General features: G+C 43.3%; 1 protein-coding gene across 2 annotated transcripts; it reads left to right on the top strand.

Annotated features, from left to right (window-relative positions):
* Nucleotides 1-21,841: 21,841 nt before the first annotated feature.
* INHBA (inhibin subunit beta A) lies at nt 21,842-41,725 on the top strand. Of its 2 annotated transcripts, none has more exons than XM_047695645.1 (3): nt 21,842-22,042; nt 30,419-30,969; nt 40,696-41,725. In XM_047695645.1, exons 2-3 carry the CDS (start codon nt 30,582-30,584, stop codon nt 41,580-41,582), a joined length of 1,275 nt encoding a protein of 424 aa, XP_047551601.1. In that variant the 5' UTR covers nt 21,842-22,042; nt 30,419-30,581; the 3' UTR covers nt 41,583-41,725. The 2 variants fall into 2 exon arrangements, with proteins under 2 accessions (XP_047551601.1, XP_047551602.1); XM_047695646.1 differs by lacking the exon at nt 21,842-22,042 and adding an exon at nt 27,765-27,849.
* The last annotated feature ends 30,364 nt before the right edge of the window (nt 41,726-72,089 follow it).

Genomic DNA, 72,089 nt, shown 5'->3' on the forward strand with positions numbered 1-72,089 from the left:
CCAGGGGTCAAGTGATTCTGCAGCTCTGGCCTTTGCCACAAAGGGGCTGCCATGATCCAAGCACAGCAGCTTCACCAAACACAGAGGACGTTTCAATTTGGCTTTCCATCTGACGTCGGGGTAAGGGTTACTTTGCAGGCAGCGAATGGGAATAACTTCCAGCTTCCTGTGATAATGATGATCTATCAATATGAATTAGCTTCTTAGGTAGTATGCAAGCTGCTTAAAGGGAAGAGAGGATTCTCCCCAAAAAAGTCTTCTTGGCAGAGGTCGCAGACCTGGCATTACGAAGAGTGTGTTATGGCTTTATGGCTTATTTATAACAGGTTTTATTTAAGGCACAGTTACAAGATTCTGAAACTTTACGATTTAAACAACCCCCCTTACCTGCCCCCTCCCACACCAGATGCAGCCTTCGAGCACTCATAAAGTCAGTCCTGTCTCCTTTGGATACCTTAGTGCTGGGATTCCGAAGTCACACACTTGTTTTAACTCCTTTACGCTCAGGATGCAGATGCCGGTGGGGTTCAGGATGCAGATGCCAGTGGCAAAGGGTGGAGAAGCTATGCAAAATGGAATTTTTTAAAAAAGCACTTTATCTTCTTCCTCATAACATGACAGTACAAGATAAAGGATTTATAATTTAGGGCCCCGAGGGTGTGCAAACATCAATAATGAAAATCAAACAACTTTAAGCTTGTGGGGTTAAATATAGAATATATATTTACGGCTTGGTTGTAATTGTTGGGCATGTCTAGTCTTGCCATATATTGTTGACAGATCAGGCGGCAGCTGTCCCATTGTTTATTCTTTTTCTCAGCTTTCTGACATTGGTTTGATTTATGGTTGCAGACGATAAATTACAAGGTTGAATCTAGTTTCTAGACCTCTTGCTGAAGATTTCCTATTACCTGGTTAGGCAAGCTAAATATTGCATTTAAAATAACAGCAAGATCTTACTAAAAGAAAATCATTCAAGCGAAAGTGAATGCCAATGCTCTTAAAGTGAACCAGCCACACCCCATGGGGCGACGTGGTGGAGTGGAAAACACGCAGCGGTCTCGTCAGCACGTCTGGCTTCTATCATTTAAGCAAGGCACATCTTTCCCTGGGAGTCTGCAAGTTACTCCTTCTCCAGTCCAACCAACCAGCCTCAAGATTCTGTGCCTCTAGGGATGATTTTTGTAGCCCTTAGGAGACGTTCTGCTGTAAGTGTAAGAAACAGAAGACTCCGCTAAAAATGGCTTAATACATAAAGGCGTGTTTGATCTTACCTAACAGGAAGTCTGGGCACAGGGTAATTCCAGGGACGTTCACTTGTTATCTCAGTGATATCGGCTGGCCTGCACAAATCTTGTCTTCGGGGTTGCGAGATGACTATGGCCAGTGTCATGTCCTCACATGGTGATATTCACGGAGAGGAACAATGGTAGTTTGTCTGGGTCAGTCATCAACCACTGTCTGAAGGTGGACAGTCTCAGTGGGCCCAAGGACTGAAGGAGGGTGTGAACAAGTCTACGTTCAGTGAGGGGAAGGTGATGGCCAGTGGGGGTTTGGTAGGCGATGTGCGGTGTAAACATTCACATGAGACTCACTGATAGGTTTCAGAACGGTCCGAAGGCACAGGACGTACCCCAAATGACAAATACTTTCTATCCAAGTGACACAATTCCATTGGGTGGAGACTGTCCTCGTTATTTCGCACTTTGAAAATTTCGCACTTTGAAGATTCGCCCTTTGGAATATATTCCCAGGTGGCCCAAAGCACTTGGGAGCACATGTTAAATCCCACAAGCACCATCTCCTAAATCTACTGAATGTATTTGAATCCTGATCCCCGTAACTAATAACAAATAAAAAGCATGACAGTCCACGATACAGGTTATGGGGGGAATCTGCTCTGTCATTACTGTCTCAGCCTTGCTAAGTGGTGATGGTGGCGGAGGGAAGAAGATGGCCGTGTTGCTTCTAGAACTCATCATGGTCAAATTGGAAACTTCATCCTTACTGCCCTTGTGGCTGCATGATTCCTTAGTAAAAAGATCCACGAGTCTACCCATACCAGCTATCCCCCGCCTCTTTTCATTTTCAGGGGGCCTCTTCAATTCAAGATGTTTTTTTGCCTTTGATCAACATGATGCTGTCTTCCCTTCCCTTGTGGGAATGGGGACACAGAGAAAATAATTCATGACTGGGAGACATGTCACGTGGTTCCCACTCTGTCCTTTAATCTCAGGCTTCCTTATATTGTCTGTGATCTTGTTACTGGCCAGGGAGAGAAAAATGGGGCTTTTCTGTTGGCATGGGGCTGGAGTCCTTCCCATCTCCATCAATGATCTGGGGCTGCAATGTAGAGTTTGGGGCGATAGTCATTCTAGAAGAAGAGCTTAATTCATAAATTATAAGACAGCTGAGGTTCCAAATGCCAGAGGGTGAATCAGGATGTTCTCAGCAGGCAGGCGAGCAGGACAAAGGTAGATATCAACTGGGAAATGGATCCAAAAATTGAGAGTCAGGGCAGTGTGAGCAAGAGAAAGCACAGAAGATCAAGAGAAAAAGAGAGAGAGAGAAAGAGAGAGAGAGACCGAGCAATTGACGTATATGCTGATCAGTAAGGCTGGCTCAACCAGGAGCAGTTTCCAATCATTTACATCACCCATTTACTACAACTTTGCAACTGTTAGTGATGAAAATACGAATGCATTTCTAATTTGGGGGGTGGCAGGATTTCAGGTCACTTCCAGATCCAAAGTTCTTTGGAGCATCTGTCAGCTCCCTTTTCCTGATATTTTAACCTCCACTTGCTCCAGATTCTTTCTAGATCTGGTGAGAACTGTTCACATGCAGTCAAGTAAACTTTTGTCTTTAAGAAAAACGTGCTGATGTGGCGTTGGTCGTGTCTGCCTTCCTGTTATTTCTACAGATTTAGATGGGCTTTTTTACAGGACATCACAAAGAAGGAGGCTTGAGTGACGACACTTATAGGTTTGAGTTCAAATGAGAATTTAGTCCACGATTCACATCATACAGAACAATGAAACTGTATTATCTTTTATGTGCTTGGACTGAAAAGAATCAGAACATTTTCAGTGGCTGTGTATAATATACAACCTCTAATTATTATATTACATTTGAATTACATCACAGTTTATAAATATATAGTTATTATATATATATGTGCATATATATATATATGAATTTAGAGAAGGTTTGTGGCTTCAGCTAATAGAAACCTTGACTAATAGGGTCTTAACCAAACAGAAGCTTGTATTTTTCAGTTAATACCTCTGGAGAAAGCCCAAGAACTGCCTTTTCATCTTTCTGCATTGCCATTCTCAGCACGATGGCTTCGTGCCTCCATGTCCATAGATGGCTGCTCTGGCCCTAACCATCACATCTGCGTTCAATGCCAGAAGTAAAAGAAATCACTGGAACCACTTATCCCTTTATCGGGAAAGGATAGGCTTTATTGGCCAGAACTGAGTCACATGGACATTTAACACAAAGAAAGCTGGAAAAGCATGTATTCAATTCTCATAGCCTTAATCCAGGAGGTGGCCCAGGGCAAATGGAATTAGGGATGGACTTGGAGTCAAGCGGCCAAGCTCGACTGCCACACCCTGCTACAGTTAAGGTCCCACACAGGGAGGACACTAAAATCTAAAGGCAAGTTCTTATTTAAACAAAACTTTGTGCAACATACTACAACAGCCCAGAAAAATTAGACAAGCCTGAAGGTTCACAGACTGAATCGAACGTCCTGAGAGCTGGCAAGTATGAATGACAAAAGCAATTTTCTAAATCTAATTTATTTGCGGGGCGCCTGGGTGGCTCAGTCAGTTAAATGTCTGCTTTCAGCTCAGGTCATGATCTCACAGTCCTGGGATTGAGTCCCGCATCAGGCTCCTTGCTCAGCGGGGAGACTGCTTCTCCCTCTGCCTGCTGCTCCCCCTGCTTGTGCTCTCTCGCTGGTAAATAAAATCTTTCAAAAAATAAATCTAATTTATTTACTTCTTTGCCTTCCTATTTTTCTTTAGCTGTGCCAACATTTTCACAAAAGAATTTCAAAAATCTTTTAAAGGTATGTAAATCATTACAATGTAACACAAGTTAAAATTGGATCAAAGGGACAAAGTCTGATTAGCTGAACCTTTCATGGTGATCATTTCACAATGAACATAAATCAAATCATCATGCTGTATGCCTTAAACATATACAGTGATTTTTTGGTGGGGGGGTCAATTATTTCTCAACAAAACTGGGAATAATTTTTTTTAAAAGGAATAAATATGAGAGCAAATTAGAAGCAGGAATTTGACGAAAAATGCATTCCTCATTGAGATAAACAGATAGTATGGGTGGGCCTAAAATTTGCCTTTATTCTATCTTTTATCTTTTGCCTTATGTTCCCCCTAAAAGAGACCCTACTAGGTCTCCTTCAGTTGTAGTGGGAATGAGCTCTCCCGGGTCCTGGAGCAAAATCAGTGGGAAAATCGGGCGTCCATCCATGGGTGACCTCCTCTATCCCGAGTTACTGCAGCCATTTCTTGGGACTGAGGTCTTCTGTCTTTTCAGTGCTTCTCCTGTTCAGGGACATTTGATTGTTATTATTCAGTTAACAAACCCTTTTGATTGTTTTCTTTCTTAGGTTAAAGGAGAAAAGAGGGAGACTTAGTAACTGGGGATTTTCAAGGTGTCAGGGCCTGGCTCTGTGTCTCCCTGTGGCTCCTTCAATCTTCCTGCTGGCTTGGAGGGAGTCGTATAGTAGGCGGGGAGGCTGAGTTTCAACCCAGTTGAGTTTTGTGCCTATGGTTGGGCCCAGTCATTGGCAGAGCTGGGTTTCGAGCTTGGATCTGACTCTGAAGCCCAGGCCCATCCATGATGCCCCTTTAAAGGAACTGCATTAATTGATAAGCCTGAGATCCCCTGTCGGAACTGGACCTCGGAAGTCCAGCCCTTCTCCACTGTTCTCTCGGTCCCTCAGCCAACTTCTCTGAAGGCTGCTCTAGGAAGGTTCCTGTGCTTGGAATTAGGAGGCTTGCTCACTGCCTTCTGCTCTTTGACTCAAGAGCTGTGTGACCTCAGGTAATTCACTGAAGGCTCCCGAAGCTGAGTTTACACATTCATGGACAGAGGGCAAAGACAGTGCCCCCATCACTTGGAGGCGGGGATGGCAGGAGGGGAGGGAATTGGTGCAAAGCTCAAGTGAGATCCTCTGTGATGCACACCTGAGAAGAAGCATAAGCTTCAATCACATTCCATGAGTTGTCTTATTTATTTACTACTGGGATCTCAAGATGTGGTTCCAGAGAAAAAACAACATCACTATTCATTCCCTGGTTTGCTCACTTACGAGACTCCAGGAACCCTCCATGGCCCCTTTCTGGCCCCAACCATGGGAGAGTTAGCGTGTCCCAACACCAACATCAGCGATGCTGCCCTATTGAGAGGCCACTTGGACAATTCCTGAAGCCCAAAGGAGTGAATCTCTCTTAGCCTCTATTACCTTCCACTAGAGTAGTTCCTCTGGAAAGAGAGGGCTTTTGGGGTTGTGTCAAAGGGAAATAGTTTTGGACGCAGGTGTCTCATACCACTGACCCTACACGCAGCTGCTAGAGCAAGAATCAATGCTGGAGAAGTAAGCACAGGACTTTCTGTAGATCCTAACTGATCGGCATTTTTGTGCCTCCTTAGCACACAACTTAACTGGGTATCACACTCACTCACACACAAGGACATGCACACCTGCACTCCTTTAGGCAGGTTCATGTGTACAAACACATGCCTTTGCACCAGGAACCTCCAAAGAACATTCTTGGGGAAGAAGGTTGACTTTGGAAAGCCAGAAAGTCAGCTAAACATCTTTCAGACCCTGCAAGCCACCATGCAACCACAGACTTGGGCAGTGTCTGGATCCAGCCCTCTGGATCCGTGGTCCTCTGACTCAGCATTGTTTCAACAACTTAGAGGGAAAAAAATAAGTGGAAAAGATTATTTTCTTGTAAAGAATGGATGCAAAGCAAAATCAGCTTCTACCTAGACTCCAGGAACATGTTTTTGGATCTAGTGACCTGGATACAAGACATCTGAAGCGGGGTCCTCCAGGCATGACTTCCCAACTGGGGGCACAGTTCAGGGAGTGCACATGGACAGGACAAGCACCAGGCTGGCGCTTGAAAAGAAAATGGAAATATTTAAAGGAGGCAGTAGGAACATTTTTTTTTTTGACTGTGCAGCCCATCAAGCAATGGAATAAATTACTTGGGGAAACATTTGGGGATCCCTAAATAGAAACATTGAGGAGAGAAGTGAGATGGAACACACATTCCCATTGTCATTATTAAGCGGTGTTTATTGAGTGTGGACAGGGTACAAGGTAGCTTTCCAGATGCAGAGGCACCCTCAGTTCCTGTGGAAAAGTATGGGGAAGGGATGTGTGTTGGCAGCTCCCGGCCATGGCAGAACCCATGACTCATGAAGACCCTACTGGCTGGTCAAATCCGTGGCTCCATGGCAAGTTTACAAACTCTTGAGATGCCTCCTCTCAGAAGACTGTAAGCACAGAAACATTAATTATTGTGATGGTTAATGGTAGTTCTAATAATTAATGCAGTTAGGGTTCTAAGTGTTATTTTACTTATGGTGTTTTAAAACATCTCAAATCAGACAAATCATCTCTCTTGGGTGTTTGATAAGTTATGACTAGCAACTAATAGGCTGGAAAGGTATGTATGAGACAGAGAGCTAGGTAAAGGCCAGAGAAGCCTTTGTTCTTGTTCAGAATCTTATTGTATATCAGAATAATCTTATTATAATACTGAAGGGGGAAAATTGGTTGGTCAAAATGCATGATCAAAGCCTTACATAAAGCTCTGTCTTTCCCTAGAATCACTTTGCTGATGGAAAATGGGAACACAGTTTGAACTGATTTGTTGTTTCACAGAGAAACCATACTCTTGATTTTCCTTTTGGTTACATTTAATACTGACGACCAAACCAAGAATCTGGGAGATAATTTCATTAACTATCATTCCACTTGGGCCTGATTGGACAAACTATGCATTGACCCATGAGATAAAGCAGCACTTTCATCAGACAGAAGAAAGGATAGTACATTATCCTCCCCAAATTGTGACTTGTGACTAGTCAGCTGAACATCCCCTTTCACTGCATCAGTGGGCCTTTCCAGTGGGGTGAATGTATGACCCTTTTCCCACCTTTCCTTTCTTTTTCTGTCCATTTGACATTCTTGCATCAATTATGGGACTGCCACTTCCAGAAAATGAGAGGACAGATACTGACACTGGAATCATCATCCCGTTGGTAAAGCCCTGGAAATATCATCTTCTTGGTAAAGCCCTATTGCAGAGGTAGAAATGGAAGTACTTCTATAAAAGTGCCTTGAGAATTGTAGGTTTTTATATACAGCATTGGTGAAGAGTATCATAGAATCAGCCATCTTCAGAAGAGTGCTTGTCAGATTCTAGGAGTTACTAATGACCTTCCTTCAGAGTATTTAACCACATCACAGAAGTCAGAAAACAGATCCAAAGAATTCACATACCCTATTAATTGCAAATATCAAATAGGAATAGCTCTCATTCCAACTGAAGATGTCGGGATACCTGGGCAGCTCAGTCAGTTGAGTGTCTACCTTCGACTCAGGTCATGACCTCGGGGTCCTGGGATCTAGTCTGGCATCAGGCTCCTCACTCAGCAAGGAACCCTGCTTCTCCCTCTGCCTGCCATTCCCCCTGCTTGCGCTCACTCTCTCTCACTTTTTCTCTGACAAATAAATAAAATCTTAAAAAAAAATCCAACTGAAAATTAAAAGAAAAAAAAAAAAGACCAACCTAAAAACTAAGTTGAAAACAGAAAGTACCCATAATATTTGACATTCAGCAGAGAAGTATTTTTCCTACAATGATTTCTACTATGATTATTTAAAAATTTGGTATCTTAAAGTTATCTAAGAAAAAGTGACCTAAAAAGATGTAATAAAGGTCAATAGAATAATTTAGAAAGAAATAAAGAATGAAGAAATAGCTAAGTGAGATGAAAAAGGATTGTAAAGATACTTTATCTGCCAGAGTAGAGTTAAAATCTTTACCAGAGTCTATGAAGAACAAATTTCACACCGAATGAAATCAACATTGGTGACAGTGACACTCTTCAGTGACTCTTCCAGAAAGAAGAAACATACCAAGAGATGATCATGGAGAGAAAAGATACAGCACTCCTAAAATGCAAAGGCAAGCTAGGAATGATAGATGTTCCTGGAGAGGAAATCAGACTCATTATAAGAAAACATTCTTGAACTGGAAAAAACATTACAATGTGTAGATTGAGAACAGTTAAACTGGTTTCAGGGAATGCTAATAAAAAAGAAGCACCTGTGATTCTATCATGTGTTTGAATTATGAAGATTAAAAAGAAAAAACAGAGCTTATAAGCATCCATGAAGAGAATAAAAAAAAGAATAGCAACAAGCTAACTTTGAAGGCAACAAAAAAGTTGTGCTGACTTCAGACTTTTCCAGAAGCAAACACATGAAGGTCACAGAAAGAGATCAATAGAGTGTTAAGGTTAAGAAATTGCTTCCTGAGAATTGGATTCGATCAGGTTTTTATTCATATGTGACAACCCAGAAAGGCATTGTGTGATATGTGTAAGTTAATAAAATGTGTTATCACACACATTTTTGAAGAATGGTTTGTAGACAGGCTATGGGACAGTTATGAGTTACAGTATGATTACAAATGAAGGCTGGTGATGGGTACTTATATAAAGTATTGTTTCCAAGGTGATTGAAATACACTTATAAGGTAAAGACTAGAATTCCCAAAAAGCCCTGGGAAACAGTCAATGAAATTCACAGTCTCTCTATTTAGAGAAAGTACAATTTAGCTAGATTAAGTGTTATGTCTCAGAATCTCAGTAATACAATGGAATCAAGATTCACATGCTCTGTTCTTGATGTAAAGGACACTAGTTATCAGATTAATATTACCTCTTTCTATTTTGAATTAATTTTAGGAAGTTTCTATAATAAAAATGAAAGAAAAAGAAAGTCGGCTTGAAGTGTTGATCATGTTTAAATTCTTTTTCTCTTCCCCAGGATTAGGTTAGTGCCTACATTTCATTAGAATTTTCTCTATTTTCCACTCATAATCTTGTCAACTACAACAAAAAGGTCTGACTTTTAAGGTCCTGTGTATATTCCAGGCACTGTTCTAGGCACTAGGGTGTAAGATGCAGAGAACTAAACCAAACAAGATCATGTGCTTATGTCTCCTACCATCAAGAGTTAGGCTTTGCGGACAGATCAACCTACCTAGAATAAAGCAAAGGGTGCTTGTCTTAGTCTTGGTAATTAGCACACTTCATCTTCACTACAAGGGGACAATCTAGGATCACCAGGCATGAGGAAAACCGAAGTTATAAAGGATGAACAGAGGAATTGCTGGTGGAGAAAGCAAATTAAAGGCACAGAACAGAAAGTGTCTTTCCTAAGGCCACTTTTCAAAAGTGCCCTTAGAACTATTTTAGAAGAAATTAACCCAAAGATATAAAAGAAACAATACAAAAGTCTTTACAAATGAAAAATATAAGTTAAAACAGAAATAAAGGAAAGGCTGGAAGGTAAAGTTGAAGACGTTTCTCAAAACACAGAGCAGAGATATGAAAAAAAAAATGAAAGAAAAAGAGAAAGAAGGAAACAATGAGAGCGTTAATCCCAAAGTGCCAATATCTGATTAATTTTCAGTCAGGGGCTGTGGTGACATGGTTGGCTTCTGTTGTGGTGCCGGTGGTTGTTATTGTTTATGTATTAGTACAAATAATAGCTAACATTTATTGAAGGTTTTTATTGTACTGGAATCTGGGTTAAGGTCCTAACCTGCCATGTCTTGCTTTATTATCCTACCAGTTTTTTTTTTTTTGATGGAAAAATGGGGCTAGATCAGAGGAATCTTTAGAAGGTAAATGATTATGATATGGTTACTGAGTGTATTTAGTTGTCGGGAAGAGAAAATAGTCAAGGGGTTAACTCTTGGGTGGTTGGATGACAACTGAGATCAGACATGCAAAAGTAGGGGCAAATTTGTGGGGGAAGAAGATACAGTCAGTTTTAACATGTTGAGTTGAAGGTACCTAAGGATATCAGAAGGGATAGGATCAATAGATAGTTGAATTAATGAGCCTGAAGCTCAAAGAAAAGTCCCGGCCAGAGAGAGACTTAGGAATCACCCACCTATCAGCTGAAATCAGAGCAGATCCCATCACTCAGAGAAAGTTGAAGTGTAGACAGAGAAGAGATGATGGCCAAGACCAAGGCAGCCTGAGAGAGAGACTAGGAAGGAGGCTAGTGAGTGGAGATCATGGGACCAGAGTGTCAAATGGCCACGGGACAAGAGAGGCCTGGGGAAGAAGTGGTCAGGGATGGGCACCAGTGCACTTGAATTTTCTATGTAAAGGATGACTATTTTTCAAAAACGATTTTAATGTCATTCTGGGAACAAGCCAGATAACCGCTGAAGAATGAATGAGAAACAAATTTATCAAGTTCTTTGCCTGTTTCACATGTGAATTGAATGAATACAGCCTCTATCAGTAGATATCATAGGATTAAAAGATAACGTCTGCAGAATATTTAGCAAGGTGCCTGCCATATATACAGGCTCAACAAATGCTGGAGGTGTACACATACACACATGTATCATTTTCTTAAACCAGTGCATTGTAGTGACTAGGTGTATACATTTTGGGTCTGGATAGACTTGAATTTATTTAGTTTCCTTACTGTGCACTTGCATGATGTTGGACTGGTCATTTTGTTTCTGTGTCTTTTCTTTCATCTAAAAAATGGAGGGTGGAATACTATCTGCCTTCTAAAATGATTTCTAGGTATAATCCATTATATAGAAGAGGACATGGCCCAGGGCAGAGAAGGATTGGGGGATGGAGATGGGCACCCACTATGAGGAGAAGTGGAGATATGCTGAAGGGTGGACAGTGTCCCGAGACAGTGGCAAGGTCTCAGTCCTTGCGGGATCTTGTGCCCAACACAGTTGTATCCCAGCTCAGCCAGTTGGGGACCTAGAAATAGAGGGATTTTCCTTCAGTGAAGACCCAGGAAACTTCGGAATGAGGAGAAGGCAAAAAATCATAAGGGAGATTGGATTTGCCGTTGATTTGTGTTGATTTGAGAACTAAAGAAATGGAATGTGTCTTGCCCATGAGTTTGTGTACTGAAAAATTGTACCTGCAGCATATTCATGCTCCCTCCAAGACATAAATGTAACTTGTTTTTTATTTTCCTGAGATTTTCCCCTTTATTTTTATTTCTTGCCTTGTTGGGCTGACCAGAACTTGCAAAACAATGAAGAAGCTACAACTCAAGAATGAGGAACAATTTAGGGGTGCCTGGGTGGCTCGGTCGGTTAAGCATCAGACTCTTGATTTTGGCTCCAGGTCATGATCTTGGGATTGTGAGATCAAGCCCCACATTGGACTCCGTGCTCTTTGCAGAGTCTGCTTGAGATTCGTTCTCCCTCTCCATCTACCTCTCCCTCCTCAGTCTGTCTCTCGAAAAAAAAAAAAAAAAAAAGAGGAACAATTTAGCCATGAACTACCTAGACCAAGACATCTGAAGGGGACCTAAACAAGATAGATGGTGATCCCTTTATGCATTCTCACGCATTAGATTGGGAAACTATCTAATGTTGACCTCTCTCACCCTTCACTATTCCTGCTATCTCAGAATTTAGGGGCAGGGGACAAGTGGTAGACACTAAATAGAGGGAGGTTCATTCACTGGCACAGGGAAAATCGAAGGAAGGCTCAGGCTAGCAATTCAATGCAATTATACAAAAACAAAGTAAGTTACCTAACCCGACCACCAATGAATGTACATTGATTCATTCCCACTCTTTGTTCAATGCTTCTGGAAATTTTTGCCTTGTATAATATCCTCATGAACACAAGTATGGCAAAAAACAGTTGAATGCTACTATGCTACCAGGAACTCGTAAAATAAAATATTTTTCAGCTTTAGTTCTTGTCAAGTAGGAACATTTAAGGTCAATTAATGTTTGTCAGCCTTTCTCCCCATCCCAAATGAAAGCCTTCAGAGAACTGTCCTTCCCAGTGATCCCATCCAAAGGATTCTGGGCTCCCACCTTCCTCCTGGCACTGCACCCACCCACTCTGCTCCACTGTGAGTAAGTTACCAATCACTTGGTTTGCACCCAAAAGCTTGCTCCATCCTCTAGTCACTGACTTTGAGTTCTCGTGGACATTCTCCTCCCAATCAAGCATACCTACGTTCCTGTGGCTCCCACATCCTTCAAAGCCTGGGGGTGGGAGGGAGCCACTCAGGATTCTTACAACCACCCACTGCTGCTCTAAGTAAGAAGGCAATTGAGTTTAGAGGTAGCGTGAGTGCATGGATTTAGTGAGATTAAAACCCTCATTCCTTCAGAGCACATCCTTGGACAGGTCATCCAAGCCTCAGTGGCTTCATTTGTAAATGGTGATACTACCAAGGCCTACGTGAGCAGGCTGCTCAAAGGGTAGAAGGAGACCCCACATATGTCAAGCATATTGATCCATGCCCAGCAAAGGTGAGTGCTTGACAAATAACTAACATCGCCATACCTTTATCATACATTTATCATACTCGTATAAAATCAGCTTTGAGGTGCTGGGGATCTGGTTGCCCATGTTCTGTGCCTGACCTCACCTCAGCTTTTTTATTCATTCTACACTCTCTCAACAGACCTTTGAATTCCCTAACGCCAAGGACTTTCACACTTGCTCCGCATAAGAAATCCATCCCTGTGGCCACACCTTGCACTTTTTCACTGTTTACAACTGTTTGTTTGCCTTTTGAAATCTTAAACTTCAATAGCCCACTCTCTGAGAAACAGTTCCTGTCAGCTCTCTCCATCTGGCTCCAAACGTACCATTTCACAGCATCCATGCCTCTGATTCCTGGAAGGCTCTATTTTCCACAAACTACCAGTTGCTTTCTGGCTTCACTGCTTTCTTCACCAAATTCAGTTCCCCGAGTCCACCTACCATTTCTTTATTGACATTTCCTTGTGGCCCCGCACTTTGCTGTCCTTTTGTGGCTTCTGCCCCACCGGAACCTGAGTCTAGCTCCCTCCCCACGCCCTGTCCAATGTGGTGGCCGGCTAGTCATGGGCTGCGGTCACTCTATTGTGCAGCACCAATTACAGAACATTTTTCTCATCACAGAAAGTTCTACTGGACAGCAGTGCCTTATCTAAACAATGACCTTTTCCTCTTCTCCACCTTGTGGTTCACAACACTCTTGGGTTAAACAGAACAACTCTCAGGTTGGTACCCCTTGAAACTTCAGGGTGTTCAACCTCAGTGGTCCTCAAGGATGCCCGAGGCTCTTCCGCATTAGCTCTGCCTCCTACCTCCTTCTGCCCCACTACAAAATTTCAACTGGTTACTCAAACCTTCCAACACCCTCCTTCACCATTCCCAGCAGATGAACTGACCCTCCTTTTCACTTTAAAAATTAGTTATAATTCATGAGAATTCTCTTAATTCCCTTCTCTGTCAGGTATAACCCCATCTGTCTATGCCCACACTTTATTTCTTCTGCCTACTTACAGATGATCCTTCCACCTGTGCTTAGGATCCCCTCATCAGCCCACAAATATGTATTGAGCATATTTGTCAGGCACAGTTTTAGGTGCTGAGATTTAGCTGTTAACAGAACAGTGTCTCTAGCCTCATTCTTATGTTGTCAGATAGACAACAAAGAAGTATCTCGAATGGTCATAAGTATGATGGAAGGAAAAAAAAAACAGTCTGGGTATTAGGGAGTGTCAGGGTGGAGTCAGTTGCTAGTTTACATTGAGCTGTTAAGAAAGGCCTTATTGAACAGGGACAGCTGACCGGAAAGTCAGGAAGTGAGCTAAGGGGTCGTCTGGTGGAGAAAATGAGGAAATTCCTGGCGGCAGGAGGGGTAAGAGCAAAGGCTCTGGGGCAGGTATGGGCTCCGCGTATTGGAGGGATAACAAAGGTGCCACATGGGTGGACTGTAAGGCCAGGATAACAGAGATAAGATGTGGTTAGGGGCATAGCCAGATCATGTTGCTCCTTTCTGGTATAGTAAGATTTCTGAGTGGGTCAAGAAGCCATGGGACGGCATGAATAGGGGAGGGACCTCATCTGACTTATGTTTTTTAAAGGGTCATTTTGAGTGTTGAGTTCTGATCATCCTTTAGAGGCAAGGAGGGAACTAGAGGTGTTTTCTAGGAGGTTATTGTAATGATTCAGGTGCAGTGACAAATTTTGGACAGCTGGGATGGTGAGTTCACCAAAGTGGTGGTGATGGGGTGGTGACAAGTGACCTGCAAATGGGCTTATTTTTTTTAAAGATTGATTTTATTTATTTTAGAGAGAGAGTGTGTGAGCAGGGTAGAGAGGGGCAGAGGGAGAGAGAAACATGAGCAGACTCCATACTGAGCGCAGAGCTTGACGTGGGACTCAACCTCACAACCCTGAGATCAGACCTGAGCCGAAACCAAGAGTTGGACTCTCCCCTGACGAGGTCCCCCAGGTGCCCCACAAGTGGGCCTATTTTTAAATCAGTCAAAAGAGGATCACAGACTATACCTGGGCTGTTACAGAAGAAGGGACCAGCAAGGGGCCAGCAGCCAGCCACAAGAGGGCTGTAGCCCACCCCACAACGGCCACAAGTAGAAGGACTCAAAGATGGTCTGAGAGCTCCCTCCAGGGAATGAGTCAGCCGTGAGCACATGCCAGGCCCACAGGGCATGTGGCCGGTTTTGTTCTCCCTCACTATGTTTTGTCAGTGGTGACAGGCTCAGCTCTGGAGATGAGGGGTGGAGGGTTGGTTAGAGGCTTAGAGGCAAGAGAAAAGAAGGAGGAATAAGAGCAGTGAAAGTCGGAGGTGACCAAGAGTCAGATACTTGCAGCAGCACAACAGAAATATGGCATAGAGCGCAGCATCTTTCTAACACCCTTAATTCCAAAGCTAGGTAACAGAAAACCTAAAGGGAATTCCTCTGAGAGAAAGGGACCTGTTCCCAAGTTAGCAGCCTGACAGTGGCCACAGCAGCACGTTGAAAGTTCCTGCTCACGGTTTCAGCTCTTCTCCCCAGAGACCACCAGCACACACCCCTCCAGCTAGAGGTCTGAGACTAAGATGTTAATGGTGTTCAGAAAAGTAGAAAGGAGGATAAAGGAGACTGCACCTATTGTTTTGAACGGAACCACAAAAGAACCCAAAGAGCCAAAGCAGTCTTGAGAAAGAAGAAGGAAGCTGGAGACATCACACTTCCCGGTGATCACACCATCTTACAAATTGCAAATCTGTAGTAATCAGAACAGTACAGTATAGGCAGGAAAACAGACACACTGACCGGTGGAAAGGAATGGAGAGCTCAGGAGTAAACCCATGCATATATGGTCAATTACTTTGTGACAAAGCCCCCAAGAGTAGACAATGAGGAAAAGGACAGTCTTTTTGATAAATGATGTTGGGGAAAACTGAACAGTTGCATGCAAGAGAACAAAACTGGGCACCTGTCTTACCCCATAGGCAAAAGTCAACTCAAAATGAAGCAAAGACTTGAACGGAAGACTTGAAATCATAAAACTCCTAAAAGAAAACAACATGGTAAGCTCCTTGACATCACTCTTGGTGATGATTTTTTGGATCTGACACCAAAAGCAAAGGCAAAAAAAAGCAAAAATAAATGAATGGGGTCACATCAAATTAAAAAGCTTCTGTACAGCAAATTAAACAATCAACTAAATGAAAAGGCAACCTACTGAATAGGACAAAATAATCTATCTGATAAGGGATTAATAAGCAAAATATGTAAAGAAGCCACATAACTCAGTAATGACAAAGACCAATCTGATTAAAAAGTGGGCAGAAGGGGTGCCCAGGTGGCTCAGTGGTTTAAAGCCTCTGCCTTCGGCTCAGGTCATGATCTCAGGGTCCTGGGATCGAGGCCCACATCGGGCTCTCTGCTCGGCAGGGAGCCTGCTTCCTCCTCTCTCTCTGCCTGCCTCTCTGTCTACCTGTGATCTCTGTCTGTCAAATAAATAAATAAAATCTTTTTTAAAAAAGTGGGCAGAAGATCTGAATAGACATTTTTCCAAAGACATCCAGATGGCCAACAGGTACATGAAAAGGTGCTCAATATCACTAATTATTAGGGAAGAGCAAATGAAAACCACAATGACATCACTTCACAGCTGTTAGAATGGCTATTACCAAAAGGACAAAAGATAATGAGTATTGGCAAGGATGTGGAGAAAAGGGAACCCTTCACTGTTGGGAATGTAAGTTGGTACAGCCACTGTGGAAAATAGTATGGAAGTTCTCAAAAAATTTAAAGTAGTACTACCATATGATCCAGCAATCCCACTTCTGGGTATAAAGCCAAAGGAAACAAAAAACACTACCTCAAAGAGATATCGCACCCCCCCCACATTCATTGCATCATTATTCACAATAGCCTCGACATAGAAACAACCTAAGTGTTCATTGACTGATAAATGGGCAAAGAAAATGTAGTATATGGGTGAAATGGAATATTATTCAGCCATGAAAAAGAAGGAAATTCTGCCATTTGCAAACATCATGGATGAATCTTGAGGGCATCAGGCAAAGCGAAGTAAATCAGATGGAGAAAGACAAATACTGTATGATCTCGCTTGGATGTGGAATCTAAACAATATGAACTCACAGACACAGAAAGTACAGCCTGGCAGTTGTCAGAGGTGGAGGGTGGGGAGTGGGTGAGATGGGTGAAAATAGTTAAAAGGTACAAACTCCCGGTTACAAGATAAATACGTTTTGGGGGGTAGTGGACAGCATAAAAATAAAAATAAAACAAAGTTAAAAGAACAACATTAAAATTGGAAAGAGAGGTGAATGGAATGGAGTAGAAAGTTCAGCAGCAGATAGATCAGTGGAATGAAGCATACTGTATAATTGTACACATTCAACAGGTGACAAAAATGTCATTCCATACAAGGAAATCAATAAATGATTCTGATTAAAGCTTTTATTTTTGAAGTTATTTTTGAAATTCAACTTGAACTTCGTATTTTTGAACTTACGGGTCTTCCCTGCTCTGTATGCCAAAACACAGCCCAGATATTTTGGATTAAAGAATAAAATGTCAAAAAACATTTAAAGAAACATGTAGATGAATATCTATTTAATTCCCCGATGGAGAGGAAGCTTCAGCATAAAGTAAAAAAAAAAAAAAAATCTTATATTAGTCTACAAAAAACGCTAACCCTGACCCAGGCGCCCCCAAAGTCTCTTTTTATAAGAAACATTGTGAACAAAATTAAAGGGCAAAGAGCAAACTGGGAGAAATTAAAATTATATGTAGCTGACAATGAGTCAGGGCCCTTAATATAAAAGTTCTCATCAATAATAAAATTATTTTTAAATATATACATATATAATATAAATTTATACGTAATGAAATTTTATTTAAAATATAAAATTATATGAGTCGAGTTCTTATAAATAAAAGATATAAATGATGGGCAAAAACATGAACAGCTACTCAGAAGAAAGTTGTTCAGATGGACAATGATATGTTTTATCCCAACTAATAATTAAAAATCGAAGTTCCCACAAACCATATATTATATTTGGCCTGGGGGAAAGACTGTAATAACATCCAAGCCAGGATACAGGAGAAGAACCATGCCCTATGCTACTGGTTGTAATGGAAATATGTAAAACCCTTTAGGAAGGCAATTTGGTAATATATAGGAAGGTCTTAAAGATTTTATTTATTTATTTGACAGACAGAGATCACAAGTAGGCAGGGAGGCAGGCAGAGAGAGAGGGGGAAGCATGCTCCCTGCCGAGCAGAGAGCCCGATGCGGGGCTCCATCCCAGGACCCTGGGATCATGACCTGAGCCGAAGGCAGAAGCTCAACCCACTGAGCCACCCAGGCGCCCCTAGGAAGGTCTTAAACATGCCTGTGCTCTTAGATCCCATGATTCAACCTGTAGGAATTTATCTTTAAAAAATAATCAGAGATGCATTTGAGAGTAAAAACCCATCTGCAGTACTATAATTTGTAAAATTTTGGAAACAAATTCAATGTACAATAATAGTAAACAGATTTAAAAATAAAGGCACATCTATATGATAGATTACTCTTCCGTCATTAGTAGTTTCAGGGACTTTGGCCATCGAAAATCGTCACCCTATAATGAGAAATGAAAATTATTATACAAAATTATGTTAACGGTATGACTGCAATTTTGTTTTACATAGACGTGGAAAGCATGGCGTATATATAGGGTATATGTGTATGTATGGTAAGTACATGGTACATATATGTATATACATGTAAATGATCTTTATCAAATTTTTAATTATTTCTGGGGGAGATGGTTAAGTGAGGTTTATACTTTTGTCGTCATCTATATTGTCTACATTTTCTACAAGAGTGCGTATTACTTTAAAAATCAAGATAGATGCCATTTAAAAAGCAGTAATTTTGTATTGGGAGTGGCCAGATCCCAGAGAAGGCTTCCTCAACGCAGCCCTCTTAGGCTTTCGTTCTGTAAGATGCGCCAGAAGAGGGCGCCGCAGCCTCTCCCCACAGGCAGGAGAGCTCGGTTACCTATCAGGGATCAGGGATGCTCCCTCCCCAAGTCCGTAGGATCCGAACTTGAAAAGTCTCACTTTCCTGGTGGTCACATTCCTTTTCCGGGTCTCCCAGAAATTTGTACAGAAGAAGGATATGTAGTTTTGAATGCCCGATAAGCGTTCCCTCTGGTCACACTCTTGACAAACACCCAGGGTAGGTGGCTTCTGTCCCGTCACCCCTCTGACCCCGGCTGCTAGATCCCACGGGTGCCTCTCGTCAGAAGAGGCTGAGGCAAAGCAGGACCCTATTTAATGGCTTTGCCTTACTGGCCACGCACGGGTTTATGGAAGTGGGCCCATTCGCACCTACAACCTAACAGGCTGCCCCAGCCCCCAGCTGTCCCCAACCCTTCCTTGCTCCTTAAAAAGTGCATGCTATTCTCCTCGGTATCGATAGGGGGCAGCAGATATCCTGGCATCCTCGGCTCTCCAAAGGAAGTTTCCAATTTGGAGATCCTCAAGTTGCTCTCCATTGTTTGACCATTTTACTTTACCACGGGACGTGGCCTGGCAGTTCCTTCCTGCACTAGCTGACCATTTTGGGAGCCTAAAACCTTTCACCTAGTAAGAGTCCTTGTAACTCAATACCGAGCAAAGGTGAATCTGAGTATTAAAGTGTCCTGGATAATAATTATTGCAGTTGGCCTCCACCGAGTCAGTTTCATCACTCTCTAAGCATGACAAAGCCCCAGACTTCTCTTTTGGCCTTCGTTCGTTCTGCCTCTCCCACACGCCTAAGTAAGCTTTATTTTGACTCCTTAAAATGCCCTTAGGATGGGGCTGCGAGGAAAGGAAGAGGGAAGACGTTTATAAAATTGCATCTGCAAGACCCCGAGTTGAAGAGAAGGAGGTATAGCTCCGCCCACAGTAAAAACGTGTTTTCTCTGATGCGTCCGCATAATGGAGATGCTTTTCTTTCAACAATGATAATTTCTGGAAAGGATGCTAATAAGGGATTTACATCTCCTATATTGATCTCTACTTTCCATGTTTCATACAGAGAATGTGTGTTAGAGAGAGAGGGCGGGGGCCACTGACCAGCCTGACAACTTTGTTCAAAATGTCTTACAAAAGCGACAGGAGCTTGATGCTGAGCTCCTGAGCAGCCCAGAACAGAAGTCTTATTTTGGTTTTAGTCACTTTGGTTTTGTCCACTTGGTGAGTTGTCAAAGGTGGGGACACTGGAGAAGGGAAAGGTAGACGGACCAGTGACATTCCAGTCAGCCACAGAGCCACAGTATGCAGGCGGGTCCCCCCAGGACCAGTCTGCCCTGATTGCTTTTTTTTTTTTTTTTTTTTTTTTTTAATCAGAAAGAGAGAGAGAGTGAGTATGCATAAGCAGGGGGAGTGGCAGAGGGAGAGGAAGAAGCAGGCTCCCCACTGAGCAGGGAACCTGACAGGGCCTGGATCCCAGGACCCTGAGATCATGACCTGAGCCAAGGGCAGAGGCTTAACCGACTCAGCCAGCCAGGTGCTCCCCTGATTGCTTATCGTAGCTCGTCTGCTCCCCTCCCTGTGCTCCACAGAGAGACAATGACAGTTCAGTTCAGTTTGCTGAACTTTTGAGAAAAAGGAGAAGTAATACCTAGTAGGTAGCGGGCACGCCCTCTGTGCTTTGTGGGGCTTAGCTCATGAGCCCTCCCTGTAATCCTCTGAAAGGGGGTGCCATTATTACCAGCATTCACTGGTCAGGTAACGAGCAACAAATGGGTCATTTGCCTAGCACCCCCAGCTTGAAAGTGGTGGAAGCCGGATTTGAATCCAGGCAGCCTTGCTGCAGGACCAACTCTCTTAACCATGACTTTTTGGCCCATCTTCACATGGAGTTTTTCCTATTTCAGATCCCCGGAGGTGCAGAGACTGTGCCCTTGGTGATCAGGAGGCCGTGGGTAGCCACATCCATCCCGATCATTTGGGTCCTCTTCCCGATGGGCTGTCCTGTCCAGTCAGATGCCACCGGGCCAGTGTGAACCGAGGTCCACTTGGGATGCTATGTATGGTTCCAGAGACCGCTTCCCTCTTAAGCCAAGGAAGAAGCTGTCTCTAGAGAGGACCTTCCTCCTTGGAACAAGGACCCTTGGGGGAGATCTGGCCTTTCCGTGCTTCCATCTGAAAGCTAAGCTCTTCTATGGGAGTCTGGATTGAAGGTTAGGGATGATGGCTCAGAGGGGGAAAGTGTGAAATGGTAATCGCTTTCATATGACACTTGAGAAATGTTATAATAAAGCTGAGTAAATGGGAGCATGAGTTAGCCCAGTCTTTTGCCTAATGATGTCACCCACTTTCTGCTTCCTCCAGCCTATGATTAATAAAAGGGGGATTATTACAGTAACTCATTCCTAGTGGGCAGCAGTGACGTCAGCAACAGCTGAGCAAACCGACTACATTTAGTCGTGCGTGTGTATGTGGGCATTTTTTTTTTCCCCTGTGACTAACATGAAGCTAAGAGCATCTAATAAAACAAAAGCTCCTTGCAATTTGGGAACTTACTGGGTGAACTCTTTTCTACAGGGAGCACCATTTTAATTTTTCTCATGTCATAGTTCAATAATCATATTGGAGTTGGCCAAATGACACGATGGGCTTTCTGCCCCTGTTCACTAATCAATCCCAAATTGATCCCGGCTCTTTGGGAGAAGCTGTTTTCCTTCTAATACAATGGCTCTCCCTTCCTTCATCAGTCTCTCTCACCCTTGAAAAGGAACTCAGTGAAGATCAAGAAAAGGGACGGTGGGCATCGGTCGTTTTTCTGAAAGTTGAAGATGAGTTGTAGAATCTGGAGGTTCTAAACTCTCAGAACATTGTACCTACAGTTTGCTTTTCCAAGCTGATAAAGGCTTACAGAGGTCCTGCTTGCTAGTTCACCTTTGCAAACTTGACCTTCCTAAAATGAGAGCGAGGCACCTGGAAATATTTACTAACCGAGCTGAACCAGAGCCAGAGCGTGCTGTCAGTGTGCACAAAAGTACACAGTGACCGGAATAGTGGCGCTCCCGTCGTGCGGGTCCGGACGTGCCACGGAGCTGCTCCCACAGAGGCGTAGAACCTTTGGACTCTTTCAATCAGCACACGAGGGATGCAGCAATTCCCTGATTTAAAAAAAAAAAAAAAACCTGTCCCCGGCCTTTTCTGCGTCTTCCTCTCTGAAGCTACAATTTGGGAACAGGTCGTGGGGTATCTTTGCGGATAGATGAAGCTGGATTAGAATCAATATCTCTGCCCTTATGGGTCCAGTGGACTTTCTAGGCTAAACGTCTATGTCCTCAAGACGGCACCATGGACATCGCTCCCTGAGGGGACAGAAATGATGACAACAGTCCATCGGATGGGTTCTTGTGAGTATTTTCCTATTCTTCTGGGGCAACAGGAAGGTCCAACGCTGTAGCAGAGGTTTCCTGTTTGGCTTAGAACTGAGTTACGTGAAACAATTTGGAAATATATATTGGCTGGCAAGGACTTTGCGTGCACATTTACTCAGTTCTTATTCATGAGAGTGGTTTTTTTTTTTTTCCCTCACTATATGTTTTTTGGTAGAAGTTATACCTGATCATGTCTCTCTATATATTGAGTTTTTCCTAAGTAGTAAATGGTTACTTCTTGGGAAGAAATCCAGGCATTTCTCAATCATTTGGAAGTAGATTGGGGCCTCAGGTTCCAAAATAACCATCTACCTGAGGAGACTGTGATTCACATGTTGGAGTTGATGAAATGGCCACAGGGTGTCTAAGATATTCCGCTCAAGGGTGTCTCTTCATCTTAAAACAATCTCTGACTGACCCCTTCCCTTCTGGATGAGCCCAGTCGCTCCGGGATTAAGTCATGAGCCAGGCAAGCTGGCCTCATCACGTGGAGAACAGCGTTTCACTTCTAAGTGAGTGGGATCTGGGCAAATTCCCTCTTGTGGGTCTCAGCAACACCAGTGGGTGATGACCACGATGATTTTCCAAGACTTTGGGACCTTGCACACAGTCCCGGTCCCCCACCCCCACCCCCAGGCCTTAAGGAAAGCCCCACCTGTCGGGGCACAGCCTTCCTTAAATAGTCCATACCATTTACTCTTAAAAGGGAAGTTTGGAGAATATAATCTTGCTTGGAACAGGCGTTAGGATTTAGGAAAGCATTCTGTTTTATCTCTTTGGATATTGACTGTGTGTCATTCCCCTAAGGTATTAAACAAATAAAACCAAGCTCCATCATATTTGCTTGGGAGAAATGCGCGGTAATCTCACTTTTGTGAATTTTGCTTCAGGGAATTCTCCATTGTGTGGATTTCTCTGACACCGAATTGCTAAAATGAACAACTCATTCTTCCCTCACTTACCCTTCTCCAGGAGTCTCTTGCCTCCTAACAACTTGGGTGTGGGCCAGCTCATGTCGTCTCATTGCTGGTCACCAAGGTTCTGCTTTTGGTTGGAACACAAAGCCAGCACGAAATGTCTAGCGGCCACACTGGACAGTTAGTGGGGATGGCGACAATGTCACCCCAGAGGTACCCTTGTTCTTTGTCAGTATCTCTGTGGGGTGTGGGCCTCCATTAATCAGGAAGCAGAAGACATGCGAGGAGGCAGAATCACTTAAATTATGAAGATTTTGCCTAGTTGCCAAGGCCCCTTGGATCCTGCCTAGGAAGGGAATTAGGTGAAACTGGAAAATTATAACTCTTGATCAAGGTTTCTCAACTGCAGAACAATTACCATTTGGAGCCCAATAACTTCTCCGTTTCTGGGGGCTGATCTATGTATGGCAGCATCCTGGGTCTCTACCCACTAGATGCCCTTAGAACTTTTCTTCCCCGATAGGTCAGGCGAAATTGTGTTCAAACATTGCCAAATGTCTCCTGGGGAGGAAAATCATCAACCGCTACTGTAGATTGAAAGATAACAGTTTACTGGTTTTTTTCTTCTCCTTCTTGTCCTTCTCCTTCTTCTCCTTCTTCTCCTCCTCCTCCTCCTCCTTCTTCTTCTATTTCCCTAATCATTTTAGTCGTAGCATCTGGGTTCCCTCGGTTTAGATAAGACATTTCCAAATACTCAGCAAACAGAGAAGCTGTACACAGCACAAGGCTTTGTGGGCTATTCTGGTGGTTCTCAGAGAAATATGAGGTTTAGGAATTGGGTTTGGGATTAACTATTTCTGGCCCTATTATTTTCTAATGAGTTTTGGAGGAATTTTAATGTTTCCCTCTCCCTCTCTGTTTGGCTGTGTTGGTTGCTTGATCAGACAGCTTCCACGTTCAACTGTGAATCTGGAATGCTGATCCTTCCTTGTCGCAAGTCTCTCTAACTAACCCAAGGGCCCGGGCAATGGGCAGTCTCCGGCTGTCCAGGAAACAGGCAGGGCTTGCCAACCCTGTATCCCATCTCAACCATTTGACGAGACTCCTGATCTCACTGCAGCAAATATCACTCTGGATCCTGCCCACGTTTTCTGGATTCCGAGCTGCCTCTCAAGGGAGTCACCGCTCCCCACCAAGGCAAGGCTTTCCTGCCTTGAGCCCAGAATAACACGGCAGCTGCTGAGAACACCTCGAGTCCTTTTGATTTCTCTCCATAGTCACGTTTTATGTTCCGTTTCCCAGACGGGATGAACCAGAAATCATGCTTTTTTGGAATCAGATTTTTCATAGGAAGGAACTAAAACACCCTGAGTTGTCAGCGGCAGAGTCCGCGCTCCGAACCCCCCCGGCCTCCTGCCATTTCAGCTGAATCGGACGACAACTTGCCGGTCACCAGCTTGGGGCGTTTGTGTCCCCTGGCGTGTATTTTTCACCAAATAACAGCGGTGCGTGAACCGCAGGGAAAATAAGAGAGCCGTGAAAAACGGCCCCGTTTTCTAGGCCTGTCTCCTTGTTCCAGGAGTAGTGAGCAAAGAGACCAATTAATAGCATGGATGAAAGCCGAAGGACATACGGTTTGCCTGAGAAGAAAAATGAACATTCTTGCTTCTTGATCTCTGCCAACTTTGTACGGGGACAGCTGCTGCCACGGGTAAACACCACTATAAGTTAGCCATGCCCTAAGGTGTGTGGCACCACAGGCCACAGGGAGGCCCCAGGGACGCCGGTCTCTCCTCTCTTCCCCCCACTGAGCTCTTATCCTTAAATGAACTTTGTTTTTTGACCAGCTCACTAATTGTGATTGAAAACACCAGCTCCCCAGCAAGGCACAAGCACTGGAGTTAGCAGCAGCAAGACGGGCCCTAATTGCTCCATTTACATAAAAGTAGAAACATACAACGTCTAAATATAAATCTCTGGCACATCGTGCCTTTTGCAATTACAGTAAAATAAGGTACCACAGTTTCCCTCCCGGCTCCTTCTCGCAGCAAGCTGCTCCGCCGGGTTCTCCAGGGGCCGCTCCTCGAGGCGAGAACAGAGCCCCTGCAAACGCTCCGGCGAGTAGTCGGGAGCTTTGTGAAGTCGCCAGTAAATCAGGCCGCCTGCACTAGGTGGAAAACGCGGTGGCAGCGGGCCACCGTGCGAGCGCAGAAGCGGGTAGGACCCAGCTCCACGCGGGGAAAGGGGACAGCTCGTGGGGCGTGAGCGCTCCCGGCGCGCCCCTGCCCGCGCCGCAGCCCGCCCGCGGGTCCCCGCGCTGGTCCCTGACCCCGGCCGTGCTTGCGACCCTGGCACCGAGGGCTGGGTTCAGAGATTCCCAGCTGCACTCACTGAATAGTGATCCCCCCCTCCCTCTTTCTCCCCCTTCGCTGAATTCTTTAGCTGCCAAAAGGGGGGAAAAATCAAGAGCTGCTCTTAAAAGAAGTTGCCCTTGCTGGTGCTCGGGGTAAAAATAGAGGCGGCCGCTTCGGAGCGGCTTGGCCCAGACTCCAGCGCCGCGAGCCGGGCTCGAGCAGCGGCCGCGTTCCGGCGTGATCCCTGGGAGCTGCCAGCAGGTGTTGCTCAAGGTACAGTAGCAGGCCGAGCAGCGGGGACCGCAGGGCCGGGCGCGGGGACGCTGCGGGGGGAGGGGGCCGGAAGTGAAAGAGAAACCAAACCGAGGCAGGAAAAGGAGATGCTTGTCAGGAGTTGGGCTGACCCGCTCACCCCTGGGCCCTTGAGTTCGGCAGGCAAGAGCTCATTCCCAGTCCACGAGAGGCGACCCAAGTTGTTTTAACCTGCCTGCGTCCTCTAGCCTCCCCTCCACGCCCCCGCCCCCACCTTAATTTCCACTGAGTGAGGAGGCATTTCCAGCGTGGCTCAGCTCTAAGGCTGGGGATTCAGGTAGAGGATGACATCACTGCGGGTGGGCTGACCCGGTAAGTGGGCACCTCAGTGGCATCCCCGGGGGCCAACTCGATCTGAGTCACACACACATGTAGAAGAAGGTCGCTCCTCTAGAAGGGGCTCTGCACGTTTCTGGGACACAAATGTGGACAGAAAGCCACCAAGGCATCTCCAAAAGAGTATCACCTGCGCTTTTCTGAGCACGCCTTTGACCCTGCAGTTGAGTATTGTGGATCCCACCTGATAGGCCCAGACACTGAGGTCCGAGGTTATGTGGTTAGCAAACCATGGAACCAGGGTCTGTCTGATCTGGGTTTGTTTTGTGCCCCCAAAGTCATAAACACGATGGTATTTCCAGGACACCCGGGTTCATGCCTGGGGGTGGGGGGACAGGGGGTTTCAGAGGCCCCGCCTGCCAGGGCTGTCCAGGAGTGCTCATCCAAAAGGCTGGCGAAGTTCCTTTCTTCCATAGAGGTTGAGTCCCTCCCTCTGATTCCAAACTGATGGGCAGGGAGTTTTGGAGTTAACCAGCACCGATCCTGTCTCTATCTTTCCTTCCCAGACTCCCTCTGTTCCTCTACAACCTAATGATTTAATTTCTTACTTTATTTCTGCGTATGCAGTTCTTAGACTACCCCCCCACCCCAATGCACAGCTCACCATCCACACTCTCTCTGTGCTTAGCCAAGGCAGACCCTCCCACACAGAAAACTTCTGGTGTCCTAAAGGAACCTTCTCCAACTACACATCAGGAGGCCAGAGCCTCTATATTTTGCTTGTGGGCACAGTGAAAAGTTTATTTTATGCATGTTAAATCCTGCATACAAAACAACATATCTGGTCATATGGCTTTCATTAGCTCCCAATTTTGCACATTTTATTCAACTTGTCATGAGTCCCCAGCTCATGCTTCAGATTTGCTCCTTCAAACAACCCTTCCCCACTGTGCTGGTCTGAAGATTCCTCCCAACTGTGTTATTTCTCAGCCTTGCTAGCAACCCTCTCCCCCAACAGAAACTCTCACCATCTTAACTCCTATTCCAAGGAACGTTTGTTTCTTTTCATTAATCTCATGTTATATTCGTAACAACTTAGAAATCACAGGACTTGCAGTTCTGATAAAGAAGAATGATGTGTGAGCTTGCTTTCTTTCTCTGTTAGTTGGATTGGGATTCTTAAAGACTTGGGAAGGATAGGTACAAAGTTCACTAGCAGAGAATGAGTATTTTCCAAGTTCTTGGTGATATGTGATTCATGAAGCAGACATTCAATTTCAAAATGTAAAATCATAGTGTAAGTCAGGGGAGGGCAGACCATTCTCATATAGGTATACATATTTTCCCATTTTTCTCCCCTCTGTGAAGGATCTTATTTTTAAAAAAGTAAAATCAGAATCCCTATAAAGAGCACTGCAAATTTTCTTCCCTGTAAGAAACAATAAAATACTTTGTAAATAGAGGCAACTTCATGAAGTAACAGATGTTTTATGTGAAGACATAAAACTGAACCTGAATATAATGAGAAGTGTGTGCTCGAGCAGTAAAAGTTGGAAGCTGGACACTCAGGGAGCTTTAGCTGTTCAATGTCAGTGTTTTTCTAAAAGGTAGTCTAGTCGGTCAGAGGTTTCCCTGGCTCTCGGTGATCACCAAGTAGTGTCCCAGCAGCCAAGAAAGGCTTTCCATTAGATAATGAATTATGAAATATGTCTCACACTGGAAAAACCAGTCATCTGCTGATGTCATGCTGATTCTAACCAATCCCAAACAAAGTCCCAGCCCTCCTCTGAGTGGTACCAATGTGTGAGTGTGCAAAGAAGTAGTACAGTATAAAACTTCAGAGTGCCAAAACCATGAAGAGGAACTCCTCAGCTCTTATCACATGATCCAAGAGTCTGCTGGTGGAAGAGAGAGGACCGGAAAGGTAATGCTTTTTAACTCTTACTTAGGAGGTCTTGACACACGCAGAGTTCGAAAGGTTTACTTACTGCTTTTCCAGGCACGTTGTTGATTTGTACCTTTGATATGATCCAGGCAGCTTAATACAGCTTTTAATAGTAGAACATGCAAATAGACGGCGTGTGTATTCAACCCACTCAGCACTTATAGACAAGTACATATGCCACAGAGAAAGCTGTTTTTAAGAGTTCCACTCACCACCAGTAAATTCAGGGAACACACACACACAGACAGAGGGGATCCAAATATTGATAAGCTGCCCTTATCTCCGTGTGGCTCTTAGGACCCTCTGAGTTGTTTGGAGTCATTAGACCTAGAGTTTTATTTCAGACTCTCTTGTAAAATTTAATTGGGCTACAAAATGCTTTGGGTGATGTACATGTGACGCCAAATACGGTAGGTTATATTTTGTATTTCAAAGATGTTTGATTAACGGGTTATAACGCAGCTGCCCCCTCCCCATTCTCTCTCACCATTACCCCTACTTTAAAAAAAAAAAAAATAGACTCTTTAAGGAATGTCGACCAGGTCTTAAGAAGAAGAGCAGAGTAATTGATGTTCCTGGAGAAGAAATCCCAAACTGTGATACATGGCTTGGAACAGAGAAAGTCTTGCAAGTAATTGTTTTGGAAAAGGGGGACAGGGTGTCAGATTCAGAAAAGCATTGTTATCTCTGCAAACTGGAATTTTACCTTAATGTCACAGTTTCCTCACCCTCCTCCTCTTGCCCTCAGATCCTAGGCTTGTAGTAATGATATTTATTAAGTTTTCCACCCAGAGCGCATTGCTTAACTACAAAACTCTGAACACACTAGGTGTCAGATATAAGCTGACTATATCTACAGAAACTGAGGGCTTATGTGTGGGAAAGAAACCGAGAGAGAAGGAAAGCTTTAACAGATGGACTTCTTAAAGATACTTCTGCATGATAAAAGCAATAAGACAGAAAATGAAAAAAGGGTGGTGGGGGGGAGAATAAAAAAAACTCAGAGAGGCATTGTTTAAAAATTCACATTTTTCTTTTTCTGTGAACGCTGAAATCCATGATGATTTCATCTGTGCTGTTCCTTGGGGGGGATAAAGGAGCCATCAAGGGGCCAGTCCAGGAAAACGTTGGTCCAGAACAGGGTAGGAGGCAGACTGAAAAAGTCTCACAGGGCAGAGGAAATCATTGGCCAATATATTTTGGAGAGTCTTTTCCCCTGGGACCAGTTATCCAAGTCCTAGGAGCACATTGTTTGTAGGAAATAATGTGGGAAAGGCCAAATGAACTTTGCATTTTATCTGTTAAGTCGGGACTGGAGGTGGTGGGCTGTAATGTGTGTGTGTGTGTGTGTGTGTGTGTGTGTGTGTGTGTGTGTGTGTGCAGGGCAGAAGGGGGCGGCGGCGGTTAGGGAGAGGGGAGAGAATTTCAGGTGACAGGAGCAGGTAGAATATTCCCTGTGCATCCTTCAGTGCCTGGTTGCGTTTTGCAGTTGGGGAAAGTAGAGTGTCTGAGATGACCCCAAACAGCAATTCTACTCCGCTCCCCTCAGATCCCCCACCAGAGCGGGTGACCCTGAACATTTAAATATGAATGAATGGGAAGCCGGCAACCTCCAGGACTCCCTCTCTCCGCTGGCTGGCTGACCCAGCGGCTCCCTGGCCCTTCTGCCCCTGACCCCCACTACCTGTCTGCCCACCTCCAGGAACCCCTGGCCCCGCCTTAGGAGGCAGGGGCCGGGATGCGGGGGGTGGGGGGTGTCATTTAGAGCTGCGGGGTGGAGGGCCCTGGGGGCAGATCGTTTCAACCTAGTCATCCCAGGAGATTGGGACAGTGCCTTCCAGTGGGGTTTTCTTTCCCCTCCAAAAGAGGAAGAAGGTGAAGCAAGGGGACTAGGCAGAGAAAGAAAAAGAAAGGGGGGAGGGAAGTAGAACAAAATTAGGAGGATTTCTTTCGGAAGGGAAAGTAGAACTCCCGAGAATGGTGATATCTGAAGAGAGGTGTGTGTGAGGGAACAGTGAGCAGAAGGAAAGCAGCCTGTCAGAAAACGGGCTGTCCCTCCCCTTCCTAATCACAGCCTCTACTCACAAACTCCCTCCCTCGCCCATTCACGCACTCACTTAGGACCAATCGTTCTCTCTCTCCTCTCTCTCTCTCTCTCTCTCCTTCTCTCTCTCTCTCTCCCTCCCTCTCCCTCTCTCTCTCCCCCTCTTTCTCCCTCTCCCTGTCTCTCTCTCCCTGTCTCTCCCTCCCTCTCTCCCTCCCTCCCTCTCTCTCCCTCTCCCCCCTTCTCTCCTCTCTCTCCCTTTCTCCCTGTCTCTCTCCCTCCCATCCTCTCTCTGTCTCTGTCTGTCCCCCCCCACCCTGTCTCTCCCTCCCTCCCTCCCTCCCTCCCTCTCTCCCTCCCTCCCTCCCTCCCTCCCTCCTTCTCTCTTACTCGGAGACAGTCAGAACTCTCCTCCCTGACAGCCACAAACCTACAGCACTGACTGCCTTCCGAGAGGGAACCTGCAAACAAAACTTCACAGAAAACTTTTTGTTCTTGTTCCAGAGAATTTGCTGAAGAGGAGAAGGGAAAAAATAAAATAAAATTTAAAAAAAAGAAAGAAAGAAAGAAAAAAACAACACAACACAACAACAACAAAACCTGTGCGTGCGGGGGGAGGAAAGCAGGGCCTTTTAAAAAGGCAATCACAACAACTTTTTCTGCCAGGATGCCCTTGCTTTGGCTGCGAGGATTTCTGTTGGCGAGTTGCTGGATTATAGTGAAGAGCTCCCCCACCCCGGGATCCGAGGGGCACGGCGCGGCCCCCGACTGCCCGTCCTGCGCGCTGGCCGCCCTCCCAAAGGACGTGCCCAACTCTCAGCCGGAGATGGTGGAGGCCGTCAAGAAGCACATTCTGAACATGCTGCACTTGAAGAAGAGACCCGAAGTCACCCAGCCGGTGCCCAAGGCGGCGCTTCTGAACGCCATCCGAAAGCTCCATGTGGGCAAAGTGGGGGAGAACGGGTACGTGGAGATAGAGGATGACATCGGCAGGAGGGCAGAAATGAATGAACTCATGGAGCAGACCTCGGAGATCATCACGTTCGCGGAATCAGGTCGGTGCGGGCGTTCGCGGGTGGGGGCGGCGCGCCCCGGGCCGGCCGGCCGGGGAGGAACTTGCGCCCGCGGCGGCGGCGGGGCGCCCGGGGGAGGTCACTCGGCGGCGGGCGCCGGCGGCGGCGGCGGCCGGAGGGGAGGCGGGGGAGCGGGCTGCGCCCACACGGGATTCTAGCCCGAGCCCCGGCCGCGGGCGGCTCGCTCGCACTTGCTGAACTCGGCCGATCGCCCCGAGCAAGCTGCGAGGGCCGGGCTGGAGCTGGACGCCCGCGGTGCCCGAGGCTCGCTCGCCCTGCCTCGGGAACCGGCTCCGAGCAGCCCCGAGGGAGAGCCCGGGCGTCTGCGGGTGCGGAGGGGAGGGGGTCCAGGAGGCCCCCGGACCTCATCCAAAGTTTCTATGGGGGGGGGGCGTGCGCGGAGTGCGCGGAGTGCGGGGTCGCGGCGGAACGGCACAGATGAAGTCATTGTCTTCAAGCAAACCTTCCCTTTAAAAGTCCAGCCAGGGGCCACACCGGGGAAGCAGGGCATGCATATTATTAGTGACAGCCCCTTCTCCCTTCAGAAACTCCGTCTTCCGGGAGCACAGGCATCACCTTCCAGGCAGGAAAGAGGGACTTTGGGGGACAGCTGACACTGAACCGGCAGTCACTTTTGGAACACTGACTTTTGCTCTCTCAGCAACCGCCGCCACCACCACCACCAAAAGAGAGTTTTGTTCTCTGCAAAGTTACTAAGAGCTCCCTGCCAAGGAATGCAACCTTGACAAAGTGCTCTCAGATACTACGCTGAACTCTCACTCAATCCTTAAGAGGAAGAACTTTAATAGGTTCCGATCATTGGCTCAGGACCACAGGAACCTGTTGCTGAGTAGACAGATACCTGTCAGAAGTGTGGCCACAGACGTGGAGGCAGGTTATTTTTACAGTTATGGGACGCAGACCCTTAGCACGCGGCAAGCCCATGCACGCCCGGCACACAGATGTGTTCATACCCTGTTACTTTCACGGTAATGCCAGCCTAAAGAATCATATCCCTTGCCAAACCCATTTGAAAGGAATGCCATTGTTTTGTTTGGTGGAGCATATGGCCAGTAAAGTACGTGCAGGGACTCCCAGCATTTCTGTTTAAAAGTTTGCCGCAGCAGTATAAACAATTAAGGCAACACTCAGAATTTCCAATCCTGAAAACCTGTTGACTCAGATGTTCTGTTTTCAAGAAAACCGTGCCAGACCTGGGCATCCTTTTGGGGAGCAGATAGCCTGCTTGGCTTCCTGGCTTCCCTGATGAGAGAAGCCGTGCTGTCCCACAAGCTTCCTGGCAGGACAGTCTCTCTCTCTCTCACCAGAAGCTTCTCTTCAAAGAAGGGCTCTCTTTCTCTAAAGCTCTTTCGGGACGCAGGCCCCAAAGGACATGATCCTTAGGGCTTTATCTGTTGAAGTTTATTGAGGAGACCAAGTCAGATTGGCGTTTCCACCTTGCCACTCACCTTTCCTGATGGCAGGGGGGTGGGGAAGAAAGTGCTTTACTGACATTGAGTCCCATGGAGGGGAACGGATTCCAGTAGTCTAGAGGTCTGTCTGCTCCCTGTGCTGATACAAAGGGACCCCGTATAGGTTTTTATATACCAGTTACTACACACGATGGCTTGATTTTCAGGCCCTACTCCATTGGCCTTACCCGTGTCAGATGACTAAGTATACCTATTCCCTGGGACCACTATTAACATACACCTGATGCTTGAGACAGCCTTGCTTCCTAACCTAGCTGACTTGTCTAGCAAATCCCGCTCTTGGCATTGAGAGGTTCTGCAGTGAAAGAATTTGACCTTTTACATTCTTTCTTACTTATGGCCTTCATCTCAGAGGCTGTCTTTTTCTCATTTGTAGGAAATCTTGCCCTTTTTTTTCTTTTTCTTTCCTGTTAGGTGTTTAGTTTAAAAGAAATTGAGTTACTTTTTAAAAAGGTGATTCATTTGACTCACGCGTTGACTCCAGTTTAAGGTTTATAATGGAAAACTTCTCCTGATCGAGTTTACAACTCGACTTCGGGTGAGCTGCTGGAGTCCCAGAGAAGGTTTACGACACACTTACTTATTTTTCTCATCTGAGAAGTTTCGCACATCAACTTCAGGTTGATTTACTAGGATTTCGTGGAATTAATGATTGCTATCTGGGCAGTTGATTCTCCAAGAGGAGTGCCAGATGAGTATTTTGTTGCTGATTTGGCCAACCAGTAAAAGAGTTTTATCATCTGACTATACAAAAATGTCTTGCTGCTTTTGGAATAACTCAACCTTAATGATATTCAAACTATGTCAAATGTAAGAACTTGGAGAATAGCAGACGGTATTCATTTTTCTTTCCTCCACAAACTCTTTTGTACAGCGTGGAAGGCTGTGAGTCACTGTCATCGAGACCCGGGCCACAGATGCATACCCATAGATGTGTCTTTCAAACTTAAGATTCCCCGGTTGGGGGGTTTCATGTCTAATTTTTGCCTCAACCCCTCTTGATGGTTAACTAAAGCCCATGATGTGGCCCAGCAGTTGAGGGACCACCAAAAACTCAAGTGCCTAGAACTCTTGGAACTGAGTTTGTCCCATTTGGGCTCAGGTGGAAGGTGCCCCATCTTTGTAAAGTTGATACGAGTTGTTACTTACTGAGGGGTGAGGAATTGCGCCCTGACCCCCTGAAATTTCTCCCAACAGATCAAAATTATTTTTTTGTAACACATGTCACCCAAGACTGCTCACCAAGATGACTGCATTCTTGGGACAGCTGGCACAGAATGCTCTGTGTCTACCTGAAGACCTTAAAGGAGAAGAAGGGATGGGTAGGGTCAAGTGCACTCTCTGTGTAATTGTCAGCCAGGCTGAAATCGGTGGCCTTCTTGATGGCTCCATCTTATTTTATCTTCTTGTGATCTGTGACAATATCTGGTCAGTGTACAGTAACAGCATATTACCGAGTCTCCATATGCTGCCAGATTTATATGTTGATTATGGTAATCAACATAGCAATTGACAGCACTTGTTGAAGAACAGATAGGGACAGAAAGACAAACGAAGCCTCAGGAAATGCGCAATGCTCTCTAAGCCCAGGTGTTGTTGAAAGCAACACATAAATCTCCCCCTCTTGGAGGATTCCCTTTGAATTAGAAATATGCACTTGCCAAACGGGGGGGTCTAAGAAGGCTGGCTTGGGTGACTATTTCTCCCCAGCCCAAGAAAGTCATCTCAAGCCGGAGCTGACTCATACTGATTCCATTGCCAGCTTAAGGAAATTTCCTGCAAGTTACCCCTCACTGAAGGGTGCTTTTAGGGGTTACACACTTTCTTCTCTCAATAATGCAAAGTGATCGGCCACAAGAGGGCGCATTCCAAAGACTTTTGCTCCTCAGCGGTTAATCTAGGGAAAGGCATTTTTGGCTCCTGGAAGCCCCATTCTGTAGCGCCCAAATCTTGGTACTTACCGGTTGCCCCCTGCTTCCTCTCATCCTCCAGAAAACGTGAGGATTTTATGGGATGGGAGAAACATGGCTACCTGTGACCCAGTAAATGAGACGGAAGAAAGGAAGTGGGGATTCTAGTGATACATGGGAGCATTCCGGAGCTCTGTGGAAGACAGAGGAATGATCCATTTCAGAAGCAAACAAAGCAGAGCGTGGAGAAGTGTGACCATGAATCATCAGCAGCGCTGATCTGCTCACACATCTCTCCCTAGGACGGCTGGCTGCCTGGCTTTGACCAAAATGCCTTCAGCCTCCCCTCATTTTGTGGCCTGGTTTGCCTGTCTTATCAACGCTTTTCACCAGCAACAAATGACAAGTGACTTCCAACAGGGAGGAAAGGGTTGTTTGCTGTGAGAATCTGGGTACAGCTTCGGAAGATACGTTTGTTTCTAAACTGAGTGGGGAGCCAAATGGGGGAGAAGAGACAAGAAGAGAGATGCCTCGTGGTTTGGGCCTGTGACGTAGGTGGGTCGGAGTTAGCGTGGGGGAGCCCTCAGAGGATAGAAAGTCAGCTTTCATATATGGAGAACTGGGAGTCATACCTTCTCAGGCACTTTTAATGAAAACATGTATTTGTCTTGGCCCCTTTTGCTAACCTGTACTGGAGCGTGAGCTGTAGATCAGAATTCCGCATACTCCAACGGTTCCTGGACCCAAAACCAAAAGTGCAAAAGTTCTCGGGAACTTTGGAAGAAGTCGCTGAAATTTCTGTAGGTTGAATCTTAAGAATTTTTTCTGCTGCTTTTCGGAACCTAAAACCCCTTTCTCTCTACCTCTCTCTCTCTTTTTCTCTCTATTTCATCACCACTGAAATGGAAGAGGCCGGAATGTCGTCTGGCATTTACAATTCAATAGCAGATCGGAAGAAAAAAAAAAAAATAGGAAGGCTAACAAAACCAATCCAGATAATTTATGACCAAACTTGTAGTTCTGCTCCAAGGCAAAACCCTTGGCTACAGGTTAAGGGAGGCATCACCTCTAAGACCTCACTTGCTGCCTTCTGCAGAAACCCCTGGAAACAGTCCAAACGCAAAGTTAGTGACTCAGAGAACACGCATGCGCACCTGGTTGCCCCGTGTGCTCCCACCAGTGACTGCACCATCTACGCACAGCGAAATCTGGGTCCAGAATGCAAAATTAAAGTAACAGCAGCATTTCACAACAAGGCTTTTCCCCCATCTCGAGTTAAAATCCTCCATAAACAACAAGATTTTCCACATTCACATTAGAGATGGAATTATTAGCCATATGTACAAGGGCAGGATGCTTTAAGCAGGAACCCGGTGAGGAAAACAAAACGGAACACAAACCAAATACTCGTGTATTTGTGTGTGTGTGTGTGTGTGTGTGTGTGTGTGTGTGCGTGCGTTTCTTATTTCATTGGAAATGTTCATATGCCCACAGATCTGAGGTGAGGGCTTGAGGAAGAGCAGAATTTTGAGTCCTGGTGTGGGGGATGGGAACAACCAGGGGCTTGGTTGCTTAACCCTTGGCAGGCCTGCTTTCGTGCTGGAGTTCTTAAAAATATCTGAAAAATTCTGAGAGCAAAGGAAAAAAGGTGCTTTGGGGATTCTTCCTTGCAGCTTCTGGTCTTTCCTCTCTTGCAACCCCTTGCCCAGCAGCATTTCAAAGGTCTTCCCTGTAAGGTGCCATCTTTATACCTCCTACTCATTCTTTTTTTTTTTTTAAGATTTTATTTATTTATCTGACAGAGATCACAAGCAGGCAGAGAGGCAGGCAGAGAGAGAGAGAGGAGGAAGCAGGCTCCCTGCTGAGCAGAGAGCCCGATGTGGGGCTCGATCCCAGGACCCTGGGATCATGACCCGAGCCGAAGGCAGAGGCTTTAACCCACTGAGCCACCCAGGCGCCCCCCTCCTACTCATTCTTATGCACCTTTCTCTCTCCCCTTGGTTTTGTGTCCACCGGGCTCATAGAGGTTTAAGTGATGAAATATTATCACCCACATGGGTTTGCGTGGGACTTTCTTAGTGAATTACTCAGGCAGAGCAGGCTGTGATACAAGACTTGCTCACGAGCCTCGGGAGGGAAAAAATAGCACAGAGGATGAAAAGAATATTATCAGAGAGTAGGTAATGAAAGGTTAGCAAAGCCAACAGCTATATCTAGGTAGCTAGGTAATAATGCAGGAACCCAGTGCGCACCTGTACCAACTAATCTGTACCTGCTCACAAAGCATTGTGGGAAGGCTTCCATTTCAGGATTTGATGCAGGAGATCGTTAAGTCAAACCTGAAACTGATTAGTAATTGATCCTAAACACCTCAGCCTCAGGCAACCTCCTTCCATTTTTCAAATTGCTATGCCTAGAGATTTGAGGACTGGAGCATTCTCAAAGCACCACCACAGTCTAACACTCTCTCTTAGGTCAGATACAGATAAAGGGAATAGAATCAAGTGACAAGTTCTATTTTTCATACCTAAGAAATTTGAGGGTTGTAATATCTTTCTGAAACCTACAGCCCTGATAATTATTAATCATCTCAGCTTCTAGCTGTCTCATTCTCTCCACCCCCTTCTGCAATGAAAGCTAAATGTAAAAGAGAAAAAAAAAAGCACTGCACTGTTTAATAAGTCAAATACAATAGAACTTTTAAAATGTACCTGCATGTAAGGTAGACATTAGGAAGACTTGCATCTCTCTCTTCCCCCTGTTCTCCTGAGCATTATGGCAACAGCATTTTCATGAAATTGGATCTGTTTTATTTTTTTTCCCTGATAAAATATCATGCAATATACAAATAGCAGTTCCAGAAATGGACACCAGGAGAAGGAGGCGACAGGCATGTCAATTAGTAGGGGGAAAATCCAAATGTCAGAAATATGGGGGAGAGATTCAGCAAGCAGGCAATAGATGTGAATACAGGAACAGTCTTTTCAAGCTCAGATAATTAAACCGATGCGTAAATCAGCCCCGTGCTTCTCCCCACATGCGGGCGAGGCCACACAGTTAATTATTAGCCAGGACCAGGTTGAAAGTCATTTTATGATGCCTCCCTGATCCTAATATAACAGCACCTGACAGATTGAGCCCCCTCTAATGAGCACTCTCTTTGTACGATCCTCTCTCAGGAACACTAAATCATTTGCTTCCGAGTACAGCTGCCTGTGAAGAAGGGGTGGGGCTAGCTCATGCCTTAGAAACCTGCCCTGGTGGAATGAGGGGCTGTCCTGTGGGCTGTTCCTGGAAGCCAGGGACCTCAGCCTCCCTGGCCCCTACAAAAGCAATCTGCATGTACTCTAGCTCCTTGGATCAAGTCAGTCAATTAGCCCACCCTGGCCCCCGCCCCATCCCCAGCCTCTGTAGACATTCTGGACTCGCTTCTTGGAAAGGCTGCCATGGGCTGGTTCGCACTGCCATCGGGATCCTCTCTCTACTGGAGGAAGGACCATCTACCTTCTCCCAGCCCCTCCTGCCAAGCCCGGGTAAAAGCAGAGAGAAACTTGTGGGAATGAGTTACCTGAAACCCAGAGAGCTTTCCCATCCCAAGGAGGAATCAGAGTCTCCAGTTTCACACTCTTTCCTAGAAAAACAAAACACAGCCTCGTGCCCTCTGGCTTCTCTAATTTAGCAGCTACTATCTCTCTGTCTTTACAGTGGCACCCCGCACAGTGTAAGATTTCAGAACAGCAGGTAGCTTGTTACTATTCTCTGTGGGACACGGAGGGAGGTTCCTGCGCCCCCATCCAGGGGCGGCTGCTGTCCGGGCTTGGGGAGCTTCCAGAAGGACCCTAGCCCTTCAGATCTGCTGCTGAATGTCTTTTTAATTTTAAATCATTAAGCTCTCCCTCCTGGAATCTTCTCTTTTTTTCTTCCCTCCCCCGCCCCCCCCCCCAAAAGCCAAACAGCATCAGAAAACCCACCAGCTTTTAGCAAAGAGGAATACTGTCTTCATGTCTTGAAAAGAAATCACGTTCCCTAAAAAATGACAGTCTCCCCTCCTAACTGCTTTCTACTCTGGTGATCTAATCGTGAACCTAGCTTTACCATTCATTTTAACCTCTGCCAGAGATCCAAGGCTGGAGGAGAGGGACCTCCCCCAGCCCCTCCACCCGGCCACCTCCCACCACCAGCACCACAATTGGAGGCCAATGTGCTAGCGACTTTATACCAAGATGCCAGAGAATCTTTTGTATACACATGTAGCCTTTCCTGGCCCTGGCCTCAGTGAATTTACCACTATCAGAATCACAGCGTGCAGAGTGTGTTAAATTAAGAACAGAATCTACAGTGCGCAATGCACAGAAAAGCCTGCCTTCTGATGCAGAGAGAACTTGAAACTGTGCCGAAAATTTATAGTACTGTAAACATCTCAGGGCTGAGAGTGATAAGTATGGCTGGATTTCCGTTAGCTATAGAAATCCAGGCAGGGAGACCCTCCCAGGGAGTTGCGAGTTCTAAGATGACCTTCCCCAACATTGTTCTCAGATTTGTGTCCGGGATGCTTGTACGCTGGGACAGTTGTCAGCAGGTACCCACAGGAGGCAGTCGGGCAAAGAGGGCATGTTTCAGAGATCAGCGAGTGGTAAAAGTGCGACTGGGGGAAGCTGTTTCCTCGATCGGAACGTTCCGGTCTGGACACCTGTTCCTCGCAGTAAACGTCGCCACGTGTATAGACACACAGGTGCTTATTGAAAGAGAAGGGAACGGTTTAAGTTAGGCAGGAACTGCATGGTCTCTGAATCCAACTGCCTTGCCAGTGTGGGGATTTCCTTTCTGTTAGTAGCAGTTGCTGTAATTGGGGCTCATTAAGCTGCATTCAGAAGGGAAGGAGGCAAAAAACGGGGGATGCAGCAGTGGGAGGTGGATCTCTTAATCTAACATGACTGGATGCTGAGGACGCGATTGCCTCGTTCCTGGTAAACGCTGGGCCATGACAGTGAATGAGATAGATAGGATCTCAGACCAGGGGCATTCTAAATCAGACTGGCAGGGGGGGTCAGGGCGGTCAGGGACTGACTGAACCCTTATCAAGGGCAGCCACTGAAGGTGATGTGTTGGGAACTGGAGTGTTCGAGGCAGGGGTCACTGCCTGGAGGTGAGATAGTGTACAGCTGACCTTGAACAAACACCGTGTGGCTGCACCACAGAGGATGGGGCACTGGGAGAGAGCTGGCAGTGAAGGTGAAGCAGTCAAGGTCATGCCCAGAATCCCGGATAGTTTCTGTTTTATACCTGCTTCATGGAGCAATGATTGGAAAGGGGCCTGGCTCTATGCTGGAGAACCAAATGCAAGAAAAACCTGCTGCAGGGACCCGGGAAAGAAAGAACGGAGGGGTGGGGCAGGTCATGGCCAAGGCGGAGGCTAGCTTGGTGGGCACTGGCTCCACTTACTTACATGGGGGGTGCCTGTGTATTTCTGTGGGAATAGCATCACTTTGACAGCTTGCTAGAGCTCACAGTGGGTTCTTTCTTTCTTTTTTAAATTTTATTCTTTTTTATTTGACAGAGAGAGAGAGAGAGAGAGAGACAGCAAGAAAGGGAACACAAGCAGGGGGATCGGGAGAGGGAGAAGTGGGCTCTCTGCCAAGTGGGAAGCCCAGTGCGGGGCTTGATCTCAGGGCTCTGGGATCATGACCTGAGCTGAAGGCAGATGCTTAACGACTGAGCCACCCATGTTAGGTCAAGCCTGAGGCAAAGTGGGTCCAATGTCATTGTGCCATTCCCATTTTATAGAAGATGCAACTGAGATTAAGCAGTGAACAGACACAGAGCACCCCCGCACCCCCACCGCAGGCTCCCGGACACTGGCTGAGATCTAGGCTCTTTTCTTTTTAGAGCCAGGAGTTGACAGACTGACTTTCTCCGCAAATGGCCCAGAGCACATGAGTTCAGCTTTGCGGCCTGTCCCTCTTGTGACCGTTCAACTCCATGATTGAGGGCAGAAGCAGCCATAGACAGCCTATAAAGAACCGAGTGTTGCTGTGGTCCCATAAAACGTCATTTATGGGCACTGAAGTGTAAATTTCATGTAATTTTCACATGACACAAAATACGCTTTCTCTTCCGCCATTTAAAAATGTCAACACCTTTCTGCAGGCCGGTGGGCTGTTAACCCGCTGACCCCTGCCGGAGATGGCCCACAGCAGAGGCGCCGTGCTTGCCTGAGATGAGTGTGTGCTGACACCCCCCCCCCCACCCGCCCCCAACAACTAACGAGTGTCCCTGCTCTCTCTCGTGCTGTGTTTCATCCGCAGGCACAGCCAGGAAAACGCTGCACTTTGAGATTTCCAAAGAAGGCAGTGACCTGTCCGTGGTGGAGCGAGCCGAAGTCTGGCTCTTCCTCAAAGTCCCCAAGGCCAACAGGACCAGGACCAAAGTCACCATCCGGCTCTTGCAGAAGCACCCGCAGGGCAGCGCGGACGCAGGGGAGGACACCGAGGAGATGGGCTTCGCGGAGGAGAGGAACGAAGTGTTGATATCGGAAAAGGTGGTGGACGCGCGCAAGAGCACCTGGCACATCTTCCCGGTGTCCAGCAGCATCCAGCGGTTGCTGGACCAGGGCAGGAGCTCCCTGGACGTTCGGATTGCCTGCGAGCAGTGCCACGAGACGGGCGCCAGCCTGGTGCTCCTGGGCAAGAAGAAGAAGAAGGAGGAGGAGGGGGAGGGGAAGAAGAAGGACGGAGGAGACGGAGGGGCAGGGGGAGACGAGGACAAGGAGCAGTCCCACAGACCTTTCCTCATGCTGCAGGCCCGCCAGTCGGAAGACCACCCTCACCGGCGGCGGAGGCGGGGCTTGGAGTGCGACGGCAAGGTCAACATCTGCTGTAAGAAACAGTTCTTTGTCAGCTTCAAGGACATCGGCTGGAACGACTGGATCATCGCTCCCTCCGGCTATCACGCCAACTACTGCGAGGGTGAGTGCCCGAGCCACATAGCAGGCACGTCGGGGTCCTCGCTCTCCTTCCACTCGACCGTCATCAACCACTACCGAATGCGGGGGCACAGCCCGTTCGCCAACCTCAAGTCGTGCTGTGTGCCCACCAAGCTGAGACCCATGTCCATGCTGTACTATGATGATGGGCAGAACATCATCAAAAAGGACATTCAGAACATGATAGTGGAGGAGTGCGGGTGCTCATAGAGCGTCCCGCCCAGGGGGACGGGGAGTCAGAGTGGTCCAGAGAAGACAGTGGCGAGATGAAGAAATGTTTAAGGTTTCTGAGTTAAACAAGCAGAAAAAAAAAAAAAAAAAGAAATTAAAAAAAAAATAAACTAAAAACAAAACCTGAAACAGATGAAGGAAGATGTGGAAAAATTCCTTAGCCAGGGCTCAGAGATGAAGCAGTGAACCAGATGGGAATTGGGAGGGAGAGGGAGAACAGCGCCCCCTTCATTTCTTCTGATATCAAGGTGATGACGTCAGTTGCTTACACGGGAGTATTGTCCCCTCCTTTTCAGTCCCCTTTTCAGTGTGAGCCTCGAAGTCGACTTGTCTAGTCTGCAATAACGTGGGCAGGCACAACCCAAATAGCATCTAGAAAGCCATGAGTTTGAAAGAGCCAGTTACCGGCGCTTTCCCACCCAGTTACCCAGGTTGTAAGGTATGTCTGTGTGACCCTCTCTCTGTGTATATCAGCCCGTGCATACACACACACAGACACAGACACACACACACACACACACAGAGGCATTTCCACACGACACGTGCATACACGTACAGGCAAGGGAACAGTAGTATGAGGTGGTCACACTTCTTTTTCTGCACCAGTTTTGCGACAAAGCAAAACAAAATAAAAACCAACCTAAAAACAGAACAAAACGAAACAAAACAAACATTTGAGACCAAGAATGGGAAGAGAGCAAAATCAAGGAACAAAGAATACCAAGTTACATTTCGTTAAGGTGCTTATGATCTTAGTACTATGCAACCTAATAGGTTTGAAACTGTTTACCTGAGAGAGAACAAAATGAGAGACTTTTTTGTATTGGAAGTAACCTGATTAATTTTTATTTTCTTCAAGGAGAGATACTTGAAAGGAATATGTTTGTCCATCTGTTGGATCCAAACATTTCTATATTTTGTAAATGTTGTTTTTTTTTTATCGTTTACTATTTGCACTACAATGGTGTTTGACCTGTCTAATCCTTATTTAACAAGTATTTTCTTTGGGTGGGGGTTGGGGGGGGTTAAGAGCTGCACTTAATGTGAGCTATAAGAGAACTGCTACAGCACACAAAATAGCTATTTTTATTATTATAATTATAATTATTATTATTATTTTGTACCTTAAAAAATAGACACATACACCAAAGACATTTGTGTGAGCCTTTAAACAGTCTGTCTGTGGTTGGTATCATTCACCATCAGTGAGTCAGGGGTTGGGATTCAAGGCGGAGTAGGGTGGATGGCGTTCAGGCTGGAGAGACCTGAGAAGTTTGGTTTTTTGACTCCTTTGACATCCATGAAACGGGACATTTCATACTGGATGTACAGTAGTTGTACACTGTCGGCTATCATAGAATACTACATGCTTGTCCGTGTATATGTACATGGCTTGTGCATATGCATACCTGTGTGTATATAAACATGGATCGCATCATATGCCCATGCACATTTTAAGCACGTCAGGCTGTCATTTTGTAATGTTCTTAAAGCAATGAATGTTTGTGTGCAAAACACAGTATTTTTAAGAAGGATAGGCTATCGTTTTTGCTTTTCCTCTGAACTAGGTGGGCACATTTTCAAAAATGTGGATGGGAAGAAGCCTGGAAACTCCAGTGACTATTTTCAGCAAGACCCTCTTTCATTGTGCAGGGACCCAGCTCCCTCCTCTTTCTTGCCCCCCCACCCCCATCCCCCCAGATATTTCCTGTGGGGAAAACAGGAAACTCATGTTCTTCAAGGTTCTAGGCTGATTTTTGTGTGTGTGTGTGTATGACTTATATTTATTATCTATTGGAATCAATCTTAAATCAGAAAGCTTTTTCAGAAAGAAAAAAAATTCATCTTTAGGCCAGAATAAGAGTTGGGTAATTTTTGGGGGCAGAGGGGGGTGATTAAGGCCTAATTGTGAGAAATATGACTTGCTGGGCTAAATAATATTGCTGTCACTAATTAAAAGATAAATAACTTGGGGAAAAGTCTTAAGAAATTAGGAATAAGAAAGAGAACTGCAGGGTGGCATCAGTGGTAAAAATCCCTAATATTTTAAATTACAGCCAAAACTCTTGATATATAAGTTTGTATGTATTGACTCAGATGCAAAAAAGAAAAAAAAAACATTTTATAAATATCAAAGTACATGCTTAAAGCTAAATTTCTACTAATTTATTCCACAGTATTTAGCTTGCCTAGAATAGCTAATAAGTTATTCATTTATATGCTTTTAAAAATACAGAGCCTTATTTTTACTGACTTGTTTGAAGTTTGCAAAATCTGAAAAAAAATACTAATAATTTGGAAAAATTGCATTCGCTAGTATTTTGTAAAATACTGAAGCTTTCAGAAAGTCAATGTCAATTCATAGATTTTTTTTTTAAATTAACTGTAGAAAAATAAAATAGTGAGAAACCAAACATTACTAAAAGGTGGTTTAGCTCTTCTTGAGATAGTCATACTAATTTGGTGTACTAGAACACTAGACTGTATGTAGGCAAATCATTTTAACGTTGTTCCTGGGTAGATATACTTACTACATCTTGAGGTCCACCCTTTCTTATGCAGAAATACAACATGTACCCCATGGGAGTGGACTCTAAATGTAAGAGGGAGTAAGTTGGTACTTGCTTTCTCACTCTTAACCATTGACCAGGAAATCATTCAGGGTGAGGAAAGTGGGCATGGTGAGGGAAGTTTCAAATTTGCATGAAAAACTTAGAGGGCCTTTTGGACTGCTGCTTATTTGGTAGTGGCACTAATAATGGAACCCATGAAAATAGTTTGGGGAACCAAGTCCTAGTTCACAGTGCACTAGCAGGAATGTCCAAGGCAGTGGGAAAGGCAGGATGCTTGAAAGATAGCTGATACCCGTTTGTGGCTCCCATTCATCTCAAGTGTGTGTGCCATCTTGTTTAAGCCCTTTAAAAGAGTGCTCGACACGGTGGGCGTAAGATGGAGTTTGATTAGTGGCTATAATAATTGGAAGCAGAGCAAAACAAAATTCCATATGACAATATTTTAATGGGATGTGTTAATTAAAATTAAATCATTGGGTTGTCAAACATCTCCAAACTTCGACATTTCATTAAACTTAAGTGGCCTTGAAATAGAATGATAAATTGCTGCTATCTTTAATAATCTTGGAAGATATGCAGGCTTGTAAACAACCACGCTTTGATTGTAGCAGCAAGAGGCCAAAAGAAAAAGCTTTCAACTTCAACCTTATTGGGTTCCTCACAGTAGGTTTTCCTTAAAACAGGGTGGCTCTATCTGATCTTAGCATCTCTGTACTCTTTCTCTAAGGCTAATCTCTAGGCTCTTAAAAATCTACTCATACCAATCCTAAAAACTCTGAAAAGTATTTGTCCCCAAGTATTTTTTAAAAATGATAAATATTTGATAGTTTGGATTCTTCCTTCTTTCTCTCTCCCTTTCTCTCTCTCCTTTCCTTTCCTTTCCTTTCCTTTCCTTTCCTTTCCTTTCCTTCTTTTCCTTTTCTCCCTCCCTCCCTCCCTTTCTTTCTCTTTCTCTCTTTCTTTCATTTTTTTCAAAAAAGCATGGCAAATTCCACAACACTGAGTTGGGATTTTCTTATCCCTAAAGACCAATCAATTTCATAGATATTTAAGATTGATTCCACACTGTTTTCAAGGAGAATGCCTGCATTCTCCTCTAAAGAAGAGCAAGTAAATTTTGTTTTTCACCCCCGTGGGATTGGATCTCAAGAAGTAACTCTAAAAAAACAGAGAACACAAATGCCTCAGTTGTATTAAGCTTAGATTCAAATTATTATGTTCACTTGAAAAAAATGATTTCCTGGGGGCCTTTTGGCAACTTCCCTTTTCAATGTAGAGAAGAACTTAGTCACCCTGAAACCCTACACAATAAATTGGAACTTGTAGATGTGGGCAGAAGGTTTGGGGGTGGACATTGTGTGTGTTTAATTTAAACCCTTTATCACTGAGAAGCTGTTGTATGGGTCAGAGAAAATGAATGCTTAGAAGTTGTTCACATCTTCAAGGGCAGAAGCAAACCACATGTCTCAGCTACATTATTTATTTTTTATGCATAAAGTGAATCATTTCTTCTGTATTAATTTCTAATGGGTTTTACCCTCTATTTAAATGCTTTGAAAAACAGCGCATTGACAATGGGTTGATATTTTTCTTTAAAAGAAAAATAGAATTACAAAAGCCAAGAGAATCTGAAGCCTGTTTTGTTTTAAAACTTTTTATGTTCTGTGGTTGATGTTGTTTGTTTGTTTGTTTGTTTTTATTTTTTTATTTTTGTTATTATTATTATTTTATTATTATTTTTTTGGCATACTACATGCAGTTCTTTAACCAATGTCTGTTTGGCTAATGTAATTAAAGTTGTTAATTTATATGAGTGCATTTCAACGATGTCAATGGTTTCTTAATATTTATTGTGTAGAAGTACTGGTAATTTTTTTATTTACAATATGTTTAAAGAGATAACAGTTTGATATGTTTTCATGTGTTTATAGCAGAAGTTATTTATTTCTATGGCATTCCAGCCGATACTTTGGTGTTTGCGAGGCATGCAGTCAATATTTTGTACAGTTAGCGGACAGTATTCAGCAACGCCTGATAGCTTCTTTGGCCTTATGTTAAATAAAAAACCTGTTTGGGATTTATTTTTTTATTTTTATTTTTATTTTATGTCTTACCGGTTTTCCAAGATCAACTTTACACACATTATTGCCACACCCTTTGCTGGGTGAGAATTTTGTTTCTCCTGTAATTATTGGGGTGAGTATTAGAAGCAGACTGAATGGGAGAGAGAGGACAAAAGCTGGAATGAGAGAACTGGAGAGAGGAAAAGAATAAATGTTGCTGTGGCAAGGCTTTGTAATGGGCTGCAGATGCTTGGACCAGTAGTTCTATTGTATTCATTTTGTTAATTTCCCATTTCTCAAACTGTAGTAGCAAGTAACATGAAATGAAGTAACATTCCTTTCTTCCCTCTCTCCTTCCCTCCTTCCTGCTTTCCCTCCCTTCTTCTGTCATTCCCTCCCTCCTTCCTTTCTTCTCTCTCTCCTTCTGTTCCTCCCCCTTCTTCCACCTTTCTTCCTCCTTTCCCTTCTGGCTAGAAAATTGGAATTGCAGGGAGCAACTAGGGCTAGACAAAAATACAACTTAGGAAAGAAAAGAACCGGGACCAAGAGGACCTATATGGCATCCCAGGAAGTCCAGTCAAGAATGAATGGACTGTTCGTCTTTTCTTCTGTAGGTTTCGCTGTAGTATCTGTGTCCACTGAAGGGGTTATATGGAGACAGTAACAACTGTAAATGCCCATGTGAACCAAGCAAGTCCCCACGTGACCACCCAGTAGATGTTTTCCCTGTTTTTACGGATCAATCAGAGGCATCAAGTAACATTAATTGGAAAGAGGGTTCCAAGCCAGGTCAAGTTTGAAGTTTATTATTACTATTAGTCTATATTCAAGTTTAAAGTTTACTATTATTATTAGTAGTAGAATTAATTATTTTGCTGATCCATACTCCAGTTTTGCTGTTGGATTCCTTATGTACTGAGAAAAAAAAAGAGCGTGTTGAGTGGAGGTGGAGTGTTGAAGACACTTCTGACTTCTTACCACAGACACTTTGTACCCACCAGACCGTTTACTTATCTCCAAGCAAAATACCAAATTCATGTAAATTCATACGAAACCCTTTTTATTTGTTTTAGATAGGAAAGCTACATTTTCTGAAAATTAAAAAATAAGAGTTGTTAGAGTTTTACTTCATATTTATGAAAATGTCTTATTTTTCTATTCTTTTGCTGGATGAAACCTTTGACCCCAAGTATTTTACTTTATGGGCCCCGTGATAGTGTGTGTGCATGTGTGTGCACACGTGAGCATGTGTGTTAGCCTTCAAGTCCCACCAGGTTTAATAATGAATCCACATTAAGAACTAAGTAAAAACCCCAATGATTTACGAATGAGTAACTTTATTAGGAAATTTATATGGATGCTATTATAAATTAAGGCAAAAATGAAAAAAAGCAAAAGTCAGGTATAGAAAAATATGTAAATGTGTGTGTATATATATATATATATATATATCTCACATCTAACGTATGTGATGAAGTTTCATATACATGGGGCATAGAAAGAGAGAGACTTTGTCATCATGTGAAGGAAACATCTAAATCCATTTCCTGTAGAGGTTTGACGCTTTCTCAGAAAACAGTTGTCTGTTGAGGTGTCCAAAGGAAAGGGAACAGAGCGCCGCATTAATTCCTGCTTGCAACAAATATGGTGTCGGCTCCTTTGAAAGAGTTCTGTTGTTTCTGCCTTGATCCAATGTTAAGTCTTTTCTTTGGTCCATGAAAAGGCAAGCTTCTTTAGAAATTCTCCATTACATCCTTTGAGGCTTTTTTTAATTGTCTTGTAATTAACAGTAAGAAAAAAAAGGAGGCAAATTGTTTATCCACAAACCAGAAAACCACAGAGCTGTTTCAGGGCTTTTTCAAAATCGACAATTGCCCCGCTTGCCTGTGTGCACTTTGAGAAGAGCCTGAAATCCTAGGGGTCTGATAAGTCACTAGTGGGACACCAGAGAAGTCCCTTTCTCACAGAAAACTGGGCCATGAAAATCCAAAAGTGGTTTTGAGAGATACTAGGCCAACTGTTGGAATAAAAGGGATGAGGAATCTTCCTTTTTAAAAACTGATTTCTGCTAAGGAAGGAGTCAGGAAGGAGTCAGAGGAAGTACTGAGAGATGGTCCGGTCAGTGTCAGAAAAGAACATTGAAAAAAAAAAAATAGCCACCCAGGGCAAGAGTTAATATGCTGCTGTAATTCCTACTGTCATGGTGGTGGCAGTGCCTGGATCATTGTTATGTGGGGACACAATGTTCTCAGATCAATATTATAATGTGGCAACAAAGATCCCGTGGAATATATACGCCTTTCATTAATGAAGTTGTTCCGACACAGTTGAGCATCACAGCCTGGGTTGTTTGAAAAGCTTGCTACTCACATGGGATAAAGGCAGTCATGATGGGGGAACTCATCCATTGTGAAAGAAAGAAAGAAAAAAAAAAAAAAGACAAACACTGCTAATCTATGCCAGAAACTGCAGGCCTAAGGCAGGGGGATGACAAAGCATTGCCCTTCAAAGTGCTTATTGTGCAGGACTTCCAAGCACTTTGAAGACAATCATCAAATCCTTCTAAATAGAACCAGGGAGGCTTCTTGCCATTGATCTCAACAACAAATGTTTGTGTTTCATGGTCAATTTATTTATCCCTCAAAGACTCGAAGTAAAATTGTCATTAAACAGGATATTTTTAAAGATAAAACTAATTTTCCATCTGAGTAATCATAACCTAAACAATTTGCCAATGAGATGAAATGGTTTGAAATGGTACTGCCGTGATATATTTAGTAGCTTTTAGTATTTCAAGTATGACGGGATTCTGAATTCAGAATTCAGAATTCGTAATTCTGAAATCAACTAACCCTTGCGTTCTCAGAGTAGTGAGTTTTCACTCATCTCCGTAAGATCATGGACCAGCCTTCTTGCTATGAAGTTACTACTAATGGCCTCAGATTGAAAACATGGAACAAGCAAATAAAACCCCTTCCTTTGGGGCTAGGGATAATAGGATTTGAATTACATCAAAAATTCTAGATCATTGGGTTACATCAGTCATTCATTTAGCCACTTTACAAAAGCACTCAGAGGACTTAAGAGTTGTTATTTTTTTTTTTTTCTGAACTTCATACTGCTTAGTAAGTAGTATGCTCCTGTGATTCCTTGAAAGAGGAGTGAATGGCAGATGCTAGATAGCCCCATCAAGTGTCCCAGCAAGCCTAATATCAATGGGTATGGAAAGGCAATACAAGCATGCCAATACCTGTGGCCACTCTAGCTCAATCCTGTAGACCAGGCTTTAGAGGGTGATGGTGAACAGCTTTTATCTTTAGGCTTTAAATGTTTCACAAAACAGAAAATGAAATTGTAACCCATTTTATATTGAACAAGTGCCCAATTAAAATTCTAACTAGATCCATCCATTATCGAGGAAACTGACTTTCAAAGTAGTCAGCCCAGAATTAGGAGTATATTGATTAAAACCTGGAAGTAAATTCTGTGAAAAAGAAATCACTATAAAAAAAAACCCACAAAACAAGCAACAACAGCAGCAACAACACCTTTCAGATGGTCAGAACCTGGAGAAAGTAGGTGACACACGTGGGAGGTGAGGCTGAGGTCAGATGATTCTCTCCAGCTTTAGTTGTGACTTACTTAACAGGAGTAAACTGATGAGTGCATGTGCTGGCCTTGAAGAATCAAATTGCTTGAATTTTGTTTGTTTGTTTGTTTGTTTTGTTTTGTTTTTTCCTGAGGGAGGAGAAGGGGCCCTGGAAAAATAGGGTGAAGAACATCGCACCCTCCACCTGTCGGACTTCAGAGACTTGGGTCTAGAACAGTGGAGAGAGGTGGCTGGGGCAGAAATGGAAGGACCCTTAACATCAAGGACCCTGTAGTTCCCAAACAACAAATATAATACTATATGGCAGAGAGAACCATTTTCCCTGATCATATGTTGAAGATAGCACCATAGCTGCTGCAAAGAGAATGGGTCAACAGTTGGGGGGGCCATGAGACACAAGACCTTCAGCGGATTTCAGCATTTTTGCAGTGGCCTCTAGAAGCAGTGGCTAAGTGATGGATCCCCATTAGAGGTGTAGAACATGGGCACACCCCAGGTTTCCCAGGCATAACTGGAAAAAGTGTAAAAATGGACTATGTGGTCAACTAAGTTCCATCTTGGATCTTTTGGAGGTGGATGTGGTTTTAAACTGTATGAATAGGGCTCATTGTCATAACCCTGTCTCCTTGTTTTCACATTAGATTTACTATGAGGGTGATTTTAGTAAGTATATGAGCTCAGTTCTGAGAAAAGTCAACTTGGTTTCTCATGAATGGTTAATGTACAGCATTAACCCTACTGGAAATTGTGTATGCATGAAGAAACCAAAGATGAGTTGGTCGTAGAGTGAATGCTTAGCATTTTTGGTCTGGCCAGTCCTTGAATTTGGTGACCTTGAACTTGGTGCTTTGATTTAGATTTATTCCTCTGGAGGGTGGAGCCAGTGGTTCCTAGGAGGGTATGTCCCTGGGGTGCTGTGAGAGTGAGCTCAAGTGGAAGTGCTTGAGTGACTGAAGAATCAACATAACTATGAAGATAGGCTTCCCATTTTTTTAAGCCATAAACACAATCACCAAGGCCACTAATTTGTTTTTAACATTAATTTTTTTAATTCAATAATTCATTTTTTGATTACCATCATACACACAGTCTGTGTGAATACAGTTTTTTTTTTTTAAAATGATAGTGACCATGTAACGCAACCTTTGTCAAGAGTACTTTTTTAAACTTTGAAGGTTACTCCTCCAAAAAATTTTCAAGTAGAGCCGATCCCAAAATATCTACACTTTTGCCATCTCATTCCAATGTACGGTCATTGGAAATGCATTTATTGCAGGTTATCATTTTCCAGAGACCCACAACAGAAAACTCCTCTATTTGAAAAGTCAGAAGAGCCCCTTTGGCCCATTGGGAGGGTATGTGCCATTAGGACAAGTGAAGCTGAGTTAACAGTCAGTAGAGGAATTGCTGGAAGATGTTTCTAATCATTATAGTTACGCCTGCCCTGTGATATTCAGCTTCTGAGTTTTAATCTTTCTTTTTGTAGCCTATGAATTAAATATTTAAATTACATGAATCTTACAACATAGTGAAGAGAATAGCTTCTAGGGTAGGTAGCACAAACTTTAGGTCAGCTACTTAGTGGCACTGTGACACTGGCAAATTATTTAAATCCAAAAACTATGTTTCCTTCTCTTCTTTAAATTTAGGATAAAAATAATATCTACATGATAGGATTTTTTGGAAAATTTCAAAAGTGAAAAGACATAAATGGCAGAGCTCAGTGTCTGACATGGTGAATTACCTTTCACACCTGCTAGAAATATCCAATTATATTTTTATGGCCCCACTCTCCAAGAATTATTGGAAACACTTCCTTCTTTGGGCCCTTGGCCCATGCATTATAGGACTCAAGTTATGTCTTGAGTAGATGTTATGAGTAGATAACTATGTTATAAGTAGATGTTGTAGCTTGCTCTCTATGAGATCAATCAGGGAGGGTTCTTGTTTTTGATGGAAACAGCTTTCTTGGGGTGCCTGGGTGACTCAGTGGGTTAAGCCTCTGCCTTTGGCTCAGGTCATGAACTCAGGGTCCTTTTTTTGGGATCAAGCCCCACATCGGGCTCTGTGCTCAGCAGGAAGCCTGCTTCCCCCTCCCCCTCTCTGCCTGCCTCTCTGCCTACTTGTGATCTCTCTCTCTCTCTGTCAAATAAATAAATAAATAAAATCTAAAAAAAAAAAAAAGAAACAGCTTGCTTACATAATCTGCTTATCACCAGCCTTTTCAGCCTAGTCCAGCTCGAGCTAACAAATTCTATCAGTCTACTGTATAAATTAAAGTAGTATCTAACTTATTTGAATTGATGGAAACTGAATTGTCCCATATAAAGAAATTTTTCATAATTGAAGAAGAATCTTTTAAGCACTGAAAAAGAAATTAATGTATGTGTGAATATAAGAAATAGAAATATGATGAAGCAGGTTGAAATAATAAAGATATTTGTCATTCATGTAATTTGGAACCAAGGTTCTGGACCCAGTATAATCACGACACCAGCTCTATTTCTTTAAAATTCTCTGATCATTCCTCTCATTTTGACTTTGTCCTCAGGCTCATGATCTCTACAAAACCCTTAGCAAAAACCTAGGTATTCTTCATCTTCATTTGCATCCAGCATACACTGATTCCCATGGTTTTCTCTTAAAAACAGTGAGAACCTTGGGACGCCTGGGTGGCTCAGTTGGTTGGACGACTGCCTTCGGCTCAGGTCATGATCCCGGAGTCCCGGGATCGAGTCCCGCATCGGGCTCCCAGCTCCATGGGGAGTCTGCTTCTCCCTCTGACCTTCTCCTCGCTCATGCTCTCTCTCACTGTCTCTCTCTCTCAAATAAATAAATAAAATCTTTAAAAACAGTGAGAACCCTTCACAGAGAGAGTTAATCTTTCCTAGTGACTTTCTGGCTCAAGATGGCCCAGGCCAATCACAAGGACAGAAAACTGTGATTGACTAAGGCAAATCAGAGCCAACTTCGTGAGGAGGGTCTGTTCCCTAAATCACACTGTTGCTAGGTACCTGGGATTAGGTAGGGTGAAAGATGGAGAGTGAAATATTACAAGTATCAAACTCGGATTTCAATATTCTTGAGGGAAATCTTTATACAGTGTCCCCACTTTCTACATCCTTAAATGGACAATACTGGCATAATTTAGGCTTTTGGGGGGAGTGGTGGGAATGATGATACAAGGATTATTATTCAGTAATAATCTCAGTAGCTACCGTTTAGCAGGGGCAAAGCTATTTGCACCTAAATAGTTCCTGGCTCTTTTTGAATTTTATTACTGCTCTTCGGAATACTTTGTCCCCTCAGTTGTTGTGGTGTTAATAACTTAAGTTCTTGTTATAGATAATAATCCTCTTCCCAACTTTACTTTGCGACAATGGGAAGTAACACAGAAAATCTCCTAATGGATCTCATAGAACTGACTCTGGGATTGATGGATGATTCCCATTTCCTGCATAAAATACGTTGTGTGATGCTTTCAGAATATCACATACATATAGCTAGTGGGTCACTCTGTACAATACCTGTGCAATTTTGCTCTCACTGGTTGAGTTTTGTGGTTACTAAGGCTCAGTTGTGTTTGTTCCCAAATCTTTATGTGACAGTTGTATTTGTGATTATGTTGCATAAAAACTTGAAATGTGAGTAAAGCAAAACACAAAGAAGCAAACTAACAAGCTGATGGTTTCTAAAGAGTTAAGGGGGAAAAAAAAAATCTCTAAAAACATCGGTGGCTAAATTAGCCATGGGAGAGATGATTGCAAAAGAGTGAAGAAAAATGACAAAATAGAGAAAGAGTCTACATTCATAAAATTTTGCAGGGGTCTTGTCCTATTCTTGTTCTAAACTGTTGTTCTACCTTAAAGAATCCAAAACTGGCCATGGTAAAAGATGCATTATTCATGTGGTTCGTACAGGAAAACGACGACAACCTTCAATCAGCAGATCCACTCTCAAAGAAAGGGCCATGGCCTTGTATCTACAGCTTGGTGAATGAATGCATATTGACACATTTTAAGTTAAAACCAAATGTTAAAACTATCCATCCTCTTGTATAATTCACCCTCTTTAACCAGCTGCTTCTATTAACCAACCACCTCCACATTAAGCAAGAAGGCTTTATGGTCTATTGGAAGGATGAAAGGGTGGACGGGTATGCATGTGCGTGGCAGGGAAGACAGTTATTGGGTTACAAGCATTCAGAAGGCTAAGTCCTCATTCAGAGCAAGACAATTTCTAAAGTGAATCAAAGATCATATAAATGTGTATTGTTCAGCGCATTAGAACAGTGACTCAAAAACACAAAGCCAACGTGCAAAAAGCCTTTATCTTTGGGACGTGGGACTGTTGCGGTGTGGGGAATGCATATAAGAGATTTTTTTTTTTTGGTATTATATGCATGTTACTTCTAATTTTTTTAATGGGGTGCCAGTTTTACTCTTACAAATATAAAAACATTAACCAGTCCTGATTTTGTTGGTATAGCAGTCAGCTTTAAACATAGCCCCCAGTGAACCTTGCTTCCTGGTATTTACATGCTGGTGTGAAACCCACATTCCACGTTATCTCAGGGTTGACCTGTGTGACCAATAGGGTGCTGCAGACGTGATGGTGTGTCACATCTGAGATGAGTTATAAAAGAGCCTTTGGTTTCTGTCTCTATTTCTGCCTCTTTCTCACCACACACTCCCTGGGAAGCTGGCTGCTTTGTCATGAGAAGCCCTATGGAGAAGCACACGTGATGAGGAACTCAAACCTCCTGCCAAATTCTTTAAGTCTTACTTCTTATTTATAATTTTTAGAGAACTGTACCTTCTTTTGAGTTTCTGTGGAATTTAGACATAAAGTAGATAAAGTTTGGGATAAGAAATCAACCCTAAATCATAGCTGACCCTAGTATTATTGATATATTTATTAAACTGACCATAGTCATTCAGCTTGTATGTGGCAGAGAGAGGATTCCAGAACAGATTGGTCTGCATCCTAAACCCATTGCCTGCCCACTGTCCACTCAAGTGCACAGATGTCCATGAGAAATTTGAGTCAATTTTTCTCCTTTTTTGTTGTATATTTGTGTAGATTATAGGAATCTCTGTAATTCTCCTCCAGTGACCCCTGCAGGATCTTCAGCTGAGTCAAAGGGATGCATGCCAACATAAGGCAAAGTACTAGAGGCAGGCTGTACGGAATGGCATATTTACATGAAGTGCTAGAGAAAGGAAAAAGTAAATTTGGGGCAAATAGACTCTGAGTGAAGGGAAAAGTGGAGGCACCATGCTGGAAGGACAGAAAAGGTAGGTCATGTGGGCAGAAGGATGGTTGCAAGGGGAGAGAAGCCAGGTGAGTGCAGGCATGCAGGGTTTTTCTGATGGGCAGTATGGACAGAGATCTTGATGAACATCACTAGGAGAAAGACCAACCAGGAACTTCATGTGGATTTGAACCCAGAGTCAGGAGGCTGCATTGAGGCCAGTCAGGACCAGGGAAGTTGTTAAAATGGAGCCAAAAACACATGGCAAGTTTGGTAGGAGCTTCTCTTAGCTGGGAGGTGAATATGAGGTGAGTCCAGCAAGATGGTGGGGGCCCCAAGAATGAGAGATTGAGAGAAAGCCTGAATGCAGTGGAAGGGTATGACAGCCAGGGCATCTAGAGGAGCTGTTAGAAAATTATACTTGGTCTTGTAAGTTGACTATCAGGAGACTGGTTGTTCCATTTCAGTTTTACATATCCCTTAAAATGTGGCACAAACTGGTTGAGCACCTAAATTATTGGATGAGCTGAATGGAAGGAGATGCACATGATTTGGGGCAGAGACATCTGACATCAGCAGTATAGAATTTAAGAGAGACCATTTTTCCTTCCATTTGTGAAGTCACCAGCCACAGGTAACTCTGATGTTCTGACAGTAAGAGGACAACCCAAGTGCAGGACAACTGTACCTGCTGGGGACAGTCCTCTCTGGGAGGGCTTGGCAGGAGCTATGACAGGGAAAGATCTTGATAAGGTGTGAAGAAAGAAGAAAAGCAGACATTCTCATAAGCCCAAGTGAGAAGCAGGAATGACATGCAAGAAATACTGTATTGACTCTAGAGAATGAGCCTCCTGATGGCAGGAGCTCTGGTTTATAGAGCTCTGGCCCTAACACCAACAAAGGTCTGACACAGAAAGCACAATAAATATTTAAATGAATGAACAAATGAATAAATGAATGAATGAACAAGTGGCACATCTTATAACTCTGTGAAATATGAAGTTGCATTGGTGGGTTTGGCTCCATGTAGACATGGGAGTAATTAAATCAAGGGTTCGGACACATTTCCAAGGAGAGACTGAAGGATGAGGGACCTGGAGAAACATAAAAATTCAAGGAATTGGGAGTTTTCATGGAAGCTCAAGGTTGTGTCTTACAAGTGGTAAGAATCTGGGGAAGAATGTTAGAGATATCATGTGTAGAAGAAGGGATTGCTCTAAAGAAACAATGACACAAAAATAAAAAGACCAAGGAAGATATTGACTGAAAAATATCTGTTGGATTCAGCAACAAGGAGGTTGTCTGCAACTTTTGGGAGAGCCATTTCACTGGGGTAGTGAAGGCAGAAGTCAGATTATTCTGACTCAAGAAGTTAACGGAAAATGAGTTTGTATATCAATTTGTGGACAGTTGGCTTCTCTACCATGATGAGTCTTCCAATCCATGAACACAATAGATCTCCCCAATTATTTAGATCCCCTTTGATTTCTTTCAGCATGAAAGTCCTATGCAGGTTTTGTTATGTTTATACCTAAGCATTTCATTTTTTGAGTGACTGTAAATGATTTCATCTTTTTAATTTCATTTTCCACATATTCATTGACACTGTGTGTGTGTGGGGGGTGGCTTTGTTACTGCTGGGCAATGGTGACAGTCCTTGGTTTCCACTAGGCTTCTGGGGCCACCATCCCCGGCAGGAAGGCAGGGGGGAGGGGTGCTTCATAACTGCCAGGTGGGGCTGGCTGGTCGGTTTTCTCAGACACCACGAGCCTGGCTGGAGCTCATTATCGGTTGGTGGGGATCAAGGATATTGAGGCACCTTGTTATAGCCTCACGCAGGGACAAGCCTGGGCTCCCCACTTGGCCTTAGATAGTGTGGGTTGGGACCAGGCTACAGTTTTTTTCTGTGGCGCTCTGCCGGAAGCAGCAGAACAGTCAATATCTAAAATTAGTTTTCTGACTTGCCAGGCTGCCCTTGTCCTGGTCTTTTGATTGAGGGAGAGGCTCGGTTGGGCTCCTCTATCTGCATCTGTTGCTGTTTCCAGGTTGTAACCTCTTGAACTCCAAGTCTGAGATAGAAGAGAAAGAAGAAAACCCAGGAAACTGCCTACCATATTGGTCCTCTCATCCTGAGGTCCTCCGAGATCTACCTGCCTCCTTTCCACCTCCAAGAACTTTCTTAGGTTTGTTTTATATATACTGTCCAGGCTTTTCACTTTACTTACTATTTTAGAAAAAGGTATGTCTATTCCATCTTTCCAGAAGTGAATTCTGCTCCCCAAATGGTGTTTTAAATTCTTGTCCTTTCTCCCAAATCTAGATTGCTCAACGCAGATGACTTTACCTTTCTGAATGTTCACCGGGGGGGTCCCACAAGAAACTTAAATTCAACATGAATATGTGGGCTCCCACCCCTGTTCTTCAACACCCCTCCCTTCACTCTGTCATCACCATATGGCCATCCAAGCCAGAAAGCAGAAGCTAATCATCCTCATGCCTTTCTTTCCTCACCTACCATGTCTTAGCCATCCAAATACTTAACTCCCCGCCTGCCTTTCTCACCCATTACCTCTATGGATGTCTCTTTATTTAGGCTCTAGTCACACTTAAAATTTATAATGTCCCCAAATGAATAATTCATATCAACTTCTGTTCTCATCACGCTTCTCTTCCTTGTTTTAGTTAATATCACTCTCATTTTCCTATTCCCAATTGTCAGAATTGTTAATAGATTTTTCACTCACCTTTGCCCTATTTCCAACAGCCCCGAATTTTATCAATTCTACAATGCTGTCCTCTTTCCCATCAGCCACCTGCCTATCTATTTCCGCTGTCATAATTCAGGTCTTCATCCCCTCTCATCTGTATTTTTGGTTACCTCCTATTTGCTCTCTCCTCCTCCAATCTAGGGCAACCCTTCTTGTGTGATATCTGGTTAATTTTCCCGAAGCCCTGTTTTTTCACTTGCTTTCCCCACTTCAAAGTCTCCAACGACTATCTGTGGCCCATAGAATTGTGTCCAGGAGTTTTAGTTTGGTCTTCAAGATCTTCCACACTCTTCTCTTTTATTCCAAGTTTCTTCCCTGAGTTCTGTTTATTCCTCTCCCCCGGACCTGGCAGGTCCCTGTAGCAACCCCAGGCAGGTTATGAATGATCAGCTCAGCCTGAACCACTGCTTGAATTCAACAGCAGCACAGATCATGTTGCTTGGTTTATTACTTCTGGCCTTTGCTGCGTGAGATGTGAGGTGAAGAAGGGAGAAAAATATAACAAAGCAAAGATGAGTGATGTGAGAAGATGTAGATTAAAAAAAAAAAATTAACTCTGTGTTGAAGCGATCCTCATGTAAACAAGAGTGCTGGGTAGTTATTCTCCCAGGCAGGGGAGGGAAGGGCAGGCCCACAGTGGGTCACGCACGTGACTTCAAAGATAGGAACACATCAGCTGGCAATAAATATTTATAAAATGAGATGTAGGTATTTAGACCATTAGCCTGCCACAGACTCCTTCTCCACAATGAAATATGAAGCCTAAATCATGATAAAGACAGGCAGAACAAATAATAGGGGACCTAAATTTAGGCTTGAGTAAATGTTCAGTCTTGATCTATACACACAAGCATTATAGCCAAAACCAGATATTTAAATGGCCACCACTCTTTTCCATTCATTTCCCTTTGTTTCTAGTGTTTTTTTTTTTTTTTAATGAAAGGGAAAAACTCTTCTCTCGACTCATATATAGTGTCTTTTCTTTTGTCTTACCTGCCGTCATCATACCCAGTAAGACTGGAGACATTCTTGCCTCCTCAAGTCACGTGATTCATTCCTTAAAATGGAGGAAAGAGGCAGCTAATGCTGATTTCATCCGAACCAAGTTTCCAGACTCCTGTCAGAGTCTATGCTGAGTGATTCCCAGCTATGTATCCAGGGCAGAAACTTCTTTTTCCACTTCTTTTTCCACTTCCTATAAATTCACCTCTCGCCATCATGAACTAATAAGCTTCAGGACTGAACACAGGCTTTTGTGTGAACAGGAGGGTTTGGGTGAGGTTCAGAGTTTATTCCAAATTCTGGCCTTTCCCAGCTTTTTACTGATAAAAACTAAATGTTCCATTTTCTGTGCTTTGAGATAAGGGAAGCAACAAGCTAATGAGACAGCCAATTGAGCTGAGCGGCCAGCGAGCAGCTATAGAGGCTGTAACAGCTGAGAGATTTAACAGGCTGTCTCTCCCAAAAGAAATGATATTCCTCTTCCCGGGCCCTGGGAGGGGGGGCATCTTTGCCTTCCAAGCATGGCTGCAGTGGGGCGTGGTCGCCCTGCCTGGGGTGCCGTCCAAACCCTATCACTGAGTGAGGGTTTATGGACAGAGATGTGTGCACCAAGCCACGATAATCTCAAGACTTATGGGATACGGTATGGATAAGCAAACGCACCCTTCAGAGCTAGGTGTCGTAAGATTGAGTCTCCCCAGGATGATCTTGAACCAGTTATTTGAAATTTGGGGTCTTTAATGGTCTCACCTAAAAAAAAATGAAAGTGATACTGGGTTCTTTGTTTTTGTGAGGATTAATTGGTGCAGCTCTGTGCCCATTTAAGACTGTCCTTGTTACTGCAGGTAGGGACAGCCGAAGCAATAGGTGACTTGCTGACAACACAAGGCCATTGACGAGAAGGGCAAGCAAGTTCAGAACCCTGATTTCTCTGTTCTATCACTTCTTACCATGATATCATTCAATCAGTGTATCATCAGGTTTGCAAAAACATTTTCTCATCTCCTACTTCATTTGTATCCTTAATCCTACCTCATTTGTATCCCAATGAGGCCAGGTAAGAGAATTGTGATCATTCCCTTGTAATTGAAGCAAAATATTACATATACAGAAAACTGGCCCAAAGCCACACTGCTCTTTTGTTTAGAACCAAGTCAAGAACCTTCTTTACATTGTATATACAGTGGTTAAGTTCAGTGAAATTGCAAATTCTACCAGTGAAGCCCTTTTCGATGGAACAAGAGGAATTAAGAAATTCCCAGACAAGAAACCTTTGATTAGTGGCAGCCATTCAACCCTTTGTAGTCCTAATGTGAGGTTCACCAGATACCATTTCTACACATCTACAGTGGGTCATTGACTTTCAAGGTCACAAAATCCTTGAAAATGTATTCTTTAAGCATGAATTTGATGAAAATCTGTCCCTTCTGTAATTCTCCTTCCTGCAGAGTCTTAAACCTTGTTACTAATTTGTAAGTGCCCACATCAAAGCAGAACAGAGTTAAATCACCTTGGCCTTGGCCTGCCTGCTCCCGTGAAGCAAAGGACCCAGAGCGCCAGGCACCTGTTCTGCTTCCTGCCTTTGCTACCTGCCAGCTCCATGACCTTGGCCAAGATATCAACCTTATGAGCCTCCACTTCCTAATTTATAAGATGTTGATGAGGTTGAGGAGGAGGCTGATAACTACCTCTTACGGGCATTCTGAAAAGTAAATGAAACAGTGGTTGAAAGTGGCTAGCATACTGGACATAATAAGCAATCAATCAACATTTGTTTACTTTCCTTCCTCCCACATATTTTCTTTTTTTTTTTTTAATTTTTTTATTTTTTCAGCATAACAGTATTCATTATTTTTGCACCACACCCAGTGCTCCATGCAATCCGTGCCCTCTACAATACCCACCACCTGGTGCCCCCAACCTCCCACCCCCCACCCCTTCAAAATTCTCAGATCGTTTTTCAGAGTCCATAGTCTCTCATGGTTCACCTCCCCTTCCAATTTCCCTCAACTCCCTTCTCCTCTCCATCTCTTTTTTTTTTTTTAAAGATTTTATTTATTTGACAGAGAGAGATCACAAGTAGAGAGAGAGAGAGAGCGAGAGAGAGAGGAGGAAGCAGGCTCCCCGTCTAGCAGAGAGCCCGATGCGGGACTCGATCCCAGGACCCTGAGATCATGACCTGAGCTGAAGGCAGAGGCTTAACCCACTGAGCCACACAGGCAGCCCTCCCACATATTTTCTTATGTATATCTTTCTTGGGCTGAAATCAGTAGACCTAATTCCCCTTTTGGTAATTCTTAGAAAGCTTGGATTTCCTCCTTATGATGTAGGATTTCAATTAGACCTCTAAATTTTGCACTCAATGCCCCAACCATTTAGCTGGGTGAAGAATTTCTATGACAATTTCTTAAAAGAACATCTTTCAAATTTTTGAGGTTTCTAGAGTGTTGATGAGCTTTTTGGAGAAAGGACTTAGTTTGTTGCCTTTTTTTTTTTTTTAATACTAGTTAATAAAATTTGTAAAGACAGCTGGTCTATCATAGAGATACCCCCAAAAATGTGAAAAAGAGACCCACTGAAAAAAGTCTGACCTGGAATCCAAGCAGCTGGATTGAAGAGCCCTTCTGGTAAGAAATCAAATCTGTCAAAAGCTGGAATGATTGTTTTTTTCATGCTCTGTTGGAGAGGGGGGGAAATGGCCCTACATGTGGAATAGCCAATAATTTAGTAAGAAGAGGGCAACTAAAAATAAAAAATAAAAAAGTCTTTATAGAAAGCATTTCATGTCCTTAAATATCCATCAAAGTATATAAGAAGCATATAGAGTAGTTCCTTCTTACCCACAGTGTTCATTACCCATGGTCAACCATGGTCCAGAAGCAGATGATCTTCCTTGTGAAGTATCATCAGAAGGTCAGTAGTAGCTACATCACAGTGCCTCCATCATTCACCTCACTCCATCTCATCACACAGCGTTTTATCACCATGCATCATCACAGGAAGAAGGTGAGTGCTCCACAATAAGATATTTTGAGAGAGAAAGAGCCACCATATTCATACAATTTTTATTGCAGTAAATTGCAATAACTATTCTATTTTATTATTAATTATTGTCACTAATCTCTTACTGTGCCTAACTTATAAATTAAACTTCATCATGGGGATGTATACATAGGGAAAAACATAGTATAGAGAGTGTTCAGTACTTCTCGTGGTTTCAGTCATCCAGTGGAAGTCTTGGAAGCCAGCCTCCATGGATAAGAGGGGAACTACCAAGTGTAATTAGGTACCCTAACCTTCTAGATCCCAAGATTTTTTAAGATGTGGAGAAGTAACCAAATCAGCAGTTTCTGTTTCCAATGGGTAAATAATTTAAGTTTACCTGTGTGTGTGTCTGTGTATGTATTTACATATACCTATATACATATTAACACTAGGGTATATTTATTAAGTAAATGTAATGTGAGAAGCCACTCTTTGGGGGATTGACTGAAACCTTGAAGAGGGCTGAAGATCTGCAGTTAAGCATTCTACTTAATAATATGAACTGAGGGCAAATTTTATGTGAATGCCATCTCTTCAGACTATAGGACTTTTATGGGATAGCCATTATTTATCTCTATGTAGATTTAGTCTCCTCTGTGCCTATACTGTTATTGCATATACTTTTGGAGTCATGTGTTCACTCTTGACAAAAAATCATTAAATGCTGACCATGGATTAGCCGCTATTATAGAAACAAGAGATACAGCAGTGAAAGAAAGTGTAAGAATCTTTGTTTTTCAAGGAGCATTCTAATATGGGAAGAGTGTCATATATTAATACATAGTATATGCTGGTTAGTATATTAGTGTAGAATATGAGTATATAATCATTGGTAGGATTGAATGTGTCCAAGGCTTAGAAATGGGAAAAGAGATCACTTGGTGTCCTTTCAGTGGATGTCTTGTTTGAAAGATCTTCAAGTGATTATCTGAATCTATAAGGTGTGCACATTGATTGCCTTTGACTGACTAAGTTATTTTACAATTCTGTTAGGATAGAATTTAATTTGCAGAAACTTGTAAATTCTTCTCAGAATGCAAAAGTTTCCTACCCGTAGCAATGCAAATGCTTCCTCTGCATGGCCATGCAAGTGAATTTCATTAAGCAAATATAAATCTCTGCAGGATTTTTTAGGGAACTGTTTTAACAATTTACTGACGAACTAAATAAAATCTTTGACTTGTTTTTATTTTATATTTATAGGGGAGTCATCATTTTACCTTTCTGAAAATAATAATATATTAGCATTATCTGCATATATATATTTATATATATATAAATGGGTAAATAAATATTATATTATATATTATATAGTATTATATAATATAATATTATGTAGTATGTAACATAGCATATGATAAGGTCATATGTGCTGTGAAGAAAAATTGTTCAAGAAAAGGAGAAGAAGGGAAGAGATTACCAGGCAGAGGAAATCACCAGTGCAAAGGCCCAAGATGCAAACCCTTCTAAGTGCTCCAGGAACCATTAGAAGGCTCAGAAGTCCAGAGCAGATGAAGTTGGAGATAAAAGGTGGGGGTGGGGGAGGTAGATATCATCTGCCCTTGAAGGACCTTACAAGACTTGAAGGTTTTCTCTGAGTGACATGAGAAGCACAAACCAGTCTCTAACAGTTCTTGGACCCGGGTGAGAGGACAAATGGAAGCCCATAGCCACATCCTGACCCCACCTCTTAGCTTAAGAGTGTCCCTAGTTCTTCCACAATTTAACCTAGAAAAGATAGCAGAGACGGGGATCTCGCTGCTGGAGAAGTGGCCTGGGGACATTTGGTCAGAGAATTCCTCTTTGGGGTACTCATCTTGCAGTGGATGTTGGGGGAGGGAAGACGGGGGCTCTGCACGGTCACCTGTTTTTGGCTCTAAGACTGGTACTAGAGAAAGCTCGGAGGATTCTGAGCATGAAATCACAGGACCTAAATGGTAAAAGAATCTCAGTGAACTACTCAGTGGAAAATATAGTAGTCACTCCCCTTATCTGTGGGGGATGTGTTCCAAGACCCCAGTGGCTGTCTGAAATCATGGATAGTATCATATCCTATATGTATATGTATTATGCTTTTCCCTATACATGCATACCTATGGAAAGGTTTAATTTACGAATGTGACACAGTAAGGGATTAACAACAATAACAATAATACTAAGATAATTACTGTAATAAAAGTTACATGAATATAGTTTCTCTCTCAAAATATCTTTTTGTACTGCCCTCACCTTCTTCCTGTGATGATGGGAGGTGATAAATGCTGTGTAATGAGGTGAATGACATTATAGGCACTGTGATGTAGCATGAGGCTACTACTGACCTTCTGATGAGCTGTCAGGAGGATCATCTGCTTCCAGACCATGGCTGACTCCAGATAATGAGGGACTACTGGATACTGCTAGAGATGGGAAAAGCAAGGGATAAAAAGGGGGCCAATTAGGAGCCTCCTTCGTTAATCCAGGCAAAAGGTAATGGGTGCTCGGAGCATATGATACCAGTGATGGTGTGAAAGGAGCTCAGATTCTAGATACATATTGGAAATAGCTAAATGATGTACTAGATATGGCTCTGGGACAAAGGAAGAATTCAGAGATGACCAGAATTCTGGCCTGATAACATGGAAAGAGGGAGGACTTGTCACAGAATGAGATGAACATGAAGTTAACTTTGTTTTTCTGTGAACATGTTTTTTTCCCCTCTTGTTCAAGAGAGACAAGGCTGGGATAGAGAGGCCTGGGGGGGACTTGATTGGGTTTTTTTTTTTTTGGAGCCTGGTTTTTAAGACTGGAGTTCAGAAGAAATTCTCACTTCAGGAGGTACCTAGCCTATTCAAGAGGACAGAAATCTGGGAGTTAGGCTCTGATATCACCCTCCTTGGTCCCAGAGATCCTGGTCATGGTGCAAGTTATTCACTGAGTCTTTCTTCTTTTCAGGTTTCCCCCAAATTCCAATAAAGTCTCTGAAAGGTTGGAACCTAGTCTTCCCTATGCCTCTGGAGAATTGAGTAAAGGACTTGAGCTCAAAGTTGAGACAACGCAGTGCAGAAAACAGTAACACTTCGAAAGTTCAAGGCATCAAGAGGTGATCTACCATGACCTTCTCATCAGAAAACCACACCATCTATTTGAAGCAAGATGTCTTCTCAGATGGAAATAACAATAGGATGAAACCACAGCTCATTCTTGGAGAGGGTAGCTCCAGGCAGAGCCTGGAAACCATGATCAATTCAAATGGAAGCTGATGCTCTCATATCTTGAGTGCTGAATTCTCGCAGACCAGTGCAGTCAGGGGGACACCTGATCTGTTTTACAACCAATGAGAAATAATCACATGTAACCAAAAATAGAACAACTTGAGCTAAAAAAAAATCAATATTTCTAAAAATTAATAGGAACAATAAAAATACTAAAATACATGGTGAAGTTGTAGTTTCATGCTGATGTTGGAAGACCACCCAAGAGTGCAGTCTGTAAACAGATGCACTTGGGATCCAGCTACAGGAATCATATGTGTGCATCTCAGGAAATCCTATCTGAAGACAAGATCATGAGACACTGGTGTCCCTTGACTCTTCCACAATTAAGACACACTGAAGGCCTCTTTACTCTCTGTACTTTCCTGAAGATGGCTATTTATTCAGTCTTGTATCTGGGGGATTTTATAAGATTTTGTTCTTTGCAGTGTTTTAATGTTATAGCCCCAAATCTATAAAAAATATGATATGTCTGACCTTATCATTGACTATGTTAAACTCCCTTCCAAGTCAATAATCCTTCTTTGACTTTCCTGTTCAGGTGTCACCGTGTCAATACCTCTTATTTTGAAATGGAACAGCCTATCACACCATCAATTCTATATCATGCAACAAAATTTTCCACTTTCCATCCTTATACTTATACCCAGGTTTTGCTTTTCCTCTCCTGTACTAAAAGGTAACATTTGTTGATGCTCAATGGTCCTATATTTTTGTTTGTTATATCAGCGGGAGAGTAAGTCATGGTGTATTAGTTTCCTAGGGCTACCATAACAATTTACCACAAACTTAGAGGCTTAAAATAACAGAGATTCATTCTTTTATAGTTCTGGAGGCCAGATGTCCAAAATTAAGGTGTCAACAGGGTTGTGCTTCCTCTGAAGATTCAGGAGTAGAATGCTTACTGTGTCTGGCAGCCTCTGGTGGCTTCTGTGTTCCTTGGTTTGTAGATCATTACTTCGGTCTTTGGCTACATCTTCACATGGCCTTCTGCTCTGTGCCTGTGTCTATATCTTTCTTCTTTCTTTCTTTCTTTTTTTAAGATTTTATTTATTATTTGAGAGAAAGAGAGGAAGAAATAGAGGAAGTACAAGCCTGGGAAAGAGGCAGAGGGAGAGGGAGAAGCAGACTCCCTGCGGAGCAGAGACCACCCCCCCACCCCCAAGACAAGGGGTTTGATCCCAGGACCCCACGATCATGACCTGAGCCAAAAGTAGATGCTTAACTGACTGAGCCACCCAGGGGCCCCTATGTCTATATTTCTAATCTCCCTCTACTGTTCTCTTATAGGACACTTGTCATTGGATTTAAGGCCCACCCAGATAATCTAGGATGAACTCATCTCGGGGTCCTTAACTTAATTAGATTTACAAAGATCCTTTTTTTTTTTTTTTTTTCCTAATAAAGTCACATTAACAAGTTTAAGGGATTAGGACCTCTTTTGGAGGTCACAATTCAACTTACTGCACTTGGTCACTGGAGGGAATGTTCTCTCCTCAGAGGTCTTGGTTACCACATAGGTTATCAAAAGTGATGTTACCAATGGGTAGGTTAGGAAGAAACGAACTTCACTGGGTTCCAGCATGAGCAGTTGTGGTGTGGGTGTAGCATTTAAATCATCCTAGGCCAAACACAAGTATTTCTTTTTTGTTGTAAAATTATGAATCAGGGGCATATAATGTGAGAAGTAATTTGCTTATGCATGATACACAACGCCTGCTTAGACTTACCTTTTTATGTTTCCTATTTTTAAGAGCAGAAAACACTTGAAATTTCAAGTGTGGTTGGATTTAGCAGGTATTCGAAGGAATGATGAAACATCGTGGAAGGTACGTATTGTCTGGTGAGATGTAGTCAGGACTTCAATAAAAGATGGCATCCAGGCACATGGTGGGTAGAGCACGCAAGAGCGTGATGACATCAGACCGCAATTGATTCAGACAGAAAGCCTCCAAGGGACAGAAAGCCACAGCTTGAATTGAGGAACAGTACATGACTCTATTAGTTAAGGTAGAGATACTTCAAGTAAATACAGCAATATGAGCCTGACATTTTGAACAAGTTTTATTAATTACGTGAATTAGCACAGCAAGCCCTCCAATGCACATCTATAACTTTCATTGGCCAGATGGGTCACGGTCCCAACAGCAGACTTTGACTCAAAGTATGTTCATGTGTGGGTCTGTGTGCTAACATATGCTCATCATTTAGTCAAGTGCAATGCACTCCTTCTTCTGTAAGAAATAACTTGTGAGCAGCCAAAATGTGAAGCACATGTTGCCATAATAAGATAGGGTACCAAGGAAGAATTTACTAATGTGATTAGCAAAGATATAGGGGTTTCTAAGAAATTCAAGTATAAGTAGACATTCTGGTACAAGGACATGAAAATTGATGAACGTTTTTGATTTAGAAGTGTAGTACTTGAATTATAGTGCAGAACTGAGTTATAAATCTATTAAATTAGAAACTACAAAATGTGTAGGATTTTGAGACAATGACACTTAGACCTAGTGGATCAGGAATGTTCTTTAAGGGACTGGGAAGTTATGGAGTTCAAGAGACAAAGCAATTTGGAGTATTCCTGTCTCATTCCACATGAATTAATTCTAACCAATAGTACTGACAGGTCTATAAGCCAATACTGATTTAGTTCAGAGTTACAACGAAAACTGTTTTCATTTAAACCAAGTTTAGTAGCCAAATCCTTGTGGCACTGCCTGAAATTTACCACATAAATACAAAAGAAAGACACCTACCAGTTTTTCTGTTATTTAGAATTCAGATGATAAAATGGGGTTGGCCAAAGATTCCAAAGAGGTTGCAAAGGTGGGAAATTGGTGGTGGTGGCAGGATTCCTTTAGAAACCAGACACATAAAAATGGTCCACAGACCATCTCTGAGGATGCAAGTTGATGTCTGAGGCAAGGGTAGAACTCCAGGGGTTTGACTTCACTGGTTTTTATCCTTTTCTGCGCAAAGCTGAATAACAAAAATGATTTCCACTAACAGTTATGACCCTGCCCCTTCACAGTAAGCAAAAAAACTGACATGGGGCTGGTTGCCTGTGTTAATATACTTTTGTAACTGAGTGTTATGGAGGCTTGAGAGAGTCAACTTGGTTTGAGAATTAAGTCATTTAAACTTTTTTTCAGTTAACTTGTAGGGATGTCAAGGAGGTCCCATCATGGGACCTACTCTCAAGAGTAGGGTTAAATGGCCACCATGAGGTATGACCATTTAGAAAGTTGTTTTATGCTCCAGAAGCCAAATAATTTTATGGGACCATTTACATACACAGTGGGAACTAGATTTTGAGAGGCAGTGGAGCCCCAGACCTAGGAACCTATTCCATTCATCCTTCACCTCAGCTCTACCTTCTTTGGGTTTTAATACTACATGAAGCAGTTGTTTGAAACATTTTGAAAAATCACTCATCTATCATGAAGACTGGGGAAATGCTGCCTTAGACCCAGGGACTGATTTCATATCCTCTTTTTTTTTTTTTTTTTCATTGTTCTGCTGTCATCCTGTCTTCCTTTTTATTTTCCTTCTCTCTCTCTCTCTCTTTTTGTTTTCACACTTTCATTTTACAGGTTTTGTGTGTCATTTCCCCCTAAATTACATAATCATAATGACTCTACTATTAAGGTTAGCTCAGCCTCACCCTTGGGAGAAATAGTTTCATGTTTTTGTTGTATATCCACCCACAATTTACGTCATCAGAGAGCTTGCCCCATAACCCATTATCACCTCTACAACCTCATTTTTTCCCACTGTAAAACCAATTTTCTGTTGCTTTGACTATGAAGACTTTCTCGTCCATTTACATAAAATAGTCCTTCCTCCCTGTCTTACTGAAATTAAACCCATTGTTTCCCTCCTCATGCCCTTGGGTTTACCTTCCTTCAGGCTACCTGGACCCCTTTTCTAGGGAGTGGGCCTCTCTCTTAAGCCAGATAACACCCCTGCACATCTCCATCCAAAAATGTCAAGGGCACCTGTCTGGACCACCAGACCAGCTCAGTGAATGCTGACCCTTGATAGAGTGGCGTTACAGCACTGAGGCTATCCACACATCCACCCACCAGAACTTGCCCATAACATCATGGTGGGGGAGATATTTATTGTGGGAAGAGAACTTTGATTGAAGGGATTCTTCTCTGATTATGACTATTCTAGAGATTTCTCTCTCTCTTTCTTTTTCCCTGATCTTTGTTATAGGATCTGATTTAGAAAACCTACTGGTTATTACTGTTTACTTAATCTTTTTAAAATTAAAATTCTTAAAAAATCAAATAAGGTGAGGTGTGCCCAAGAAACCTAGCCCCAAATAAATGTAAGACACTAACAGGTAGCTTGTATGGTCAGTGTTTCCCTCCATCTTTCTCTTTTGCTTTCAGTTACTATTCGCAACAGCAAATTTAATTAAAAATGGTAAATCATAGAAGGTTGCCTACTAGGTCTCCATAGAAAGCTTGTTTCTCAAGAGCAGGGAGTCCAGGAACGTTTCACTAGTATATTCGCCGTGTACCCTTAAACTCTTCCCACTGAGAACAATTGAGTGCTGGTGTGTATTGGGCCAGGTTCCAGCAGGCTCTCACTGAAGCTGAACACTGCTTTATCACTACGCTCTCCATCATTATTGTGGCAGTTCTATAGGTGAAGAAAACATACTTTTGCTACTTGTCGAGAATCCCAGTCTCATTTTCCTTTTGGATAGCTGTGTCTTCTTCATTTTACATGAGCATAGTCACAAATTAAAACTGCCAGAGTCATTCTGTTTTCTCATCACATAAGCTGAGTTTGGTTATGCAGCTAAGTACCAGGAGTAGGGAAAACAGTCATTCCTAGGATGGATGTCAGCCTGGAAGAGAGATCTCTTTCCTCAGGCCTCCCTCAGGCAAGATTGTCTTTGCTTGTATGACTCTCTTCCTGATCTGCATTCCCCTGTAGGAACAGACTGCAACACCGATGCTCCACTGTGGTTTGACACACATGCCCTGGATGAATGGGGGCCCTCTTGTCTATCTACATTTAAGTCTGCAAGGACTAAAATAGATCCAAGGAAAATTCTTCTCCAAACTTCTTAGATTTGTGGCTAGTGCCCTCCTGAAAGAATAATGGAGAAATTGTTCATTAAGTGCCTGGTATGCTCCTAGGAACTGGCTCCGGTTCCGTGGAATGGGGGTGGGGTAGGGAAAAAGACACAGTCCTCTCTGCCAAGGAACAGACATGGCTGACCTTTCCAGTGGGCAGATGTACCAGCTGCCAGCATCTCCGCCCAGCTGACAGCCCCAGTTTCAGAAATGGCACCATTAGTTTAATTCCTTTGGAAAACTTTTTAATCTGCAAACACTCCATATTACCACCTCCCCACAATAAAATGTAGATAGGTAGATACTCTGGAATTGGTCAGTTCAGCAAGAGCAAAGACCAAAGGAAATGGAATTTAGGTTTCCTAAATTGTGGATAAATAAGTGTTTATTTATTTTTCAAACTTTTTTTTTCTAGCAAGGTTATGAGTTTATCAAGTATGGACTTTACAATACAACATTCCATAAGGCAGGATATTAATGTATTTCTTTTGTTTGTACAGCAGCCATAATAAAAATTTTCATGAGAATCTTTATGTAAGTGGCTCTTGAAACTCTTCAAAATGTGAAGTTTTATGAAAAGCATTTAAATAACTTCTAATAATTATCTACACATGAAGTACACCAAAATGTACTCAAGAGTATGAAAACTCTTCTTATTTGAAAAACCATCTTGGTAATTTTTTAAATATGGTGAATTTAAGTTCAAGGCAGAAATTAAAATGTGTGAGCTCCTATTGATATGGTCCCAAGTGTTGTCAAAGTCTATAAACATATCAGAAAACTATCTCAGATACAGTAGAAACAGAAGGAAACAAACATTCACAAATGTGAATGGCTGAAGTAAAATGGAGGCTTCCTTCTGTTGAATTGATGATTGAGTAGCTTTAAAAAAGAACCCATAGCTTTGCAGAAATACATCAATACAGTGTAGTTCTCAATTTCAGTGTGATTTCTGTTAGGTGTTCGAAGCCTATTACATAGTTTCTGGGGTTTCCAATAAACTTTTCAAATTAATGATATTTGAAATGTGAAGTTCAATGCTAAACATTGTGCAAGAGATGGCGGAAATGGGAGATGAAGTAGTGCCTACTGGTCTACCCTCCCCACTTTTCTTCTCTAGTAAATGCCTTGTGCCTTGATCCATGAGGGGCCACTTGTGGTGACCTACTTTTACATTTGGGTTGTGTTATGAAATGAAGGCCAACTGCTCTACCACTTGAGCTGGAAAATGCCCAAACCCAGAGGACCCTGTGGTGGTACTGGACAAACAAAGCCTCCCATGACTCACAAAAATGCGTCTGCCAACATGAGAAGACGTCGGTGATTACTCTTTGACTATCAGACATGGTCTTTCTTGAATGTGTCTCCAGTTCAGAGAATATGCAGCTACAACAGGAACCCTGAATTCACTCAGGAAATGTGGCAGGGATATGGGAGACATATTCCTGATTCTGAGCCAACCTCATAGGCACAGTAACATCAGGGATGTAAAAGTTGGAAATGTGGTTTCAATAAGAATGCTCTCAAGGAAATGTGTGCCTTGAAGATAACTTAGATCTAAGTGGAGACTTGCACAGACTTCTGCAAAGTCCCAAGATGGGTGTCCAAGATCTGCAAAATGCAAAAACAATGAATTTAGAAAAAAGCTCATCTTCCAATACTGCCAGATATACTGGCTTCTCTGGGAGATCTTGTTCTTTATTTATTTATTTATTTTTAAAAATGTTGTTTATTTATTTGAGAAAGAAAGAGCACAGAGGGACAATGAGAGGGAGAAGAAGATGCCCTGCTGAGTGGAGAGCCCAATGTGGGACTACA

This window comes from Lutra lutra, chromosome 11 (genome assembly GCF_902655055.1).
Source record: "Lutra lutra chromosome 11, mLutLut1.2, whole genome shotgun sequence".
NCBI classification, from domain to species: Eukaryota; Metazoa; Chordata; class Mammalia; order Carnivora; family Mustelidae; genus Lutra; species Lutra lutra.

Coding starts and splice junctions, on each gene's coding strand:
- INHBA (XM_047695645.1), top strand. CDS start 30,582: ATGCCCTTGCTTTGGCTGCGAGGATTTCTGTTGGCGAGTTGCTGGATT. Junction 30,970..40,695: donor CATCACGTTCGCGGAATCAG/GTCGGTGCGGGC, acceptor TTTCATCCGCAG/GCACAGCCAGGAAAACGCTG.